At 37.1% G+C, this 72,089-nt stretch overlaps 4 protein-coding genes across 4 annotated transcripts in view; 3 read left to right on the forward strand and 1 right to left on the reverse strand.

The window, feature by feature from the left end:
• Positions 1–9,963: 9,963 nt before the first annotated feature.
• prodhb (proline dehydrogenase (oxidase) 1b) lies at positions 9,964–28,853 on the reverse strand. The gene is made up of 14 exons (XM_057349095.1): positions 28,247–28,853; positions 26,387–26,595; positions 22,774–22,808; positions 22,550–22,699; positions 21,999–22,063; positions 21,777–21,893; positions 19,695–19,768; positions 19,276–19,357; positions 18,769–18,861; positions 16,837–16,983; positions 15,865–16,040; positions 15,235–15,333; positions 11,361–11,449; positions 9,964–10,998 (listed from the first exon to the last, which is right to left on the reverse strand). The coding sequence occupies exons 1-14, from the start codon at positions 28,712–28,714 to the stop codon at positions 10,808–10,810; spliced, it is 1,995 nt and encodes a 664-aa protein (XP_057205078.1). The 5' UTR covers positions 28,715–28,853; the 3' UTR covers positions 9,964–10,807.
• Positions 28,854–32,648: 3,795 nt separating this feature from the next.
• On the forward strand, positions 32,649–54,755 carry scarf2 (scavenger receptor class F, member 2). The gene is made up of 11 exons (XM_057327308.1): positions 32,649–33,275; positions 36,272–36,330; positions 36,415–36,516; positions 37,560–38,079; positions 38,344–38,562; positions 38,836–38,964; positions 40,030–40,133; positions 42,700–42,814; positions 43,014–43,138; positions 50,013–50,162; positions 51,781–54,755. Exons 1-11 carry the CDS (start codon positions 33,121–33,123, stop codon positions 52,869–52,871), a joined length of 2,769 nt encoding a protein of 922 aa, XP_057183291.1. The 5' UTR covers positions 32,649–33,120; the 3' UTR covers positions 52,872–54,755.
• Positions 54,756–68,321: 13,566 nt separating this feature from the next.
• Positions 68,322–69,915, forward strand: selenoe (selenoprotein e). Its single transcript, XM_057322211.1, has 4 exons — positions 68,322–68,536; positions 68,654–68,730; positions 69,112–69,190; positions 69,635–69,915. Exons 1-4 carry the CDS (start codon positions 68,420–68,422, stop codon positions 69,776–69,778), a joined length of 417 nt encoding a protein of 138 aa, XP_057178194.1. The 5' UTR covers positions 68,322–68,419; the 3' UTR covers positions 69,779–69,915.
• A 312-nt stretch (positions 69,916–70,227) lies between these two features.
• zgc:112294 (transmembrane protein 17A) overlaps positions 70,228–72,089 on the forward strand; it is a 4,539-nt gene continuing 2,677 nt past the window's right edge. The window contains exons 1-2 of the mRNA XM_057324605.1: positions 70,228–70,358; positions 71,278–71,384. Coding sequence (XP_057180588.1) covers positions 70,229–70,358; positions 71,278–71,384 — 237 coding nt within the window. The 5' untranslated portion in view covers position 70,228. The remainder of the gene's footprint in view (positions 70,359–71,277; positions 71,385–72,089) is intronic.

Consider the following 72,089-nt stretch of genomic DNA (forward strand, 5'->3'; position numbering starts at 1 on the left):
TGCGCACATGCTTTAGTTCAGCCTACCCCTCCCCCCCGCACGCGCCGTATGGTTTCGGAAATAATCGTACAGCTGTATCTATCTTTTATAAATGTGATCAAACTAAATATTCTTCGAAGATACAAAGTATGCAATACTACTCTATAGGTACTATATGTGAGTAAATGATGACAGAATTTTCATTTTAGGGCGAACTATCCCTTTAAGTCTGTGTTCTAAACATGATGAAATTTTGACTTGTTCAGAGATCAAGCCTGTTAGGAAACAGCGTGGGTTAACACGAATCTTGATCCTTCCCGACATGTGTCGTGGCTCCAGGTGTAGTCTCAGCTTCAGACTTCACGCCCACGGACCGTTGGCTAAACGTCTGATGCATACGGCACACTTTTCTGGAAACAATTCATCACGTTCAAAGTCGTCATCTGATTGGTTGAATTTCACAGGATTTCCAGGAGACGTGCGTGTCGAGTTCTTTAACGGCCCGCCTGGATACAACACGAAGCCGTCTGATCTAAGAAGTAAGCTGTCGTGTTTACAACGATTGCAATAAGAATTCATCGCGATCGACTAAATGCTTAATTCTCAAAAGTATGCGAGGTTCACGTCATAAACTTATAATCATTTTGTTGCTGTTAACTTTTGACACGTTTGTGAATGTACACCGGTCTGTTACTGCGGGGACATTTCCTTGCCTAAACATGACACGGCACAAAACGAAACGTTATTGGTTGCTTTACCTGTCAGTCATATGGCCTTCTGGGCAGAATGGCCTTCAGTATGAAGGTCTGGCTATGCGAGACTACTCCAGGTGTGTGTCTTTGATTCATTTTTTGTTAGACGTATCAAACCAGATTTTTGTTCTTGCAGGGACACCCTTGCTGCGCATGAAATGCAGGAGTGCCCCCTGATGGCAGCAGGAGGTACTGCACCCTGATGCCATCACCTCTTTATTGTGTGTGTGTGGGCTCGGCTATATGAATCACTCTCTGAGCCGGTGAGGGGGTGGTGTGTGTGCTGTCAGAGAGAAAGCAGATGTTCAGTGCTTTTGGAAGACACACAAAGTACTTGGAGAGAGAGAGAGAGAGAGAGAGAGAGAGAGAGAGAGAGGGGGGGGAGACAAATCAATGAAGATGTTATAAAAACAGCAGAACAGCTTTTATGATGGATTTCCGTTAGGCCGCAGGTGAAAATGAGAAAGCGTGATGCTGATACACTCTCTTTACATCTCTGCACAGACTCATCACCACCAAGAGGAAAGCAGAGATAAAAGGGGAAAACCTGTCATGGGTGAGACTTTTCACAGCTTTGTACAATGTTAAACCATTCTAATACGTATTATAATGTTGATGCATCACCGCTTAAAAGTTTTGGATGATAAGTGGTTAAGACAGTTTTACAGCTGTGATATAAAACACAATACAGTATCAGATGCAGTATTATAGAAAACTATATTATAGTAGTAAATTATAAAGGATTACAATTTGACTGATTTATATGATGATCCTGTTCTTCAAATAAACACTTTCTACAACTGCACACAAAGATTTTTTATAGAAAATATCTGTCACCTGATCAAAACATCTCAAGTGGGTTAATAAATATCTTCTGAAGTGAAATCATGAGTGTGTGTGAGAAACTGTTAATATGTTGAACTTATTTACCAAAACTGAAACGAAGAGATAAACTGAAATATATTCGCTGTCGAACTGAAATCTCCACTGAATCTCCAAAACGACAACTTGAACCATTGAAAAAATGCTGTTTTTCATTTCTTGTAAACACTGTGTTGTCAAAGTTGACAAGCTTTTTTAATACTTTTTATTGGTTAAATATTTTGCAGATATACCAGAGATACGAGGTTTTGGTGACACGATGATGACTTCAAATCTTAATGGTTCTAATAACTGCCTCGTGATGATGTTTCATTACAAGTCACATAAGAACTAATGAGATTTGAAGTTATCGACATGTCACAATTTTGAAATATATAAATAAGCTAAAGAAATATTAAGCTCTTTCACGCACACTGTAAAAAACTGTAATTTTATGAAATTTTACTGTTTTATTTAGAGATTTTTCACTTATTTTTGAAATATGGTCAAAACCCAGCAAATTACAAAAAAAGGACAAGGCAAATTATGACAAAAAGTGTTTCCATTGCAGTTTTGCAAAATATGCCTTTATCGTATTGCCTGAAAAAACACCTCTTGCGAGCTCAAGTTTTTACGAAATTGACGTGTCTCCATTGGGCGTATTTTCAAGGGGCTATTTCAATTTGCGCATTTTGAAGGGTAATGGCTATTTTTGTGGTATAGCCTATATCTGGCACCTCAGCTGAAGGAAAATTTGTTTTACAGTCTATTTTTGAAATACGGTCAAAAACTGTCAAATTACAGGAAAACACCGCAAATTTACAAGAAAAACATAGGAAACAGGAAAAACTGTTGTTTTACGGAATATTTCTGGTGCACCAGCTATCATTTTGCTTTAGAAAATATTGTAAAAGCCACACTGTAAAAAAAATCTTAACTCATCTTTTTATGTTTATGTTTATTGTTGGCATGTTTTTTTAGTTGCACTGACTCACAAAAGTTGAGATAACTTTTAGCATTTTTGCAAATCAAATAGATTGTGAATCAATTGGATTCTGTTTGGTTGACTACAATAAAATAAAGAAAACAACATGTGCACAAAAGTCATTTGGATCACTTTTATGATGGATGTGTATTTTTGGAAGTAATATAAATGGATGGATTTTGTTTATGTTCATATAAAGAAAAGTCACATACATCTGACATGGCGTGATGCTGAGTGAATTTTAAGAGAACTTTTGATTTTTCACTAAACGTTAATGTAAAATCAAGGACTTTAGCTTTTGTATGTGAACCTCATATTCTAGTCAAACGTGGCATTTAAGGAATTAGCTTCCGCATTGTTTACGCTATTAGAGAAAATCAGTTCCTTAGATGTACATAGTTCTCTGCATTTTAAGCATTTTGTTAACAGTCACGACCGACTTTATAGTCACAGCCCTTTACAACATAACACATGCCCAGGAGCCTTTTTACTTGCTTCAACCAGATTCGCTTGAAATCCGAGACGTGTTTAATGAATGAAACGTTGGATTGTTTCCGTATCGAACGTTGCGGTTTGCACCCTCAGACAACATGAAGCGACACCATTAGGGTCCCTAATGATGGAGACTGCGGTCGGAGCACTTATTTAATTTTGGCCTCGGCTGATTCTGAGAGTCTATCCTCTCCAATTAACTCCAAACCTCTGACTTCATGATCAGCGGGAGAGCATCCAAGCTGCGTTTTACACTCCGCGACTTCTACTGAGAAAGATTTCGGCTTCCCTCCAGTGGGTTCGCACCAACCCACATTACTCGCACACAAAACCTTGCTGTTTCTTGTTATCCTTGTTTTGGGGAAGCTGTTGAAAGAGGAAGAGGGCACCTATCAAATTATGTAGACGAATGCTCCGTTTACAATGTATTATACATGCAGAAACAGAGCGAGACGGATGGAGAGAGGAAGAACTTACTGTCCTTCTCGGAAACAGCCACCTTTGTATTCCAGGAATCTCTCCACGTACCTGCCTGTGAAATCAAATTAAGAGAAAACTGCAAGGCCCTGTCAAATGACAAAAGAGGTCATTGATTCTGAAGCTAAAGCTCAAACTCGGTTTAAAGCGCCGTCAATGTTCCGCCCGTGGCCGCTGATAATTGTCACCAGAACTAACCACCTTCACTCACCTATGCCAATTTATGTGTGTGTTTACCAGAGAAATGTAGAGGATTTACTGTGAACCCTGACATTTCGAGACGCAAAAAGGTGTTAAAAATGTATTAGCTATAACAGTAACATTACGTTTTTTGTACACTGCCGCACGACAAGTTTATATTTTAAACGCACAAGCCCTTTAAATATGAATGGTTTTTGATTGGCTATCAAAAATTCCAACAATATCATATCATCAATTTATCAATATCATACCCTTTGTCTCATAATTATCGTTATTGCAAGGCATAGTTCACCCAAAATGAAACTTCTGTCATCATTTATTCACCCTCTTATCATTTCAGACTTGTTTGACTTTTATTCTTCTACAAAACACAAAAGATATTTTGAAGATTGTTGGTAAACAAAAAACCATCGGTCCCCATGCACTTCTATAGTATGAGCACAAAACCAATTCAAGTCAATGGGGACCGACGGTTTTCTGTTTTCCGCATTCTTCGAAATATCTTCTTCTGCGTTCTGCAGAAGAAAGAAAGCCGTGCAGGTTCGAAATGACATGAGGATGAATAAATGACTGAATTTTCATTTTGGGGTGAACTGTCCCTTTAAATTCAACGATTTGTTAACCTTCATAGTTATCGTCCTTATAGTGTGAACAGCCTTTATTGATATTAGTCATAAAAATGCAATTGTAAATGTTGACTGTGCAGTTCCGTGTGTGCACGTTGTGTCTGTTGTTGATGAATTACTGTGAACAAGTTTGCTACAAAGCACAACTCGTTTATCAGCTTTAAGGTGACAGCCTTGTGTGAGGAATAAAATTACATTTCTCTTCGTTTTCTGTGCCTGGATTAGAATGCTTAAAACACAAATTGCGGTGCATGCATTGCTCTTAAATGTAGTGTAGCTTTCCAGCATATTATTTCCAAAAAGCACTTTCACAGTCGTGCAATAATTAAAGTAACATTTAATAATTAAATGTGAGGTCAATTTCCGTGTCATTGTATTTGAGAATGTGTTATAGCACAACGCAAATACACATTTAAAGCTAATCTGAGCAACCTAATTGAAGTTAAACTGTCAATGTGTTTATAGCTAGCTACCTGAATAATAACATCTGATTTAATGGCACAAACATCTAAAGGTAACTTTAAACTTTAAGCTTTTATTCCAACATGCAGGAACAGACCCGAATTATATTAAAAAACTACTCCAGTTTTGCCTTTATTCAACATTTCTGCATGTATTGTCTCAATCTGTTGAATTTTGACAAAAACAAAGATCACCCATCAGTAATGTGAACGACTGCGAGAGAATAGAAAGATGGATGAAATTTGGAAAAAATTGTATTGTGTTGTTTAAACATGAATATGAACTTTGCAGTATTAAAGATCTGCAAACATTGCATCTTTTTTGTTGTTTTGTCCAGTTTGTCCTTTTTTAATTTTCTGCCAATAAAAACATTTTTATTTGGAATTTGGGAGAAACCAGTTCACAGAATGAAACAATTTTACTTAAACATGTACCTATAAATAGTCCATTCAGAAAAACTGAAAATAAGTTTGGAGTGCTCTCTCGATTTTTTTCCCAGCTGTATGTATTGTGTGGCATCATGTCAATATTGTCATTTTGTGTGATAGCAACATGTGATGTCCGCAAAAATGGATATAACAAACTAGTATGGGGTCTCTGGATATCCCCAACAGCTCCAGCCCTCCAACTGTGAACAAAAAAAAATGTTGCTCAGATATGACACGTGTACAGACTCCAAACTATTTTATCTCATTTACCCTTTTCACATGTGAATAATCTGCATACAAAGTCGTATACAGTATGTATTGCTTTTCTATGAAATAGAAAAAATATATTTGGCTTATTCCAAATTGAACAGCTGGTATTTTAGTTATGACATGATATATGATTAGTTATTGGGACGAACAAATGTTTCCCATCTGTGTGCAATTTATTGAATCTTAAAATAAAGATTGTTTTCTAGAACATACACTCCTAAAAAAGGTGCTTCAAAAGATTCCTCAAAGTGATGCCATAGAAGAACCTTTTTTTGGTTCCCCAAGGAATCTTTTACTCAAAGGTTTTTATAACAACCATTTCTTATAGGCTACTTTTATTAATCTTCAAAGAACCTTTTGTGAAACAGAATGTTTTCTCTATGGAACTATTCAGCCAAAAATGGTTTGTAAGTTGGCAACTTTGAAAAGTATGTTATAAGTGTAATTTATTTATATTGCTTAATTGGTTTAGCAACATACATGACGACGGCGAGTCTTTATTATGATCTATCATTTTCAGAATTTAATTTAACACAAATACGCAGAAATATAATGAACATTAATCTGGATTTTGTCGCCGCCAATTCGCTACTTGAACAAGATGGTGCTGGTGAGCTTTTGGGACGCCACAAAGGAAAAAATGATCAGTGTTAATTCAATTCTAATAGAGTTAAAATCAACTCCAAATGAGTGTACATATTGTCCCGATATTTACAGAGTTTAAACAACACTCTTGAAAGTGTTGCTTGTTTAACACTATGACACAGTTCTAATAACACTATCAATATCAACAACAACACTTTTCTCATGTCACCGCATTAAGTGTTCGTTCTTACACAAACAGTGTTAAAACAACTCTGAATGTCAACACTTAAAAGCAACTCCAAATCCAACTCCAACTCTAAATAACACTTATGATTTTGCTGTGCAGAGGCAATTTCGGTCGTATAACACTGTATGAGGAATTTGACGGTGTCATGAGAAATCTTGTCTAATGGATACTCTTTTTAGCTTTTTGTAATTCTTACAAAATTACATTACGATTTATGTCACTAGTACTTTGTTAAAATGACCATTATTGTCTTTTTCACTAAATGCTTCATACTGTATAATAGTACATAGAAGAGGCTATGGGTTGTGAAAAACAAATCTCGTTCTTATTGATTTGGTCATTTACTATAATAAAACCATGGTAATTTTAAAATATCAAAATGTATGTTTTTTTTTTATTTTTTTTTTTTCCTTTTTTTTTAATTTTTGTTTTTTTTTTTTTTTTTTTTTTTTTTAAAAATTTTTTTTTATTTTTTTTTTTTAAATTTTTTTTTTAACATGTCATTTTAATGCTTTTATTTTCGTATTTAGCGTATTTAGCTCGTTAGAAGCTAACGCAGCTTCGGTTAGCCATACAACAACATTTCGAGATAACAACTTTGTGATCAGGCTTTACAACTACCTACTAGATTGGGTCCTAAACAGTCACAATTCACATGGGGTCAGAATTTCTCATGACAATGGCAAATATGTGTGTTTTTTAGATAAAAAATATATGAGCGATATGACAGATCTTCTTTACATTGCTGAGCACTTCGTTAAGTCAAAACAAATCGTTAGTGTTACACGACCGTTGTTGTACCGAAATTCGACTCCCCCAGAGATTACGACTCCCCTACTTCTGATTGGTTCATTCACTTAGGATGCTGCTTTGTGATTGGTCCCATCTCTAAATCCCTCCCCCACACCTAATCCTAACCTAGGATTTTGATACAACACCGGCAATTAGTCTGCGGACTCTGGCTTCGCGAAAGCTCACCGGCGCCATCTTGTGCAACTAACCCATAGCCCTGTTGTAAGCGTGCCAACATGTGGCGCCAATGCTGTTATGGCGACCAGAGGTCGATTCCTGTCTCAAGAGTCCTTTGCCGAACCCGCTCCCCTAACTCTAACCAACATTTTCCTGTCAGCTCTGTACTGCCCCATCACAATAAAAGGTATAAGACCCCCAAAAAAGAAATCTTAAAAAAACATGAATCTGGATTTGTCTAGCAGCTTGAATTGATTATTTGAAATCATCGCAATGCATTCTGGGATTTCTCTGCAAATAATACACGAAATGCTGCCTTGTAATTTAGTCAGAAAAGGCAAAAAGGTAGAAATATGATATATATTTACAAAAACCTGCAGCACTCGGACAAGCAAATGTGTAAAAAGTGCAAAAGTGTACGTCTGCTCAGCCCCTGACATGACGCTAAGCACTTTTCCACGTCAAAGACCGTTCAAAGACCTGAGATCTGCATATGCATGTTTCTGAAATGAGGTCCTAAGTGTATTTTGTATTATACAGTATGAATATTTTAACAGAAGAATGGTCACATTTTTAGAAATATTGAGTAATAATTGAACATAATTTTTTTGTTTTAAGGTATCATACTGTAGGTGCGATCCCTTTGCAAGTCTACTGCATCTCAAAAGGTAGGCCATTCCTGATGCTCAGAAAGGATTTGGATGTTAACAGGTGCTCTGTTGTATGTCAATGCCATTAATTAGACACTGTTTACAAGGCAGAGATCTGAAACTGTTCAGCTGTGCACAATTTCAAGATAATTCTATTCTAAATGGTCGTAAAATCAAATTTAGGACGGTATCTACGCAGCATTTTATAAATGTGGAAAATAATATTGATAAATAAAGTACATTATGATACAACAATGGCATCTTATTTCAAACTCTCGTTGCAAACTTACACGCTGATTTTCTCTGTGCTAATACTGTGTGTGTGCTGTCATTCTGTAGGGCTGTGGACCATTTGCATGCCATTCTCCGTATCCCAGAATCCCGTGGGAATAGGCTAAGTGGCTCAGAACTTCTAACACAGCATTTACACTGACAGTGATTAAATCGCCGCAGGTTGCCAAGTCCCAACGTTATTATAGTTACTAGAAGGTAAAAGCTTCACTCCTATTTAAACTACGCCATCTCAGATTTCTAAGCCAAGTGGACTGAACAGCATTTTACTTTAGTGAAACAGTTAACTCTACTTGTCACTCAGAAATAACATTTATGTCATCATTTAATACTAGCCACAAGTTCACACCGCCAGCGACAAAGTGAGGTGATGTTATTCATTTCAATGAAGAGCTGGCGACTTCCGGCAACACGAGCGACAGTCAGTAGCGTTGTTAACCACCACGCAAATGCGTAGGGCCCCTCAAGCTTGGGGGCCCCCTAGTGGCTACAAGTGGTAAAATCATTTGATGCTTGATTTAGACACTCAGATATATTCAATGAAGCGCACGTATCAAAACGGTGCTCAAAAACGAAAGAAAGCAAAAGAAAATAAATCTAATACTAATTTTACGAATATAGCAAAACAATGCTATGAAAAGAAGCATGAAAAGAATAATCTTGCACCTTTTACTTTCTTATACTGTAGCTAAAAGCATTCTGTATTATTCTGAATAAAACAAAGGACACGTTTTCATCCCAAAACCAAGAAGGTTTATTCTTATAACAAACTGTAGAGAATGTTGTGCTGTTATGTGGCTCAATGTTAAATAAATCCAGTTTATATTTGTATGTATATATGTCTCATTAATTCCATGTACTCAATACTGCTGTGCAATTTAAATAAAAATGTTAGGCAACGTGTGGGGGGCCTCAGGTCTTGACTTTGCTTAGGGCCTCCAAAATGGTAAACACGCCCCTGGCGACAGTGACATGTTTTTTGTTGATTGGTTACTTTTGTATTACCTTAATTTAACTACAGATATTATGGTTAAACCGGTCATTACAGTGAGACAGTGGTAAGTTTGTGATTATTATGGTTTTACTACAAATAAAACCCCAAAACTATTGTTACTATGGTTAAACCATGGTATATTTTCATAAGGGATACAGAATATTTTGCCAATCATGGAATGTTCATTTTTGGGTGAACTGTCCCTTTAAGAATATGTATTAGACCTAAATGAAACACTATATAGTACAAATAGTATGCAAATTAAAATACGGCAATAATTAGAATGCAACAGAAGACTTTGCAAAGTATTATGTTATTTTAGAAAGCAAAATGACTAAAGGCTTCTTGATCCATCATGGATTTTAAGCCGGACTGAAATTGCGCAATTTACTTCAGAGCAAACCCATTGTCTGGAAATCATTAACTTCGGCTCTATTAATTACCGCCTTTTCTTCATCTTCACCAAATACTCCACGGGGGAAAGAAAATATTAAAGGATGAAGACAGAAGCCGTTGGTTCAGCAAGAGAGGCTTCGTTGCCCAGATAATAAAAAGGGTTATTTAATTTATCCTCCGTTTACGCTAAACACTTCATTAGGCTGCTAGACTTCAAATCATCTCATCAAAACATTTTTTTTTAAGTTCGCCAAGCGCTTCTGAGCAGAAGATATCACTGAGGTTGCGAAAATAAAGTTGAGCAATTTCTAAATAAAATATGGTTTTATTCGCAATCACAACTCACAGTGCAAATGACAAGATTTGGTTTGAGCACAAACAAAGCACACTCTTGGAATAAATAACATCTGAAATATAATCTGTTTACACTTTAGACAGTATAAGGTGTGGAAAAGCAAAGACCAGCTGTTATCTCCTCTCCAAGCTGAGCAAAGCAAAAACCGAAAGCTTTCGTTTCAGACGTACTCACAATTCTTCACTCTGAGCACGTAATGTCACATAAATAAAATATAGCTGCTGTTATCCTTGAATTCAAACGGTCATTTTTAGAAAGTGATACTGATGTGTTTATTATCATGCTTATATTTTTATTATTAGTCTACTTGAGGAATTGAGGAAAGGTTGGGTGATTAAACAGCAGGACACATTCAGACATCTGACATTTCAGCAGACTCATAAGTGCAAAGCCAGACAGTGAGGAAAATCAAGGGGAAAAGATGTAGGAAGTAAAATAGAAGATACAAACGGTAGTGACTAGGTGAGTTTCATGTCTGAGTTATACGTCACACCAAAATCAAATGCTATAAGAATAAAAAATATATACTTTGCATTTGACATTGTGACATTATTCAATCAAGCACGACTCTTTATTGCAATAAAGATAGAATGACTTTTCTTTGCTTTACGTAATGTGAATTTGGGGCGAAAAATATCTTTCAGCAAAATATAAGAGTGTGGAGTGACATCATCTTGATTCATTATAGTACTTTACACTATTGGTGTAAATAATGCATGCTGTGTGCAGTACGTCACGAGCAAAAAAGGTCAGAAGTGCAGGAGGAGTTATTCTGCTGAGGAGTGTTTTATAAAGCAGGCGTGTGAAACACCTCCCCGCTGGTCAGTCTGCGTACAAGCTCTTTCCACAAAAGATCTCTCTCTATCTGAACTCCTTTCATAACGCCACGGTTCTCCTGCGCCCGACGGGACAAGTACGGCATCACTTCGTTCACCGGACCGTACGGAACGTACTTGTACACCGGAAAACCTGCCTGGGCTACAGATATGCAGTGTTTTTCAGTTATTTCATTTAACGCTTATATTTTTATTAACATCATAACATTATTAGTGGGGTTTGCTTATTTTACATTTACATGAGGCATTAGACAGATAATTGAATCCAAAGTGACTTAAGATGCATTAAAGGTACACAGTGCATTTTATCAGTGTGTTCCCTGGGAATCAAATCCATGACCCTTTAGAGGAAACTTCCGCTTCATTTCTTCCGAGTTAATTAATCAGTACTGTGTGAAAAAGTCTACTGTTACTGTAATTTCTTGATCTGCAGATTTACAACAGCGGGCGGCGGCTTTAGAGGGGTTTCTCCAAACATCGTGTGTGTTTGTGCATGCGGTTCACCTAACGGAAAGCTGATTTGGTCGCACATTCCCAGGAGCTGGCCGAAGTACACCTTCTTATCTGCGGGAGCCAGACCCATTTCATTCATCCTGTCAGAGCATAAACACAGACAGCGCCGTCACAGCAAGAGAAAAATGAGAAAGGTCTCTTTGGCAAGGTCATTAGTAATGATACATTTCACTCACGGTTCTACTTCTATTATATTCATTATACACACCTGATACATTTTGTGATACTTAAGAGTGTAATTATGTGTGAACTGTGTAAAATGAGGATAACTCGTGTGTAGTTTACTTTATAAGAATCTGATGACACTGTGTGTTAATGATGTTTGTCATTGCATTTATTAAATGAGGTCACACTCCTACGGAGTGATTACATGAAGATTAATGATCTCACATTACAGTGTCCACAGACTAATGTACTTCCAGAGACACGTAAAGGCCCCTGGTGATGCACGGAAAGACCAGATAGCAAAAAATAGAAATAAAAACAACACTATAAAAAGCCATGCATGATACTAGCGAATAAAACGTGGGCAGTATGGGGCACAGTAGTGGCCAAAAGTGATGTCCAAAAAAATGACCTCAACTTTTATTTAAACATATTTTTAAGTATTATAAAATATTTGGGATATTAATTTAATTATTATTTATAAATGTCGTATGCATGCATGCATAGTTGTGGGAAGAATTTAAGGAGGCTGATGGCCTTGTGGGCAGTGATCCGTCATATAGCGCAACGTGTTTCCGGCGACCCGTGTTTGGTTTCCGGCTCGAGGTCTTTTGCCAACAACCTGTACTTTCCTGTACTCTTCATATACAGTAACAGAAAAATGACCATTCTAAATTTTCATTTAATCAGTAATTCTAGATGTATTGTGGCCATTCCAGTGTCTGTTGAAATGAAACCTCGGGGGTGACAAAGTCATCCAACAGCAATGTGAAACACTGACAGCATGACAAGACGCATGAAAACTGTGATAAAAATCCAGGTTATCACATATATATATTTTTTAACTCGTTGTAAACAAATACATGTACAAATATAACTGTTGTATTGCTTAAAGTGAATATGAACCTGTTTTCTTTGCAGCATTTTAGATGCTGTTACGCTGCAGTTTGCCTTTTTGCAATCATTTCGCCAAACAAATACCTAACCCAAGTTTAGTAGTTTTTCAATTTCTTACAGAAAAGACGCACGAAATTCACATGTGCAAAAAACACATGTGATCACATGTGAAATGTGTGTTTTTGGAACATTTTGGTGTGAATTCCATGTGAATTCCCACGTGAAACCCATGGGATAACATGTAAAAACCCATGGGATAACATATGATCAAATAAGACCAAAATCCGGGTGACCCGCTTGCTTGGGTCGATTGATGGAAGGGTTGCAGGGGTGTTGTGCAGGGCAAATAGGGCACCCCTCTGTTATAAATCGTTTTAATAATGACTTTATATCTAACATTACAATTTTCATGTCAAATTCTTAAATGTAAATCAATATATTTATTCAGAATAATAAGACAGACTGTTTAATGCAGCTCACAGGGCCATGAATGGTATATCTGTAAGGTATCATTTTAATTTAGAATTTAAATTTTGCTAGAGATCTCAACGTCAGACATGAAATAACTTGCATTTAAATGCGGTTTACAAAAGCACGAGCAGTTTGTCCCTTCACGCGTCCCGTACTTCGGTTGTTTTAACTTTGTTTGTTAGTTAGCAGAATGTTTTCATTGTTTATTTACACGGATAGATGGATTTAACAGTGTTTGCATATTGCAGTTATTATTCACAAGAACCGCTTATGGTCACAGTAGGGGAAATATTAGAAATAAACTCTATATTACCTGTTTTTATTCAGAGTTGTCTGCAGAACACAACACTCTTTTCATAACACGTTCTTTGTAAAAGCAAAGCGTAACAACAACAGCTACTCTACTACATCGATCGATGGAACGATCTGTCACCTCCAGTGAGCGGACACAGACTGTGAGGAGGAAACCGCGGAGTGGAACATGGGGACCTTTAGCGGTGAAATAAGAGAACGTTTTTGTGTGAATCCTTATTTATAGTTATTTAAGACATATTAAATAACTTGTATGTATATATAAGACATTCTCGTTTGTACAATTAACAAATCCATTCAAACAAAGTAAGATGAAACCACAAATACATATAACCGTAAAAAAGAAAAAGGAACAAAAAAAAGAATCATATACTATTGTTTACATTACATGATGTGAATCCTACCAGAGGGCGCCTCGGCCTGTGGGCAAATGGGCAGTGGCTCAAGCCGCAGAGCCGATCCCCTGTTAACGTGAACGCGTTCCGGTTCCCGTCGGTCCGGGAGTTTAAAAGGAGAAATTACAAAACGGGAGGGTGGCGGGAGATGGGTGTGAAAAACGGGAGACTACCGGCCAAAACGGTATGACTTAAATGTTAGAGGTGTCTTGGTCGAAAAACAACTTGCACCAGTGTTGTAATGTAACGAAGTAAAAATACTTACAGTAAGTACAGTACTTAAGTATTTTTTGGGAGTGTCTGTACTCTACTTGAGTCTTTATATTTCTCCAGACTTTTACTTTTACTCCACTACATTTCCTGAACAAAATGTATACTTTTACTCTAATACATTTCCCCTAAGCATGTTCGTTACTTACTACAAAATAAAAGCATAGAAACTGAAATAGACAAGTCAGCCATCCGGTCACCATGATAATGCTGAACCAATCATTGCTTAAAGATCAATGTGCAAGTGCAAAAAGGTGCTCTCTAGTGCTTCTTTTAAAGATAAACAGCAAATATATAAGTTATAAAGTAAAGTTATAAAGATGTGGTTTCTGAACTTGTATTTTGATAGTTTAGCAATTTGGCAACATTTTGACAGAGCTTTTTCAAAGTTGTACATTTCTATGTAAGCACCATTTTTTATCTTTACGCTAAAAAAATGATTAACAACGTTTGCTTCAACTTTACTTTAAATACTTAAGTATCAAAAGTACTTTTAATATTAAATCTACTTAAGTACCAGTGTTGGGTGTAACTAGTTACTAAGTAATTAGTTACTGTAATATAATTACTTTTCCCTTGAAAAAGTAAAGTAAGGGATTATTCTTATTTTCTGTAATTTAATTACAGTTACTTTTGATGTAATTAAACTAAATACTTTGTGTAATATGTGTGTGTAACAGTGGAATTGACATCAAAATTCAGAGTCTAACTTTAAAATCTGTGCTTTAATGTATAATTCTCACATTTGTATACTTTGGTCAGGTAATAATACTACTTTATGTAGTTTAATATTATTTATTTGAATGAATGAAAAGAGCCCTTTCATGTCTATCCTTGAATCACTTAACTAATCAAGGTTAATATAGGATATAGAAAGTAATTAGTAGTAAGTAACCAAATACTTTTTGGAGAGAGTAATTTGTACAGTAATCTAATTACACTATTGAATATGTAATTAGTAACTAGTAATTAATTACTTTTTGAGAGTAACTTACCCAACACTGTTCAGTACAATATTTATCTGATACTTTCACGGGTACTTTCACTTTTACCAAAGTTATTTTCTGGCAAGATATTTGTACTTTTACTCAAGTATTGCTTTTAGGTACTTTATACATCACTGACTTTAAAATATCTTAAAATATATCAGTGTGTTTGTTTTGTCTCGAGATGCACAACAGTGGTGTGTTTTGTAAAGTGTGTTCTTAAAACGATGTAAATATCCTAATTTAACTAAGGCCTAGTCCTGACTTAAGAGAATCCCTGTCTGGGAAACCACTTCTTAGTCAGTATAAAAACAACCGTCTGTTCCTATCGAGATCGGCTAAGTAAGTGCACAGAAAAACGAGTCTTACCTTTTCAGCGTATGTTTAACTGTATCTAGGTTATGTGACGCCACCATGACATTTTCTTTCTTGTTCAGCTCGATCTCCTTCAGCACGTAATCCAGACATCTGAAAGAAAGCGCTGGCTCATACATCAGTCTGCTTTTGCTCTCGACTTGTAGCCGACGCGTTTAGTTGACGGTCGACCGGCAAACACAAAAGCTTTTGAAAACATCCGATTTATTTTGAAAGCTGTCAGAAAATGCCTTGATCATAAGAAGCTTACCTATGACGAGATAAGTCTAGATATATCTCTCTTACCTGTGAAACCTTCTGTCAGTAGATTGACTGTCTGAATGAAGCACAGTTCAGGGTATGTTTGATGATCAGATAAGGATGTACTGTAACGTGTCTTAAAACCGTCTCAGAAACTTATTCCGGACAAGCAAAGTGAATCTGACCCTGAGGTTCAGTTATCTACTGTATGTGGTGTGGGTGTCTGTAGATGCTCTCAGATGGGTCACCTATGGGTTGGAATTGGAAGTCGTCCAAAAATAGTTCCCTTTGTAGACAGTAAGGGTTTGGAACGGATCTCGTGTTATTCTCAAATGCCGTTTCACACTGTGAAATGGATGGGGAATAGGTTGTAAAGTTGTGTACCTGTGATACATTCTGTGAGTAGACTGGTAGTCGGGGTTGATGGGATCTTCGTATCCAATCTCAGCTGCTCGGCTTCTCTCCTGGTGCATGTACGCCCCTCTTACCAGTTTAGCAGCGAAACACCAGCCCTCTCGCCTCGATAGCTCGACGTCCACTGAAACATTGTCAAACGCCTCCTAAACATACAGAACCGAATAACTTGATGTATTAGACATCCTTAAAGATCACTATTTTATTAGCAATATTACGGGAACATTTCACCCAAAAATGAAAATCGTGTCTTCGTTTCCTCACCCTCGAGTTGTTCCAAATCTGTATAAATGTCTTTGTTCAGGAGAACACAGAGAAAGATATTTGGAAGAACGCTTGTAACCAAACAGTTCTTGGCCACCATTGACAACCATAGGAGGAAAATTGCTTTATAAATTTATTTTAAAAGAAATTTTGAAGAATAACAGTTCTAGGGCACTTTTGACTATCATTGTCATTTTTCCTACTATGGTAGTCAGTGGTGGCCAAGAACTGTTTACAAGCATTCTTCCAAATATCTTTCTCTGTGTTCATCAGAACTAAGAAATGAATACAGATTTGGAACGACTCGAGGCCGAGTAAATGATGACAGAATTTTCATTTTGGGGTGAACTGTTCCTTTAATTACATATTAAAACCATCAGCAATCAAGTAAAGAATACAAGAAGATACTTAACCATTGTTTTGGTGCAAGAAACCATGACTAACATAATATATGCTAACATCTTGTCATCAGTCTGTTTGTTGCACGTGTTGTTTTGAAGATGCGTTGTGTAAATGTTAAATTGGGATCATACTGACAAACACAGAACCTTCAAAGCATCTACCCATCTGTCTGCAGATAAATCCCAAACCGTCATCATCTGTTCCGCGTTAACACTTCACATACGTGTCAGACTCCTGTGTGTGCTGCGCGTGTGAGAGAGAGAGAGATAGGCTCACTTTGAGGTAGCACTGATAGGTGTTGAAAATGACAGCTTGGTCTCGGTTGAAAATCCTCTGCATCTCCACAGTGAGCCAGCTGATGGCAGGCTGGAAATATGTCTGTTCTGCGTCCACCATAAGTCTTACGCCATGTTCCACAGCATGCTGTTCAACACATAGAAACGCATTCAAAGCTGAAAATATCACCATACACCATAAGTACCGGTATTTTTTAAGTAAGACATCAGTGACCTGTGGCAACTTAAAAGTAGATCAAATATCACTGACACGTTTGTCCGTTCACTCATAGAAAGCAATGTGTGTGGCTTGTAAACACGCGACGGGATTGTCCTGTGTAACGTTACTTTCACTTAGAGAAAACGCGATACGTTTGTCTTGAGTTCCTTCACTTATAGAAAGCAGTGTGTATGGTTTGTAAATACGCGATCGGTTTGTCATGTGTGTTTTCGCGTATAGAAAACGTGACGCCTTTGTTAGGAGTTTGTTCGCTTATAGAAAACAATGTGTTTGGTGTTTAAAGATGAGATCTTGTTTCTCATTCACTTTATGTGACCCTTCTTTTTTATTTTGTCGTTGGATGCAATAGGGGGCGGAGACTAGCAGCTCATTTGCACTTAAAGAGACACACACCAAAACAGCGCGTTTCTCCTCGCATGCAAAACTGGGCAACTAGAGCATGGTATAATAAAATATCTCTGGTGTATTTTGAGCTGAAACTTCACAGACACATTCTGTGGACCCCTATAATTTATATTACATTTGTGTAAAAGTAGAAAAAAATCTCCCCTTTAAAGGTCCAGTGTGTATTTTTTAGGAGGACCTATTGACAGAAATTCAGTATAATATACATAACTATGTCTTCTGAGGTGTATAAAGACCTTACATAATGAAGCGTTATGTTTTTGTTATCTTAGAATGAGCTATTTCTATTTACATACACCGCTGGTCCCCTTACGTGGAATTCGCCATGTTGTTTCTACAGATGCCCTAAACGGACAAACTGCTCTACAGAGCGCGTTTCATAAATACGTTATCTCCTTCAGCAAAGAAGCGTTAGCATTACGACATCTTAGTCCTGTGTCAGCCACCTGTGTGAGCCGTTGCAATTCGCAAACTCATTGCTAGATGCGCTAAATTTCATACATTGGACCTTTAAGTCAGGTCTCAGATCGTCCTGAATCTGCTTAAGTGAAATAAAATTGTTAAAATCCATGAAGAGTACGGAGGTGCAAAATAAATGTAGATTGTAGAGGTAAAATAATCTGGATTTGGGTAAATTTGATGAGAAATGTTTTTGTTCATACTGAGATCCTCAATAATATTGACATTTGATTGCAGACTTGACAAATCTGTTTTGAGCTCAGTTTGAGACATTGTTGACATCTCTTCTGAAATTTCTGGGACTTTTGGGACGAAAGTGTCCCATAAGCTCTCTATTTATTCTCAATGATGTCTGGAAGCAATAACTGAGATATTAAAGAGATCTTATCAGTGTCTTTCGGTCCAGACATCTGAAAGGAATACTCAGTGAGTAATACACAATATTAAAGTGCAAATAAATACAATAACAAACTCAAAGTAAACTGGGCCAGCGCAGCATTAATGTTAAATGAAATATCACACTTTTGTCTGATTCGGTACTTAAAATCTGAGAAACACCAAGCACGGCTCACACTGAGCATCACACAGCATGTGTTGCTTGTACCGGCGGCCATTCACAGCGCGACATAAACCTGATACATGTTCCTCACATCAAACTGACGGGGCGGAACAGCTCTCGAACCTCCACACTCCACTGAAAGCTTTCTTAAAATCCATCTCCGTTACGTTCCCCGTCCATAACTGTCTGTTAGACCGTGACCTTCCGACACTGCGCATGAATGATATTACATAAGAAAAATAAAAGAGGAACAAGGTCTATAAACGCACCTTAGCCAAGACGTCCATTCGCTGAAGGATTCGTTTCATCTGGCCTTCCTCTTCGGCTGTGAATTTAGACAGAAGAGGCTCCAGCCGACCCGTCTGTTCAGACGAAAAGGACGAAATTCACTAGTCGGCACATATTCGTCCATTCGATGAATACCATTAATATTTAGATGTTCACTTGCTTGGTCGGATTTAGAGCGCACACCATAGAAGCATCGTGACGGGTCCGATTTTGTTAAATGTACAAATCTAGTTATCAATTCCATTAAGTGAGGCAGAAATGAGACATTTACCTTTAATTCCTGCTATTACACGAGAGCATTTCTGTGCTTTATGACGAAACGTTTCTCTCGCAGGCACAATTCCAGACCTGTCTTTATAATCCAATTACTTTGAACAACTCAAAACTGCAATGGGCCCCTGTTTATGGAACCAATTTCATCACACAAAATCGATCCCTCTCTTAATTTAGGCTGTGGTTAACGTATCTGTTTCTTGCTGTCTGCCTACCTGTAGGTTCGGGACAAGTAGAAGATCAGATGTCTTCGTTCTGTCATCAATTAAACCGTTCCAGTCCAGCACGTCGACAACGCTTCAAAGAGCAGAGAAACACAGCGTTTAGCACATTTTCTATTCATGAAACACACATTGAGCACCATTTTACTGGTCGACCCTGCAAAGCAAATTCTTCTAAGTGCTCTTACAGTATGCGAGGTTATACCGTACGCACACTTTATGCTAATAATCACGTTTGGATACTCCAGGGGTTTGCCGACTCTGGGGGCTCGAGCGAAGCGGGGTGGTGTAACGGAGAGCACCCATCGAGGTAATCTTTGAGTAATTCTAAAGATAACTTCATTGTCTGCTATTGATTTAGGAGATTTATAAGTCTGAGTGTCAGGCGGCTACGGGAAACTGGCATTTCTCACCCTGATAAGTGCAGCCGTCCATCAGAGAACCAGCCCTGAATGTTTCCTTCGGCTCCCAGGCTGGCGAGACATGCCTATAAAAAGAAAACACACTCATCTCCATTCTTATGACCAAACACGGCAAAATTATCAATCCAGACCTGACTTTGCTTTTTTGAAACATTTTTTGATGGATGTCACAATGGCTGTATAGCTTACAGTGACCACGGGAGGCTGTCAAGGTCCCAAAAGAAGACGAATAAGCACCATTAAATTGAATGATGTATTTCTCTCCTCTGAAACCAAAGGTTGTCTACGGAGAAGCAGTTCTCTAATATATCTGCCGCAAAATTCAGATTTTCTGTCCTTTGGTCACATGACAAACGAGAGCCAATGGAATTTGGCATCATTGATATCAAACTTGGCATGAAGCGTTTTCACACAGTGCTTACAATAATTTATTCATTAACGTAAAAAAGATTCGAAAGCTGCAGGAAACTGAAGATTGTCATTGAGTAACGTCTTCTTTCATTTGTTCATTGTGTAAAGCTTTCACAAAGGAATTTTATGGTGTTTCGGAGAGCTTGACAACCTCTGGACACTTTGCTTTTATTTCATGAAAACAACAGAATGACATTTTCCAAAAGGAGAAAAGAAAGCTGTCTGGTTTCGAAACTTTTTTGGTTTACCAAAAATTCTACAAGAAGTGAAGAGTTTAATTTGCAAAAACTAATTTTAAACATGTTCAAAAATCATGTTTTTATTATGTGATTTTATTGTGTTAGTTAGCTGCATTGTTTATTTTTTGTGTTATTATTACTTATTCAAAGCAACACTGCAAAGAACGGTGGGTTATTTCAACCCAAATGCTGGGCTGTTTTAACCAATTGTTGGGTCAAATATAAACATTGTTTAGGTTAATTTAACCCAACAGTTGGGTTTGTCCCTTTTCGACACAACAATGGGTTGAAACAACCCAACATTTTTTTGAGTGGACTCAAATGCAGTTTGATTGATATGGCTTGGAATGCAAAGTAAATGTTGAATCTGTTTTTGCAAATGAACTTTCCAAGTGTAGATATGCTTATATGTATGTAATAAAATACGATTACATTGCAGGATTGAACTGCGCAAGGGACAATCTGTGTACCAGTGGTGTAAGGTATTGGAGAAAAAATGTATTTAGTTACTGTACTTAAGTATCTTTTTGGCTACTTTGTAGTTGTACTGAGTATTAAAGATATTAGCAACTTTTACTCTCTACTTGACTACATTTTTGAACAAGTATATGTACTCTTTACTCCACTACATTTGTAATGACTATTGCAATTACACATTACATTTTGCATGGCACCTATCTTTTTTTGCAGCAGTTTATTTTTGCTACAGAAGAATTAATATAGCCATTTACAGGGCATTGCAGGTACTATAATCTTGTGGATTTTGCCCTAATTTACTAAAACTGGTTAACTTGGCTTCTTTATGTGAATACGAGCGCAGTATCAGGTAGATGTCAATCTCTGGCGGTTTATATGTAAAATGAGGACATGACTGCAGCTGGCGATGAGGCTAAAACCAGCATGTCCAGTGCAAAAAGGCTTTGACTTTTTAATTTTACTTAACATTATTTTATTAATCCGTTATATTGAAGAGACCTTTTTGAAGAATGTTGGCTTACTTATGAGCACTTGAGCTTCAATGAGACTTGGGTGTTTGTAACAGACGTAGGTTACGGTGTCGACCATGATTTGTTGCAATTTTGAGGTGTTCAGTGTTATTATGATTTAAGAAAATAAATGCGAATCAACTGTTTCTTGTTTTTCACTGACATGTCTCTTAAGTGTTGAGGACTAGTGCTTCTTTTTTTCTTTTTTTATTATTATTATATTTTTTTATTTTTTTTTTTATTATATACTCGAAGACTTTTACTGAAGTCGTTTTGGAATGGGTTACTTGTAACTTGTAATGTATTTATTTTCGCTGCAATGTATCTGTACTTTTACTCAAGTATGGTTTTCAGGTACACACAGTTAATGCAATATTAAACATGCTAGTGTCTGTGGATCTTTATGCCTTGGCCCGTGGTTTGAACCCATAATGTACCTGCAGTCGTTCTTGATCCAGTTTCTGCTCCAACACCTCCACGTCGTCTTTGCCCTGCTTGGCAGCCAGGAAACTAAAAAAGCGCCTCCATTTCACCAGCACCTCCGAGAACTGGAGCTACACACACCCGGGGGGAGAATGAGGGACCCGTTTAGTTCACCAAGGTGAGGGATTTTAACCTATGTTTTCTGATGAATGAACCGTTCTGAACTCCACTCTTACCAGGAATTGTGGGCGCCCCAGGGCGGTCATCTTAATAGCCGAGAAACCATCTTCTGAACTTCCACCTGAACGAGTGGTGATTTTCTTTTAGAGGTATTATACTGCGGCGATGAAAGCCAAACCGTGCCTTTTTGGAAGCGACTTTCCAGCAACGTGAATGAATTCTGTTCTATTCTGTTCTATACTTGGTCTAGCACAGACGCATTACAACGGGTGTTTCTCCGATAGTGCTTGCATAATGGAAACTCTGAGTTGCATACGCATTCCCAAATATAAATGCTTTCAAAAGTTGGTCGGCTTCCACGCTTTGATCTTTCACCAGGCACTTGGCACGCTTAAGCACGCACTAAAAATAAATACAAACAACATCTGCGAAGTAAATGTGAAAGGATAACAGGATAAAAGTTGCTGGCACTCTTTCCAATCTGTGGTACATTTTGAAAAGTGCATTGCTTACATTATTGCGTTTTGGTCATTCCGGTTTGTTGCGTCTGGCTTTTGTTTTGAAGTTTGCTAACTTCAAAAAAGTTAGCTGTGAAAAACTTCTTTACCTGCTGCTTTGATGCATTTCATAAAAGTCTCCATGCGCTGGTCGCATTTCGTCTCATCGGCGTAGAAATACGTAGGAGCGCTCGTAACGCCCTCGCTCACATCACCGAACCTTCCGTGGGCTATGAACCCCATGTCTCTGTGGTCCGCTCCTGTTGAAGAGGAAAAATTTGGCCTTTCGATTTCAATAAAAGATTCAGAATGTTAAAAAGGTAAAGCTACTCACCAGGGCTTTCCTCGTCTGATGCAAACGTGCCCGATCTATCAAAATGAGAAAGACATTGACGTTTGTAATAAAACAGGAGACTAATGAAACCGACTACTTGTACTTTAGGTCTTTTTAGAGACCTTTAGCAAACAAAATGAAGAAACAGCAGTTTCTGTACGGAGAAATCAATAATAAACTGCAGGGGCTGGTATGAACTCACTTTATTGCGGTGTACGGCTGTTTTTTGTTTTCCTTCAACATTTCACGGTCAGAAACAAACACACACACAGTCTCCTGCCTGATGTCTATACTCCTCCATCTCTACTGCACTGACATTCATGCCAGACACTTCAACAAACTCGAAGATTCAGTTGCTGTGATATCCACATCCTTCCACATGCAATCTCATCATGCTGCACTTAACCGCCTTCCCCGCGCCAGCTCACTGGAGACAATGTTTTGACGTCTGCAACGTTTCAACAGGAAGTCATGTTGAGATGTTGATGGGGTCAATAGTGGACGGCTTGACCCTTGCTGGCTGGAAGTGCTGCTCAGTTAATGCAACGAAATATCTCATCTAAACAAAACTGAGGTATAGAGTTGACATTTGAGAAAAGTATTTTTTTGAGTCTGTTTTTCAACCGATTTAAAAATCTTCCTTATTAACTTTATCAAAAATATGATTTATAACTTATGGGTTAATGTTATATTATAGGTAACAGTAACACTTTACAATATGGGCTCATTCGTTAATATTAGTTATTGTATTAGCTAACAATGAGCCACACAAATGTTGTATTTATCATTCATTGTTTATTCATGTTAGTTTATTGTGCATTAACAGGTATGTTTGATTTTACAGTAAATATGTATTAGTGCATGTTCAATATAACATGTACTAAGATTAATACAATCCTGTAGGCAGTTATTTTTACAGTTAGTATCGCTAATGTACGTCTTAGGAAAAATGTAAATAAAAAAAATATTAATAAGAGACTACAGATGAAAATTAAACAATTTGGCTAAATCTGGCGTATTTACATAATTTTTTTTATCATAAACCAGTAAAAAAAATAAAGTCCTAAATAAACAAATAAATTAATTCTAGATATTTCAAAATTTACATGTTTTTAATTCTTTCTTTTATACTTAATTCTATACATTTTTTCTTTACTTTTTCTTTCTATTCTACTCTTTCTTATACTGTTTGTTCTAAAATGTTTTTTTCTTCTGTAAAACGGTTATAAGGCAAAATGTTATAAGGCAAAAAATGGAAAATAAATCTGAACTGAATAAATGCTGTAAGTATTGTTACATTTTAGTTCATATGAACTAATATAGTGCCAAGAAATGAAAACTTATTGTAAAGCATTACCATATTCTATTCTATCCTATTCTTATAATTGTTACCAACAACAGATATAGTATAATTAATGTCATTATGTTAACTATGCAATATAGTTAAACATAGAATAATCGTATTAACTGTTGGTACAAATCAGGAATGCCATGGAATTCTCTTGGAACAATGAGCCCAGAGCTCTTGCATATTAGATATCAGCCTACTCAGATGCCACATCCTCCAGCATCTCCTCTCTATCACACCCTTGATAATGCGGAAAAGCCAAGCTGAGCACTCTATTCTGTGTAACAGCATTACAGGATCCATTGGGCTGGATGTTAATGCAATATTGATAGGGGCAGAGGCTCTAAAACACACATAACGAACATAAATTAGCTTTTATTAGCGAGTGACCAGGCAGGGTCCTCTGTGGTTGTAAAGAGCATTTCCAATAAACGCTCCATTTCAGGTCATTTTTGCCATTAGTGGCATTCGTTGTGATTTAGCGCCACTGCTGGCGAGAGGAGGAACTGCAGTTTGTATTTGCAGAGACATGAGGGAAGGGACGAGTGCAAAATTGCTTAGACCTCTGACAAGCTGGGTTTGGAAATGAGAGCAGTGATGTAGGGGAGTAGTCGTCCATTTATTGGATCTCTCTCTGTGCCACTGCCTTTTCCTCCAAATCTAAATGCCATTTCATCTACTCGTGTATATCTGTCTCTCTCTCACTCTCTCTCCTCAGGCAATACATTTCATTTATGTTCAGCAGCAAACTCTTGGGCACGGTACTGACAATCTCATTTCCAAAAGGTCAATGACAAGAACAAATGAAGATTTTTTTAATCAAATGTCAAAACGCTGACACATGTTGAAATGTAGGCGAGGCTGATGGTTAAGGAGCGAGGCTGACAACTGCAAGGTTGTGGGTTTGGTTAAAGGTTGAAAGAGTTCCTTTCGGAGTTATTACGATCAAAACCTACAAGGATCCTGACATTCAAAATGAATGTTTTGCTAGTGTTACATGGAGAGATGAGTGTCTGCTATTTAAATAATGCATGCGAATATTTCAGCTAACAGGAAATTAAGCAATTAGATTGGAAAATTGATTTTTATCATACTTTGAATGCTCAAAATAATTTTAAAGTTCCATGTTTTCTCATAAATTTGTTGGTTCAAAATGGTTTTGTGTCCATACAATGAAAGTCAATGGGGCCAATGTTGCTTGGTTACCAGCGTTCTTCAAAATATCTTCTTTTGTTCTGCACAAGTCACACAGGTTTGGAATGACTTGAGAGGGTGAGTAAATAATGAAAGAATTTCATTATTGGGTAAGCTATCCCTTTAAGGCTACAGTATACTGTAATTCAAGTCTATAGCACACACATTGGTGCAAGATAAATTGCACACTACAGGTCAAAGACTTATTCGAATCACTATTCTCAATATGAGAATTTGTATTAGTTTTGACTAAGAAACGATTTGAAAAAGCAAGGATAAAAAGTAACCCAACACAAGAGAAACTACTATAAAACCTTTTGTGAAAACAGAGCAACACTTGACAGTCTCCGTTTAGCCTTGGGACCCTCGTGACAAAATTCCTAAAGAGTGAGCACGCCAATAGCACAATATCAACCAATGGGAAACAATGGGCCTTGACTGTGACAACCAATAGGATCTCGGCTCTTTGTTTACATCTGTGACAGCAGATCAAATCTCAGTCTATTTCCGTGAGCTCTCCGCATGAGCGAAATCGCAGCATGGTCATTAGCTTTCAGGCCCTCCACCAAAAACTACTTCACTTAATGCAAAGCAAGTCTTAAACACTAATTTAGACAAAGACAAGTGAATGTGCACTGCCAAGAGAAGTAGTGGGGCGTTAAAAGTGGAAAAAGTTTCAAATTTACTAGCTAACTTTCTAAAACACCATGTTGTGGCCATAATGTTAGAAAACCAAGAACTTTGGTTGTGTTTCTTCAGATATTTTGGGGCAATTAAGCAAAGTTTGTCCATACATTTGGGAGCAGAATAATAGCAGTCATTTATATTCTTCTCTTATATTGACATGATACGTCAGTGATCTTATTCTTCTGCCCTTAATCGATTAAATCTGGCTCATGTTTGTTGTGATTAAATGCTTGCAATTCAGCTTCACATTCTCCTGCCCAAACCATATATTGTCATCGATTGTATTTCTTTGAATCACCTTTAGATCAGTAACCTCGGTGCATGCAGTCGAAACAGATGAAACATGGTAGTTTGCGGAGGTAGGGGCCGGATTTCGACACTTACTCCATCTCTTTCCTTTCCGCTTCTTCTTGCGAGAGATCCTCTTCTACGCTGTAATCCAGCACGGCACCCACTCCATACGCCCGGTTCTTCTGTATGAGGGGCCTGATGGATTCGTGATCTTCACCCGCCACAAACTGACCGTAGAACGTCATTTTCATGAACTGCTCAAACATCTTTTGTCCCAGAAACGTTCGGCTAAGATCCATTATCTGAGGAGGGGATTAACACAGCAATTGAGTGAAATCGAATTCTGTGCAGCATTTCATATCTAGATTTTTGGAGTCAGAGGTTTAAATACATACATATACAAAATATTTGATCTTCCTTAGGCAAGCTTTCAATACTCTCTAAAATGTATACAGATACACTGACAGCTTACAAGTAGTGAATTATGCACAGTATACACAAACATCTGACCCAACAACTTTATGCTAAGCTCCCTTATCTGCACAGAACAGAAATAATGCAGTTCTCAAAATATGCACATATCACAGCTTGATCTGAATTCAATTTGGACACTATTTGATACATGGATTTTGAGTTTCAGTGTCAGAAGCTTTAACATACAGTATAAATAAAAGTTGGCATGCTTTAGGCCTACATACCCTTAGGGAGGCATTCAACACAAACTAGTATTTGTATGCATACAGCCGCGGAAGTTTACAATTTATAGGTATGTACAGGGGCGTGTTTACCATTTCGGGGGCCCTAAGCAAAGTCAATACCTGGACAAATTTTGATAATTTAAAATGAAATATGATTTGAATTATCAATAATAATTTAAACTAAATAGCATGAACGCAAATCAAGTAAATGTTATAGCAATTAATTTTATTAAAGAACCCTCAAGATTTCAGTGCTTGCTTTCTAGACTATGGTGAACTCACATTCCACTTATAAAAAAGCATCAATGCAATCATCAAAAATTGCTTTTTTTTATCAAAAAAGATTTAACCGCTTGTGGCCACTAGGGGGCCCCCAAGCTTGCGGGGCCCTTCGCATTTGCGTGGTTTACGTAGTGGTTAACACCGCTACTGGGTATGTATTTAGGTAAAATTGTCATTTTTGTTTCATTCTGTAAACTACTAACAATATATCTCCCAAATTTCAAATAAAAATATTGTTTCTATGTGCATTTATTTGCAGAAAATGAAAACTGGAGAAAAAGGTCAAAATAACAGAAAGCTCTGTATTTTTTCAGACCTCAAATACTGCAAAGAAAACAAGTTCATATTCACTTTTAAGCAATACAACAGTAATATTTGTACACGTATTTAGGGAAAGTTAAAAAATATTTTTTTATGTGATAACCTGGATTTTTGTCATACTTTTCATGTGTCTTGTCATGCTGTCAGTCTTTCACATTGCTGTTGGATGACTTTGTCACTCCTGAGGTTTGATTTTGTTGAAATTCAACAGACACTGGACTGGAATGGCCACAATGCATCTAAAAATGCTGATTAAATGAAAATTTGGGATGCTCTCCAAAATTTGGATTTTTTTCACGGCTGTATATGGGCCTACATATACCTACAAGAACATGAGTACTATAGATTTTAGAGTCTAGCAAATGCACTGAACCACATGAAGGTGGATTGTTTTTTCAGTCAGCATATACAGAACACTTCATTTCTGCACTGTATTCTGCCCTTGTCAGTCATGTTGTCTATGGAACCCCCATACACTTATGACCTGTGCCTGGCCAAGTGCCATTTCTGACCTCGCCTGATAATGGTCAAAAGCAGGGCTTCTATATAAAACAAGAGTAAATTCACACAGGGATAGATGATACATGCGAAACAGAACTGCACATCTTTAACGGGTAATGTGATTCAATTATGCATTAAATGCATTACATACCTCTTTGTTCCTATCAACCAGGATGTCATAGGAGCACAGTTTAAAAACGAACAAGCTTCTGAGTAACTCAAGAGTATCTTTGCTCTGGTAGGCGTCTTTGGTCTGTTCAAAGTCAATGGAGATGTTGTTACTGGATGACACATCTTCCCTGCCATAAACATGGTCCTGGTTTGTTTTTGTAGGGTCTAAAGTGTGATATGCATTTCCAACGGAGTGAGTCAAACTCCTGATATTGTTGTCAAGGGTCGCAGCAGTAAAGACAGGTATAGTTTTGCGGAGAAACATGAATTCAAGACTTTCGTAGTAGTGCGCATAGAATAAAAAACATACAGTTGTCCAGCTGTCCCACGGTTCTGTGAACGCTACCTGTAAACACCGCCCCTTATTTAGATTTAAGGATAACGAGAGCGTGATTGGTCGATGTCTAGACGTCTCCGTTTTCTGGCGTAATACACATAGGATTGGCATGGAACGTTGCAATGATCTTAGAAATTAAGATAAATATCAGAAACAGAACTGGCTTACTTTAAATGAGTATATAAATAAGCTAATCATTTTTACTGTATGCTGTTTCATGTCTAAGTTTGTTGTGCATGTTTCATAATGTAAACAGAAGGGGGAGCCCTTGGATCGTTTTAATGTAATTCATCTTTACTGCAGGACTGAAGGGAAAACAGTATGAGCATAATATTTTATATTGTGTTGTAAAATATGCAGTGGCAGAAATTGTGATTATGACTACATTTTAAAACTAGCCATGCTTTGTTATGTTGACAAAAAGTTTAATCTGAAACGACATTAAAAGTGAATAAATACGACAACAACAAAAAATATCCCTAAATTAAGAACAATGATAGATTCTAAGAATGTAAATCTAAATTATTTTGATCATATTTAAGGTTAGTGTGTTTTTGAGGAAACTTGAGCTCGCGCGCGTGTGCTGGTACCGGATGATGGATCCACGGTAGTCCAATCAGTCACACCCCTTAGAGGATTTAGAGTGGTAGTTTCAGGGCTTCTCCCACGAGCCAGTAACAGAAAGGGGGACTCGAAACAGGAATTTCCCTACTGGAAATAAACCCGAGAAGAGCGAACCGTTTTAACCATAGACATATATCAACTAGACGCCACATTGTCCGCTGTATCGTACGTCAACGCAGCCGCCATATTGGTAAGGGCAAAAGCCGACTACTAAGACATACTAGTGAATGGTGGCGCTGCAGTTTTCTGAATGAAAACACAACATCGTTTTAATTTCTCAACTAATTTCAATACTTTTCTATTTATGTGGAGTACAGAAATATTTTGGCTCCAGTTAAAGATGGTTATAGACTTGAAAATGTATTTATTGTCATACGGAACTGTTAAAACTCGGGCTTGCCAAGCAATCATTTTGGTTTATGCTGCCTTCACGTGCTCTCGGAAATTTGATAATTCCCACTTCTGTTGTCATGATTCCGAGCTGGTTGTGTTCAGGTGCTTTGTTGTTGGAAAGAATTGAGGACGCCAGATTTATGCTTGCGTGTGCTTGGGAAAATGTTATATGTAATTATTTTCTACCGTACATCCTACTGTATAGTTTTACTAGTCTACTGGCTGACTATTCTGGATTGTTGGTGAAATACATGCTATTTTTGCTGTGTATAAAACATACAGCATGCTTCAAATGGTTATTAATATACCAATTTAAGGACAAGATAAGGCTATGAAGCTGTTGCGGAAAAACTAATAAACCATATCTGTCACAGAAGAAAACCTTCTCCCATCCGCCATGTTGATTGTGTAAGGCACGCCCATGTCGGGAATCAAAATTATTTTCCAACTTCCCAGTGGGAAACGCGACATCAGAGGGCGTTCCATTTTTACCTCGGAAACTCATATTTCCGATAATTCCGAGAGCAAGTGAAGGCAGCATTATTACATGTCTCGTTAGAATTCTTGATTCTGCTGGTTCGTTATTCCCAGATAACAACCGCTCAATAGCAGAAACGTAACCGGATGTAGCAAATCATTTTGACAGTTTTTTTGACAAATTAAATATAAATATGTATTTTAATAACATATATGACATTACAAATTATTAAACTAAATTGCCTGTTCGTGACATTTGATCGCCTTTTCTTTCTTACCTTAAAACCTAAAGTAAACGGCTTTTCCTCGTGGAACGTCTGCATTCAGTTAAAATGAGCTAATAAAATATTTCAAATTCACATTTCATGTCCAGATTTTTTCTCATGTGGCAAGTAGCCGTGTAATAAGTGGGATAATGTACAAGCAGCCGTCTGTTATCGCGAATTAAGCCCCTTCTGTGTGATACAAGTCTGAACACACTGTCGGGGTTATTTCTTCGATAACAACCGGCTGCCTGTACATTATCCCTTACAGTACATAACATATCACTGAACATGGTGCCATCTGTGTATTCTCACGAATAACAGGCACAAATAATGGATTTAACATTTCCTTATGACAACCATTCATTTTAAAGTTGGCTAGAACTATTGAGATATGAAGCAACTAGAGACATGATAAAGTATAGTGTACTTTACGTATATCGTAAATCATTGAAATATGTTAAGAAATGTAAACGTGATTGTGCTTTTAATGCCGAAAAAGCGCATCTCTCCCATTGGGTTCAGTGGGCTTTTAGTGCTCTGTTGCCCTCACTAATATGGCGGTGCAGTTGACTTATGGCAGCAGCGGAGGAAAGCAGCTAATGCGTCGTCTAGGTATTTTTTATGTCTATGGTTTTAACACTGCGGGCTGTTCTCTAGAATGAATTAACAGCATTATGGTAAGAGCGTGGCAGGACTGATTTCAAAATAAAAGCGATCTTTCTCACTCAGCATGTCTATAAAAATTAAATAATTAAAAGTAATTAAATTATCACATGAAACACAACGTGAAAATAGCCTGATAAAAATAGTAATACAAAACAATAATACGTGCACGCTTAACTAGATTAAAAGGTTATAGTCAATATAAAATCTATTAAACCATTCTGTTTCACAAAATGTTGCAAAACAGGAAGGAATGGAGTTATTGTCTGTTTAAACAGATTTGTTTATTTTCAGCTACTGATCAGTTGAGTACAAAGCTTTAAGTAATGCATTATAATATTTATACAGACACATTATAAAAATAAGGCACTCTTTGATATCTGTGTTTTTAAACTTCAGTGGTTTTTGGTCACTCCTGAGGCAGATTTGAAAGATAAATTAATTTCTGATTATACAAAACTCACTCCGTGGTTCATCATCTGCACATACTTTTAGATAATATCAAGTCTCTTTGGCGAACATGACACAAGAGGTAAGAGAACTTCAAATGTTTTTAACATTTAAAAACAATAAATGAACAATAAGTGATTATTTGTTTATTCATTATTTTAGTCACAAATACAATCATACATATATACATACTGCTGAATTAAGCTTAACTGTTTGAACATACTTTGGAAGTTGAGCGCAAAATCATGACCTCAACAGTTTTAGGAGACCGTTGAGTCCAGATTACCCAGAATGCTCTGGGAGAGTGGAGGAGGATGATGAGAGTCATCGGAGTCAAAGAGGCACTTCTGAAGATCACACTAAACATTCTGAGAAAGATAAAGCAGACACAGTACAGACCAATGGGGGGGGCTCTGGATCATGACGTCATCATTACAGTTACTTCACTTTACTAAATATATTACAATTTTATTCAATATCATTGTGTTTTAAGTCTGACTTGAATATGGAAACATTAAAATATTGTTCATCACAATACAGTATAAAGACATCTTATGTTTATACAATGAATGTGTACTCAAGAAAATTACATCTTTGTCATGTCTACTCACACGTTTGTTGCTTCAAACCTGTTAGACATCATCTTTCTGTGCATCTTCTTTCAAATGCAATGTACATGCACAGTGATTCTCGAAGGTGGTGCTTTTTGAAGTGAAAACAGTGTAACTGCATAGCAACAACCCAGAAAACCGTAGCAACACAAGCAAGTTCAAGTTCAATTTATAAAGGCCGCTTTTATTTTGAAATCCGTTCTCTCGCGCTCTTACCGTAATGCCCAGTATGCGCGCAGCCGCTCAAGAACGGCCGAAATTGATTACATGAGGAACCTCGCCCAACTTAAAAGATTGACCTTTTAATTTTTTTAGACAATGTAAAATATCACACAATATTACACAATAGGCCTATCTATTATTATTTAACAATACTGGTGGCAGTGTGGCAATTTTACTACCTGTCACGCCATTCGCTCCTATTGCCTTAGTAAACCTAACGTTACATAGTTCAACAAAAGCAGTTTATTTAGCCCATTGAAGGCTGTCCTTCATTGACATCCATTCAAAAACCCTCCCTGCGTGCGTACTGCAACGTTACGCTTTTTTAGCTATGACTGGAGGCTTGCCTCCAAGCGGCTTTGGCTTGAACGACTTTTTCTAAGTGGAGGCTGGCCTGACCACAGTAAATGGACGCACATAAAGTTACGCAGACCTTTTGTTTCTCGACACATTTTGAAACACATCTTTTCCCAAACTTTGCACTTACAATAGATGGATTACTAGGATATTTGAAGTTTTTTTGTTTTTTTTAGCAATGCACCAGTTACATCTTACAGTGTTTGGAGCGCCAACTAAACCCAGTTCTCCGCAGGAGCTGGAGCTGGAGAAGCTGTCTCTGGTTGTATAACTTCTGCACGACCTTCTCTTCTTCCTCTGCCTGTTTTTCAGTCTTTGGAGTCCGAAACGCAGTGGATAAACGTGACGTTACGATTTAAGCGAATAACGTAACTTCCAAACTTCCCGTTGACGTTTGCAGCTGAAGGATTTCGGGCTTTGGAGATACAAAATATCAGTGTGAATTTGGAAAGGAATGCTGAGCAGAAGAGCCGCATGGAGAGATGAGGATGCTTCTATCATGGCACTGAAAGGCACTTTAGCAGTTTCTGTGGTTCTGATTTTTTGCCTTTGTTCCGTTTTTACTCACGAACTCAATCCAAAGGGCAGGAATGTGTGCAAAGCTCCAGGGTAAGTTGGATAAATTTGTTTTATAGGTTAATCCATATGCTGTTTTGATCCGAGCGCACTGACAATAAATCATACCAAAGGTTTTATGCATAAAATACAACACGAGACTGTATTGCCAAATAAATAAACAAATGCACTTGTAAAGTGTAAAAAAATATGTTGTAAGCTTTAACGTTACAGGGAGGTAAAATAGGTAAATCGCACAGATAGGGTAAAGTTGCAGATAACCTTACAATAACTTTACATTTCACGTTTTTAATTGATTGTTAATGATGTCAATTTTTAATGCAAAATGGATGAATTATACTGTATTTGAAAATGCAAAGAATTTATTGCTAGCCGTTATCTGTTGTGTGTAGTACACACGCACACACACACGAACACACGCACATTGAGTGATAGGGGGCGACACCAGTTACTCTGGGACTGAAGTCGTGGCACAGTTTACATGACAGTGGAACAACAACAACAGTAAAAAAAGTTTCAACTTATATATTTACATTAGTTAATGCATTAGCTAACAACGAACAATATTTTTATAGCATTTATTAATCTTCGTTAATGTTTGTTCATTGTTTGCTCATTGCGCTTTAACTAACGTTAACATCATTTGATTTTTACTATGTATTAGTAAATGTTAAAATGAACACAAACGCAGAAGTATTAACATGTTGTTGTAGAAGTATTGTTTATGTGAACTAATGTTAACAAATGGAACCTTGTTTTAACGTGTTAAATAAATGTAGAATCATGTGAAAAGCACCTTCTTTGACCATTCAACTTTGTATATTTAAGAGCACAAGGATCAAACATAAAGCATTATCTTTGTAATTCCACATTTGTTGCAGATTGTAAACTATTCCCTGACGTAAACACAGAAGTAATTTATCAAGGGTGCGACATCTAACCATAACACATCAGCCTACTCCATCCATTCCACATGGAATAAAATGTAGGTCACATTTTATTCCTAGTAGAATGAATTCAGAAAGCACGTCGAGGTTGATGTGAATGTCCAGATTACTGATATCACGGGCATGTGCAAACCAGTACTGTACAGCTTTCACATGGGTCTCAGGCTATAGATTTTGGATCTGATTATCATTTTGCAGATAACTCAAAAAGGATTAAATATACAGTTTCAGCCTGGCTGATATATTGGACTTTCACTAGTCATATAGATTATATATGGTATAGCTTATATGTAATTATAAAGTGATGTTATGATGTGCGTTATTCACTTCAAAGCTGCTCTTTATGTTCTGTTCTACAATGTAGTTGTATTTCAGCTCGGAGGACATTTTAGGGGAATTCTAGCCGTGTTAAGTGCTGAATAGTTTACCCGGTTGTTTTGAAATGTGTTTACTTTGAGATTAGTGGCTCCAGATGGATATCGCCGAATTCAGGATCAAAATGGAAACCACCAGATATAATCTAGAGCGTTTTCTCCCAAACGGTGCTTCTCGCAAGCTACAGACGTTGACAGGAAGTTCACGTTCTTTTCATAAAGTTGCTCAGAATTTCCTCACAGGATTTTATTGTTGTTGAACCTCGTTGGCCCCCCCAAGCGATACTCAATTTCCATTTGTTTAAGCTTTCGTCCCCGTAGGTGAACGTGGGTCTACCTTCTTATTCTGGCCGTGGTGTTTGTGTGTTGAGTTTGACATTGAGCAGGGAAGTCAGGGCTGCGGTGTAGATCATGTCTGCGGAAGACACACACACACAGGCTAAACAAACTCTGAGTGAAGGCAGAGACGACCCCCACGCTCAAGAGGAAGCGAAAGTGTGGACGAGGCCTCATGGAGGTCACATGTGGTGGAATATGAGGGGCGGCATATGTCTTACATCCGAGCAGCACTTACAGAGTATTCACTTTAAGGAGAAACCACTTGAACTGGCGATAGCAGTCATCATTTGATAGATGTAAAGGATAACCATAAAAGCTTGTTTTTTGCGTTATGTGTGTGCGCGCAATGCTGGAGTTAACTGAAGTGAAACTAGAGCTAGGCATCAATTCGACATTGATTTTCATCCATGCATTAGCTGCTTTGATGGCGTCTAGAAGTTTTAAAGGTGTATCTCATAGAAAGTCCAGATCACATTTCATCCAAATAACAAAAACTACAGTACATATAGGCCTACTGTATGCGTGATGTTGGGATTGAAGAAAGAGCATTTTAAAGGAATAGTTCATTCAAAAATTACAATTTTGTCATGATTTACTCACCCTGGATAACTTTTTTACCTTTGCAGGACACAAGATATTTTGAAAGAACGTTGGTAACCAAACAACATTAGACCCCGTTGACTTCCATTGTATGGACACAAAACATTTCTCAAAATATCTTTTGTATTCTACACAAGAGTCATAGACAGGCTTTGAACGACATAAGAGTTATTTTTTTGGTGAACTATCCCCTTAAATCAAATATGATTTCAAAGACCAGTGACCAGACCGACTTGAACTCTGGCCTGATTTAGGACCTTTGCATCACCAATCGCATCAGGCTGTGGCCTTATTTTGCATCCAATCATTGTTTCTCCATGTCTGGTGATCCAACGAAGTTATCACTTCAAACGCATGTCTGGTTTCCATGTCGCCTTCTGACAGCAAGCGGGTGGAGACGGGAATGAATGCTTACGCTTGTGTTTGTGCGAGTCTGTGTATGTTCGCTATCTGAAACATCTGCTCTTGTGAAGTTCAGGCAGATGGCACCCAGACATCTGCAGTGTTCCCGGTGAACCACATGAATGAGATGCATGCTTCGATCTCTCCTGGACGGTTGAAATTTGGGTCAGATCATTTGCAAAACAGGCTGATGCAAATTTTCAGCTGTTCTTTAAAATATTAGAGAATACTGGCGAATGTCATCGGAGTATATACTGTATATTCTCTAAATAAGAGTTTTTGAAAATCAGATTGAACACATTTGACTCAAATATGTTGTGTGTTCCAATGTACAAACTCTTAACATGATTTGTCATCTTTTTAAAAGGTCATCAGGGTTTGTGTGCTGCAGCGGATGGTCACAACAAGGCGAAGAGTGTTTAACACGTAAGTTCATTTCCCGTATGTTGAAGCACTTCCTGAGTTGTACTTCATTTGATTTGCATGTTTCTTGTGTTTGTTTGTCCTCAGCTCTCTGTCAGGGTAACTTCACTTGTAATGAGAATGAGGTGTGTGTACGACCGAACGAGTGCCGCTGTCGTCATGGGTATTTTGGGGCAAGCTGTGACACAAGTAAGTTGTCAATTTATCATGAGCTTTTCTCCAACTTTTGAATGTTTGTGTTTATTTCCCATCAGGTCTAAGACCATCCATGTGCTACTAATGTAGTCTTAAGAACCCACTTTTTGCAGATATAGACCAATTGGGAAAACGTAAGCAACGCTGATCCAGTGCTGGTCTAGAAAAACGTCCTGTTTCAGTCTTTCAACACCACACAAACGTTTGAGCAAAATACAACCAAAATGTTAAACGGATTTCTTTAAAATGATGTATACAAATGAAACCGGAAGTACATCTGGACCACTGTTTACATCTGGCGAAGTGGTCTACAGCCTACATATTTAAAATCTTTCTCTTTCTGGTAAATGTTCAGAAAACCTTGACTCATCTTGTTAAAAGGGGTGTATGCCTATGTATGTCAAACTAAGCGCTTTCTCAAATTAGAATGTCACCTTTCCATAAAAACACTTGAAGGCGACAAATCATGGTTAACTTGAACTTTTTGGCTATTTTTTAAAGTTTGTCTGCTTAAAATAGGACTGCAAGATATATTAAAATTAAATACAATTAAATATCACAAAAGTGGAAATATTCACAGTATTCTTATAGCAATGTTTTGCAATAACGAAATTATTTTGATATGATTTTGGTCAATGCAGATAGCAAGAGAGACTGACGGGACAGTAAGTGATGCTTTCTTTTCCCAGAAAGTGAAATGTGACTATATAATTGCAGTTTTTAAACATTATAATTGATTTAACATACTTTGAAGTTCATAGCACATTTTGCAAATCATGTATTGTGCAGCCCTAGCTAAAAGTGAATTTTAATCATGTTTCGCATGGTAGGATGTAGGACACCTCAAAGCTAACAAAAGTTTGTCTTTGTAGGGTAAAAATAACCTAAATAAGTAGAAATCCTTGGCAAATTAAGCTGTAAAATATTGCACATAGGGACACGCCAACATTGCACGACTCGACCACCTCCAGTGCAACACTGTCAATATATCCAGCTATTGTTTTATGACTCTCTTTAAACTTGTAAACCTCCTCCAGAGTGCCCGGCTCAGTTCTGGGGTCCCGACTGCAAGGGCCTGTGCACATGTCACCCCAACGGTAAATGCGACGACGTGACCGGGAAATGCACCTGTTACCCCAACCGCTGGGGAGCAAACTGTGAGAAACCCTGCCATTGTCAGAAAGGGAAGTGTGACCAGGAAACTGGGAAATGCACCTGCCATGCGGGTTACTGGGGAGCGCAGTGCAACAACAACTGTTACTGCAGCATCAACTCGGTGTGCGAGCAGACCTCGGGACGATGCATCTGCAATCCGGGCTGGTTTGGCCGTAACTGCGGGGCGCAGTGCAATTGCAACAACTCGCCCTGCGAGCAGTTCACGGGCCGATGTCAGTGCAGGGAGAGACTCTGGGGTCAGCGCTGCGAGCGCTACTGCCAGTGCGTCAACGGGAAGTGTAACCCGGCCGATGGTTCGTGTACCTGTAAACCCGGATACAGAGGGAAGCTGTGCCGCGAACCGTGTCCAGCTGGGTTCTATGGACAGAACTGCAGAAACAGGTTTGGAAATGTTAACATTACTTACATGTACATTTATGCATTTGGCAGATGCTTTTATCCAAAGCACTTGCATTGCATTATCCTATATATTTGTTTCTAAGTATGTGCAATTCCCTGGGATCGAACCCATGACCTTGCCGTTGTTAGCGCCATGCTCGTACCACTGAGCTACAGGAAAGCTACTAATGATAATCCAAGCATCCAAGCATTCTTCAAACTAAAACACTTTCAAAAACAATCTTGCCACGTGTTTGTTCTGTGCAGGTGCGGTCACTGTAAAGGCCAGCAGCCCTGTAAGGTCACGGAGGGTCGATGTGTGACATGCGAGAGCGGTTGGAATGGAACTAAATGCGATCAGATGTGCGCGCCGGGTTTCTTCGGAGAGAACTGTATGAATGAATGTCCACCGTGCAAAGACGGTCACCACTGCAACCGCATGGATGGCAAGTGCTCACACTGCAATCCCGGCTGGATCGGAGATCGGTACGATTTTTATATTATGGCAAACGCCATTGTAAAAAACAAAGCAAAATGCTTACTGTATAAGTTATAATAGAATATTATTGATTATTATATACAGATTCTTATCAGCACACTAGTGCGATCTAGTATATTTTACAATGACCGTACAGCATCACTATTTCAAGACTCTCTTCTCTATCATTATCACTTGATGAAATACTGTCGAGTGTGTTTTGTCAACACATTGCAATCCATAAACTTATTTACATTAACAAAGGATTTTTTGTACTTCAGCTGTGACGTGCGCTGTCCCAACGGCACCTACGGAGAAAACTGTGAGAAAGATTGCAGCCATTGTTTCAATGGAGACTGTCACTTCGCCACAGGAGAGTGTCTGTGTGACCCTGGATTTTACGGGACATAGTAAGTCACATCTCTGAGTCATGCACATATTTTCAATGTTAACCACAGCTTAGGTCATGTTGATATGTAGCCCTGTTTCCGTGCGAGTATGAATCACAATAAAACTATTGAACGTGTCATGCATAATGGTTTAAAGATGAATAACCCTTTAAACCAGGATGCTAAATGGACACTCGAAAACATAATGTTTGATTGATTATTTTTGCTAAATATTCCTACATTGAACAGTGCATTGCAGACGACAGGGGAAGCAAATTCAAAGAATTTGCGTTCGTGCACAAATATTTTAAAGCAATTTATGGTGTATTTAAGCTGTAAATGTTTGTAGGAATTGAACCCTTAAAGCCCCATTGAAATAAAAAATTACAATTCCTATTTTATCATGAAACATGGTAGCGTTTATTGTAAACATCTTACCAATGTGTGTCATTCTCTTTTTAAAATTCATGTGCCCTCATAATCTTCACTTAAAATCTGAAAATGCACTTCCGCCCTCTAGTGACTATCCATCGGCTTGGGTGGAGCATCCGTTAACTCCTCCCCTTCAACTGTCAGTCTGCTCCCAGTTCCATTTCAAAATGCAACGGCTGTTTTTGTACATCCAATCAAATCGCAGTAAAAACAAGCCACGCCCACTATTTTTTTCATTCGAAATCCGTTTCACTCAGAAATGCGTCAGAAAATGGAAGTTAAAGCGATCGCAACTTCCGGTTCACGGGTACTTTAACCTTGACAACATTTCAGCTTCAGGAAAACATACAGTAAAAATGTTTTATGAGAACATTGCTTTGTTTATAACTGCATGATATTCCTCAAACATTTTTTATATAAATATAGCAAGAAAGTCTAATAAAGTGCCCATTGACTTTAATGTTAGAATGTTCTCCGTTTCCATTGAAATGACTGTGATGACATCATCGTCATAATTGCGTAATTGCCCATAATTCCCCAAATTGCCTGATGCCGGTTTTACAGGAAGCTCCTGTTGCTATGTACACAATGCATTTACACAGTCTCCCCTCAACGGTCTGTTGTGCTTTTTGTGTTCCTCTTACCTGCTTTTAGCTGCAACCTGACATGTGAATTCGGTCAGTTTGGAGTGAACTGCGCCCAGACCTGTCCGTGCCACGACAAGAACTGCAACCCGGCCTCAGGGGCCTGCAATCTATGTAAGAGAAGCTCCATTTTGTGAATATCTAGAACATTGTGTCATTTGCCGGGGACACAGGACTCCCGAAGCATTGTGACATACTTGTGGGGTCCAACATCTGTCATATTTTCCATTACGTAAAAGGAGGGAAGATAGCTGCCCAGATGACACAGGGGTCAGCTCAAGATTCGACCCTTTGTACAAATTTACCAGTGTGTCACTTACTAAAGGTTGAACATTATGGCCCGGTTTCACTGACAAGGCTTAAAGGGACAGTTTACCCAAACATTTTAAATTCTATTATCATTTACTCACTCGAGTTGTTCCAAATATGTATAAATTTCTTTGTTTTGAGGAACACAGAGAAAGATAAAGCAGTTTTTCCTACTATGGTAGTCAATGGTGGCCAAGAACTGTTTGGTTACAAGCATTCTTACAAATATCTTTCTCTGTGTTCATCAGAACAAAGAAATGAATACAGATTAGCAACAACTTGAAGGCGAGTAAATGATGACAGAATTTTTATTTTTGAGTGGACTGTCCCTTTAAAAATGTTGAACCGTAGGATTGATGGTATTTTTTTTGGAGTGTGAGAGGTTGTGGGTTTAAATCCACCCTGGTAAACACTTTTAAGTTAGTGGTGAGTAGGGATGTAACATTACCGGTTTTATGATAAACCACGATTAAACGTCCAACAGGTTAGTAATATCATGCCTTATATTAGTTATCATTAAGCCGTACCAACTTATCGTTATTAACGGTAAATACTGTCCAGCGTCAGCCAAAGTTAGCAACAGTATAACAGAGGCGCATTATGAAAGGCGGGTTTTGTTCATTTCATGTCAGGAGTGCAAAATAAACAAGCAAAATAATGTTATTAATATGAGACATACATATTCATCCTCGTCTGCTCCCGTTTATTTGTGATCACAGGGCTTTTAGTCCAAAATGTGCATATTGGGGGAACTATAGATATACTGAAACACGTTTACTTCATATGTCTTTAGACAGACATCTGTTTCTTTGGCGTTCGCTCTTATGACTGCAGGTGTCTCCTGGGTCCTAAAGTACACCTATTACTCACGATACATGCAGACATTTTCTGATTTGTGTTGCTTTTATATTAATGTCTGATTTACTTACTTCAGGTTGTGTTCAACCTGAACAAGAGAAACTTTTACCTAATGACCCCATTGTGCCAGAATTAATATTAATGTTATTTATTTGATGTTTATGACAACAAAAAGTGCGTTTAGCAATAATACTGATAATCGTGATAATGTTGTTCACTATAATCGCGATGTGAACTTTTCAAACCGTCACATCTCTAGTGGTGAGTGGATCTGTATTTGCGACACTGCATATGTGGTTGTATTGTTGTTGTCTGATGTTGTTTTGTATTTTTTGCATTTCGGCTTTTTTTGTATATTGTGGGAGATGCCTATGTATGCAGCTTTAAATTAAATAAAGTATATATTAAAATATGCCTTTCCTACATTAAACATAATTGGGTGTCATTTTCAAGCATACAATGATCAAAATGCAGCATAGATATGTTATAGATTTGAGAGATTTGAGATTTTATGAGATGTTTTATGCTTTATGACTTCAGAAGACTTGGTATTTCATACACTGGGTGGAATTGTATAGAATTAATTGACTTTTTTTAGGACTGAGCTAAAAAGGAAGACACTATTTACTGAAAATCCTGTCTTAGTATCATGTACAATTAACTTTCATCCGGCTTATTCTTTAATATCATGGCATTAGATCAACTTTTAATATGAAGCTTTGTCATGTCCCTTTAAAAACACACACAGCAACAGTTGCTGTCTGTGTGCATGCACGTAGTCCTCACTATGTAGGTCACCGCAGTTTAACATGGCCGTCCTGATGGGCTTTCCAGAGCAGTGTCGAGTTTTACGGCTGGGTTTTTGGCCTGTGAGAGCGCCTGTGCTGTTTCACACAGCTGAGAGAAATACTACAGGAAGAGAGTGAGAGAAACGGCCAGGAGGAAAGGTGTGGGTCAGCACAAGAACCTGAGTGGAAGCAGTCATGATGTCATGGCGGCAGACCGCAGTGAGGCTTTCCTCTAGACAGAGCATTCAGGACATGTGGATGTCCCACACCCTCATGCTACACCCAGAGCGAGAGCGTCTCTTTTCTCTCATAAATCACAGAGAAATGAAGGTTGTTGGCTGTAATGCTTTAACTCTTGTTTGTTCATTATTTATATTTTTCTCTGAGTTTGTTTTGAATTACATTTTGACAGAATCGCAAAACAATCTGAGTTGATCCAGTTTTTATTTTCTGCAAATAAACGTAAATAAAATCAATATTTTTATTTCAAATTTAGGGAAACTATTCTCCGAATTAAACAAAATTAATCATTTTACCCAAACACATGAAAATAATTTAGAAATGGTCTAATGTTTTTTTATTGTTTTGTGTCTCCAGTTTTCCTTTGGGTGCTTTATACACCAGAGTTGCATTTTGGTTCCCCGTTCGGCAGTATTACAATCTCCATCCGTCCTGGAAATCGTTTGATTTGTGGCGTTTGTTCATGTTTTTGATCTTTTTCTCAGATCCTAACCAGCGGATGGGAGTTATAGCTGCAGGAACATTAGTGACGTTCCTGTTTATCGTCCTTCTCTCCCTGTTGTGTTGCTGTTTCCTCTGTAGTAACAAGAACAATCGCAAGTGAGTTTGAAAACCACACCAAATGATATTAAGGGTTGAAGATTTGTCTTAAGAAAAAACGTGATAAAACGTGGACGTGTAAAAATGTCAACTTTTGACTAAGCCTGTCTGTATTCATTGTTCCTCTGGATTCATCTCTCGACACCGACACAAATCCACAGTTATACAAAATGGTCTAACGTCATCGTTTCTCTTTCAGCGCTGACCAGGAAAACTCCACCAACAGCAAGAAGGCCAAAATAATCCTCTGTGGTGGGTTCAGTCGAATCAGCACCAAACTTCCCCGAATCCCTCTTAGGAGACAAAAACTACCTAAAGTCGTTGGTATGTCTGTATTTTCCATTATCTTGTAACAAGTATAATTCGGGTCACACTCTTAAAAATAAAGGTGCTTAAAAGGTTCTTCACAGAGATGCTATAGAAGAACCATTTTTGGTTCCACAATGAACCATTCAGTCAAAGGTTCTTTACAGAAGCGTCTCTTTCTTACCCTTTTATAATCTGAAGAACCTTTTTTTCACCACAAAGAACCTTTTGTGAAATAGAAAGGTTCTTCGGATGGTAAAGGCTCTTTATGGAACCATTTAGAAAAAAAAGGTTCTTCTATGGCATCGTGAAGCACCTTTATTTTTAAGAGTGCCATTTTAATGTCCTATTTTAATGTGATTATAAAAAGATGTTCATCTAATGGAGTGCAATGAAGTCAGTCTCAAGATTTGTCTTTTAGGGACAATTTCCTGGGGCCAGTTGCATAAATTTAGCCGCTAAGTCTCACTGACTAGCAATTATTTAGGACCAATCTGTCTTACTTTTCAGATTTCAATTAGACCAATCTACCTTTTTATGTAACTGATTTTATGAAGTTATGACCAGTCTTGAAGAAAGAAATGAGATCACTAACTTGTAAGACTAGTCTAGTAGTTTATGCAACCGGCCCCTGGACAGGGCTTAAGCCTAGTCCCAGACTAACTTAAATGTAAGTGTCTTGGTCGAAAACAACTTGCCACTGGCATATCTAAAAATATATCTGTGCCACTGTTTTGTCTGAAGATGCACACCAGTAATGTTTTTTTTAGGGCTGTCAAACGATTAATCGCGATTAATCGCATCCAGAATGAAAGTTTGTGTTTACATAATATATATCTGTGTACTGTGCAAAATTATTTTGTAGTTATTAACACATACACATACATGCATATATTTAAGGAAAAAATCTAAAAATTAATAAACATTTATATATAATTTGAATTATTAGTCAATTGAATTATTAGTCACTGCTCCGGGGGTACGTGTGTTCACTACTCTCTGGATGGGTTAAATGCAGAGGTCACATTTCGTTGCCTTGTACATGTGCAATGACAATAAATTGAATCTAAATCTAAATCTAAAAAAATCTATAAATAATATTTCCTAAATATGTATTCATGTGTATGTGTTTGTATTTATAAATACAAAATTAATATGCACAGTACATAGACATATATTATGTAAACACAAACTTTTATTCTGGATGCTATTAATCGCGATTAATCGTTTGACTGCCCTAGTTTTTTTGTAAAGTATGTTTTTGAAAACGACTTATATATCCTAATTTAACTAAACCCTAGTCCTGGTTTAAAATAATCCCTGTCTGGGAAACCGCCCCTAAAAGACTTAAAACAGATCTTGAGACTGACTTCATTGCCCTCCATTTAGAACCAAAATGACTCTCTTTACTTTTAAATTATAGATTAAAGTCAAGTGGCCAAAGTGCCTAATGGGATGTTGATGGTTTGAATAGAATCCACAGGGACTTTATTTTTTTGGCTGTTTGCAAGTGTTTGAGTCTTTATCTTTTCCTTGAATTTCCTCATTTCCTTTTTTTATTAAAGCATTATTAAAGCATCTATAAATCAATGTGCATTGGGTAAAGCGTAATATAATTGAAATAAAATTGCATGGAAACAGATAACTAATCCTCAATGAGAGATGACTAATTTTTTTGTCATCATGGAACCGTTTTGTAGTTGAGGAACTGGATTGCAAACAGCTTGCAGAAGTTTACTTTAAAGACCTAATTTATATTCCCATGCAAATATATTATACTTTTTAATTAGGGATTTGTTCACAATATTCATATTAAAAGAGAATTAAAGGTACATAAATAAGATGAGCAAGTTAGGTTGAGCTGTCGGTTACGATTTCATGGTAATATCAGTTTGCCATCATTTGAATTAAAGGAAATAAAGTAACCTACAATGTTTCAAGTATGGATGACAATAGAGAAGTGAAAGTTATGGATTGCCGCTTTAAAGGAAATTGATCTAAAAATAAAACTTCTATCATCATTTACTCGACGTTATGTTGTTTAAGATGTGATACAATAATGCACATTTCCCAAATTTGGTTTATTTAGTTTTATATGCTTTTCTTAAAGACAACCGGGTAACATTAGAGTGTAAAAAACAGCTGGTTTGTTAAAAAGAATATGGACGTCACAACTATTTAACACAATATATAAAACAATGCTCCAGTGTGTGGACAGTGGGTCACGGATGAGAGAGAACAACGAGCCAATGAGAGAAAGCTCCAAGCCGTGCTGCCCTCTTAAAGACATGTGCTTCCTCGCCTAATTTAACACATTACAGAAGTTAAAAAGTCATTGCCGTCGGGCTTGGGTAACAAAGTCCTCTTTAAACAATAATGACACTGTTGGTTAGGGTCAACCATGGCCTGCAGCTTGTTTCAATAAACCTTCAGGCCGTGAAACCCAGGAGAGACCAATCACATGGTGCAATGCAATAATGAGGTGGCACTTTATTCTAAAGATATTTGAGAACCAGGTTGTGACAGAATTTGAGAGGGAGAATAAAAAGCAAATGCAGATGTAGATGTACCAGATTCTTTTCTGGTCTTCCCCACCCCCTCATACTTCTCACTTTATGGGAGGAGCTGGATGAAAATATCACTCGTGCTTCCTTCTCTTCCTTTTGCGAGCCGGCGGTTCTGCTGTCCTCATTGGCTGACCACAGGCGAAAGTGAGGTCTGCTATTTTTTCCCTTTCTTTTCTTCCCCACTTTTTTGTAACTCTACCCTATTAGGAGAGCAGTGGGCTGTGGGGGTTCTTTAGACGGGAAGTGACCAAATATACCTCTGGGTATTTCAGAGCTGTTTTTAACCACGTTGCAGTTGGTAATGATGGATTTAGAATAGGAAAAGGGCGAAAAATGTTTACCCCCTTCTTCTCCTGAGAGTTTCACATTGTGTTTCTGTACATAGTTTAAATAAAGATGTGTAGGGAAAAAGCATCACTTTACCAGGCATTTTGCTTTAAAATGGCCACTGTACGTCAGCGCCGCCACATATTGGTCAGGGCAAAGCCAACTATAAACACATACAAGTGAATGGTGGAGCTGCGGTTTTCTGCATATAAACACAATAACGGGTTAATTTCTCAACTAATTCCAATACTTGATTATTTATACGTGGAGTACAGAAACGTTATGGCTACAGTTAAAGATGGTAAGACTTGAAAAAATATGAATTGTCATACGGGACTGTTAAAACCCAAGCTTGTCAAGCGTTCATTTAGGCTTAACAATTGTGTACACATTGCTGATGTGATGTAATTTAAGGTAGATGAAATGCACATAAAAGCTCGTTCACTTTTATTTGAATCAATCTCAACATGATGTGTTTTATTCTCGACTAATACGTCCACGTGTGGTTATTTTATTCTGTTGCTTGTCCTGCATATACAGCATCCCTAACTGAACATCTCAACTGCCATCTAGTGGATTTACAGAATAAGAGGCTCAGTTAATGTATATTTCACAATTCCTTATAATTAATATATAATACATAATTCATCTTTGTCATAAGTATACCTATAGAGATATTAAGAACCTAGGGACAAGATAAATTTGTACTCTACGTATATCGTAAACCATTGAAATGTGTTAAGTAATGTAAACGTGATTGTGCTTTTAATGCCGAAAAAGCACTTCTGATATACAGTATATTTATGTCTATCTGAGTTCATTTGGGCTCAAAACATAACAGGCGCAAAGAGTTTAATTGGTATGAAACCGAATGTCCAATGAATGTCAAACGTCAAACTAACTTTACCGCGGTCATTTGATGATATATGCACAGTGTTATTTATTTACACTGTGTTCTGCAGTTATCTGATGGTATTTGATGCTGTCCTGTATTCCATGCAGTCGGGCCATCTCCTCCTCATGCGCTCATAGTGCGATGGCGAGACAGCGCTGCTTAAATATTTAGATTAATTTGATTTAAGATTTGAGTTGGATTTTACAAGAAGGTGCATGAAACAATTATCACTCTATACAAGCGTAAATAACTTTAATCTTCATGATAATGTGGATCTTTACCGGATATGAAGTGAAATGAAATGTGTGTGAGGCATTAATAATCGTTCTTATCACATTTATTTTCTGCAATCTAACTTGAGTTCACTAACTCGCCATTTGTGTCGCCAATTCCCCTTGTCTCCAGACAAGGTGCGCACATTCTCCCGTCAAGTTTGCTATTAATTAATCACAACCTTTGCTTGTGAAGTGGTGTACACACGTTTCCAGCCCCGTTTTCTGCATACGCATTGTTTCTAAATGAGACCATTTAAACCAAATGAAAGTGATAAGAAATGATTTTATGTGACATTTTGCATTCAATGCAACCAATGCAAAACAATGCAAACAAACGTTTTCGGGTACAGATTAACATTTTAGTGATTAAAATGTATCTTTTTTACGTTATGGTAGTATTTGATGTAATGCTTTTAATTGTATTAAAGTTAGTTTTATTAAAGTTAAATAAAGTTAATTTTATTAAAGTTATATTGTAACCATTTTTAATTCAATTCAACTGAAATTAATTTCTATAGCACAACATTTTGCGTTGTTGCAAAGCAGCATATCGTCGCTGTCCTTCTTAAACCTTGTATGTCCGAATTGTTTTTCACTGTAGTTTTTAAATTATGACGTACTGTGTTGTCAAAGTTGACCAGCACTTTTTAATACTTTTTATTGGTTAGATATTTGCAAAACCCAGTGACAAGCATAAAGGGTGACTGAGACATAAATAATGATTTATGGCAAACAGTAAAAATCACAAAGCATTAGGGATGTAACAATATCAAAATCTCGCTGTACGGTAATACCTCTGTATAAAGTCCACTGTATGGTATTTATTGCTTTATTTAAAATGCCAAATGATGATTTTAACTCATACCTCTAAGCAACAGCTATGATTCGAGGATAAAGAAAAGATATAGTATGAGATGGGTCAAATTGCCTAAAAATCCCTTTTATAAAATAAAGTAATTGCACCAGATTGACCTTGCCAAAGGTAACATCTACTATTTTTTTTACATTCTCTATGTTAGGCCCGGAAGACCTATCGTCTCATACAGTCATGTGACCACGATAATATTGAGACAATTTTGCTATTGCAATAACACAATATCGATAATATTGTTACATCACTACAAAACACGGAGATACGAGGTTTCAGAAGGACAGCAGCGATATTCAATATACATTATTGTCATAAAGATAACAGTAATGAGATTTTTTTTGTGGTCATTGTTTTACACTTTACACAACAAGAATTTTGTGGATGAATGCTTAAATTAATACAGTCCATGCATAAATACTTTAAAATGCAGATGGTCCTAAAACTGGTGTGATTTTTTTTACATTTCTTTCACTTTTTTGAGGCCATGTGACTTGTTCTAGGGCTTGATGTAGTTTTTTTGTCCATTTATAAACATGTTTCTATAGGCGTCAGAGAAACAGGCCACCTGCTGCCTACAGTAACAACAGAGCTTTTTTCGCAGCTGTGGATGAGCCACTAATGCACTTTTGTTCAAGGTCTGTAAAGCGATGGGGTGGGCTGCCAGACCAAGTCTCTCTGTGTCCGTCGAAGACAGCAGTTGTCTGATGTCAGTAACCCTTATTACACCATTGCATCTGTTTGTATGAATCCCCGACACGCATGTTGTGCATTTTACCCACAATGACCTCGTGAATCCCTATGATCAGCAGCAGACACAGAGATAAGATTTTCCTTTGACATGAAGTTTTCGCCAGCTGTTCGGAAAACGAATAAAGAGTGGAATGTAAATTGTTACGTTATAGGCGATTCTCCAAAAATGCATTTTATTTCTCTGTGGTTTACAGCGCTATGTGCTGCAGAAATGTTTAGTTTTGCAAATGTTAGAGTTTTACCGTGCTTGGAGAGATGAGCTCTGAGAAATGAGTAAGATGAGCCCTTTGCAAATAGCAAAGAAAAGCAAGAAGCATCTACGTTTGCTCAAATCAAGTATAGTTAAACTAAACAGTTGAGTTTTGGAGTGTTTTTCACTTTGAGAGTGTAGAAACCAAAGTAAACAGCCCGTGGTTCCTCAAGTGTCTGAAGAATCTTTCACTCTGTACGTCTCAGCCGCTAGGCCAAAGTAACATTTGTTTCTGTAGTTTTAAACCAAGATTAAGAAAACCTTTTTATTTTTTTGGACTGATGCACAATGGATGAATGTTGCGCAATATCTCGTATACAGAATGTGGTTACTTTTGATTCATGTTGACTTTGAAGTATGACGAAGGTTGTTTCAAAGGTTGCACGGCTAAATAATAAATATTAAAAAGACCATATCAGGACAGGCTAGCTTGTGTGGTTGGCGAATACTTCAATGCCTCGTGGCGGAAAGGAGACCACAGGAATCTCTAGCCAACCATCTTTTCTAGGTCAGCATGAAGGCATCATCACATTTAAACTGTCCAGACGGAAATGCTCTTTTTTATGTTTTATGGCATTCAAAGCAACACAACAACAAAAGGAAATGACATGATATAAATAAACTTAAGAACATGATTATTATGTTTATGGTGCAACTTTAAGATCCAATAAAAAGTATAAATGATATCCATATCTTATATTAAGTGAATAATCAACCTGATTCTCCACACTAAATTCTTTCCTCTTTTGAGAATGTCACTGGTGTGCTTTAAAGTGCAGAATCTGCCATCAACGCTGGCTTTCAAACCGATTCTCTGCGCTCATTCTGTACACTTCATGGCCTTGTCTGTCACCAGTGCACGCCGGAGAGCCTAAAATCTCCACACACATGCTGTCAAAGAGCTTTTGTCTGCTGAGCTAACCTTTCTGTTTGTTTTCCTCTTGTCCAAACTCTTAGTCACCCACCATGATCCAGAAAACACCTTCAACAGTATTATCGAGCCGCCCTCCGTGGTGGACCAACCTTCTCCTTCGTGGTCGTCCCAGGAGTCCTTCTCTTCCTGCGAGACGAGCGAAGACGACCATCATTACTCCCTCCCACCCGAAGGTGAGACAGTGGGAGGTGCGGGAGATCTGTTTGTCCAAATAGAGATTTAATTAAGAAGTCTCCTAATCTGACCCAGTTCTGTGGTAAACGTCCTTTGGGGGGGTGTATGTCATGTGTAGAGAGATAATACAAACAGCAAATGCTAAAAAACACAAAGTCAGCAGATGATAGTCTTTCAGGATGCGACTCAGGCCTCTTCTTGCATAAATTGTGGTATTGGAAAGGAATTGTTTCGGGTTTGCTGCCAAAATTGATTTTGTAAGTGTGAGCAAGAAAACGCGAATGTGTGCTTTAAAGGTTAATGCATATGCATTGATGAGATATATATATATATATATATATATATATTTAAAGCTTTTCTTCAGATCATAACATCACTCACTGTCCTTCCGAAACCTTGTATGTCCAAATTCGCAGTTTTTTAGGAAATGGAAAAAACGCTGTACTGTGATGTCAAAGTTGACTAGCACTTTTTAATCGCTTTTATTTGTTAGATATTTGCAAAACCCGGTGACAGACATAAAAAGTGACTAATAATAATGATTTATGACAAAAAATAGAAATCACGAAATGGAGATATGAGGTTTCAGAAGGACAGCAGCGATCATTTTGTTAATGCTGTTATTCATTTTTGATACATACATTTTTAGCTATTTTTAACAATACATCAGTATGATCAAAATTTAAACCATGTTCAGTATAACTTACTGAAAATAAAAATGATACATAAATTATTAATTGCATTTTGCAACAATAAACATTTCAGTGCTACAATGCCATTTACGCTGAAACATGATATGACAATTCAGCGATCAGTTATCTTAAAGTGATCTTCTTGTCATTTCAAACCCGTATGACTTTCTTTCTTCCGCAGAACACAAAAGAAGATATTTTGAAGAATGTTATTAAATCGAACAGTGATGGCACCCATCCACTTGCAGTGGTTTTGTGTCCATACAATAGAAGTGAATGGGTGCCAGCGCTGTTCGGTTACTAACTTTCTTCAAAATACCTCCTTTTGTGTTCTACAGAAGGTTTGAAATGAAAATGACAGGGTGAATAAAACATGAAAGAATTTTCATTTTTGGGTGAACTATCCCTTTAAGTGAAATTGTATTAAATAAATAATTTGTGTTAAATAAATAATAAGTATATTTACAAAAGATAAATGAATATAAAAATAAAATAAATATATATTTTATTTTATAATGAGATGTTTTTAACAATTAATTTCTGATCTAGGGCTGTCACGATATTGATTATTATAGCCCAAAAGAGTTCATGATAACAATATTATTGTGATATCTACTCTATTAAAAAATAACAAAAATAAGTCAAATTCATCTTTAATTTTGTTTAAATGTATTTACTTTTTGTGGAGAATGAATCACACTCAAAGTAAGTGTAGGAAAGCAGAGAGAGTGTTTTAACCATTGTGGGTGCAAAACCGCCACCTATTATGTTGGGGTGTTTACCAGATACTGCCACTGAATTATTTTTATGATATCATATAGGTAATATTAACACAATATCAATAATCGCAGTTATTAAAGTCACTATTATTATCAATATGTAGCACACACTTTCTCTAACATCTTTTGTTTTCTCTCTTGCTTAGAATCTATGAATGACAGTTGTGAGAAAGGAAGTGCTGCTCAAGAAAACTCATCAACACCCCATGAAGATGATGCAGGAGAGTACACGTCCCTCAAAGACACCACAAAGCCGTCTGTTAATGACGGTTCCGAGCAGCCACTCCTGAAGTTCTCTGACAGCGAGGGGTCCACCAGCGGTTCCGAGTCCACCATGGGCGCCGTTTACGCTCATATAGCCCGTCTTTCAAAACACTCCAAAGAGGAGGAGGAAAGTTTGGCACCGGAGGTCAAAGGTAACGGCAAAGCACCATCTCCAGAGAAGACAAAACCTCGTCCTCCTGACCCTTCAACCAAACCGAAGATATCTTGGATCCACGGAACAGCTGGAAGCAACCAATCAGAGCAAGGCCAGACTCCGACAGCGCAAAACGAGAAGAAGAGCTCTGGAAAGGTTGATGAGAAACAGAGGTCAAAAGAGAAGTCGAGCAAGAACGCTGAGAAGCATCAAGACAGCAAGAAGGCCAATGGAAACGAATCCCCAAGCAAAAGCAAAGCCTCTGAAACCATAGAGCACCTCAATGGAACATTCCAAAATGCCTGGAAGAAGATCGGCAACTTCCACTCGGACAAGAAAGCCAACGACACCAGCAAAGATCCGCCCAAGAGTCCAAAACTCATGCATCCGCACATGAACTCCGAGGCTGCCACCCTACTGGCCGCTCAGCTGAAAGAGAAGACCCAGAGCCTAAATCGAAATGAGGGTCTCACGGTGGGGGTCAAATCCAATGGCGTCTCGACCCCTCAAGTCAACAAAGAGAAACCGACCCCACCTCAAAAGACCAAGCGTTCTGTAACGGGGAGCAACAAACCCCTCCTGCCTACCTCCAGTAACCTGCAGAAGATGGTGGCCCCTATTTCAGACTCGACCCCTGAGCCTAAAAGTCCAGAGAAACAGGGGGTAAACGGGACCAAGGTAGAAGTGGAAGGCGATGTCACACCAAAGAAAACGCCCATCAAGAAACCACCGAGGAAAAAAGGAAAGGAGGGAACACTGGAAACGGAAAGCAAAACCACTCCTAAGACGGCCATTATGCCACCTCAGACGGTCAAATAGAGAGGAGCTCTGCTTTAAAACTGATCCTCACACATTTCTCTTACTTCTATGCCATCTTGGATTTGTTTTTGTTTTCCGAGCTCATCTCAGTGCATTCTGGGATTGATCTTGTGTGAAGAAAGCGTGATGCTGCCTTTCAATTAGATCTTTGTTCTGGAATAGACTTCGCATCAGCATGCATACGACGCCTTAATACTAGACATCCGATTCTTTTTATCAGACTTGTTTCATCCATTTTTTGAGAACTTGTGACACCTTGTGCAGGATTTCCTATCTTTAGGAATTGGACGATGGACGATGAACGAGCTGCTTATAGGATTTATTATTTTGAAGGATTTTGGTTCTCATTAAGTCCTGAAATCGGAAACAACACTTAACTGCAATGACCGTACAGGTAAATAAAGGAAGATTTTGTGTAATAAGCTTATTCCCTACACTTTCGGTTTTATCTACACCATGAAGAAAAAATTTGAACAAGACTTCATGTTTTTGAAGGTTGATTTGGTATAAAGAACAAACCCATGATACTGAAGCGGTACAGGATTGATGCAAAAATATGTTTTACTCTTATTTTCTCTCAGGCTTATGTGTATGTTCTATACAATACGAGTGATATCAAATCAGGAGAATTCACTGTTTTGATTCTAAGATAATGGTCTGCTTTCATACGTTGTATATAAAAATATGCAGTTTAGCCAAAGACCAGCATTCCCCCATCCATTCACAATGGAACCACATGAAGGTTCATGTATTACACGTGTGTGTCTGTTCTTAGTGTTCAGTAGTTTAGATTTCATCTTGTCAGGTTAGATATTTTTGCCAAATTCAACTCTGAATAGGATACTGGTTGGCCAGCAGCTTAGACCAGCAAAACTACCTTTGTTAGTTTGGTCAAGCTGAAGATTTGCTCGTCTCATTTTAGCTCTTAGTAGTTAACAACTGTTCTGTTGTGTCTGTCTTTTGCCAAAACCAGAGCCATAGAGAGAGAGTCACGTCAACTTCGTTCACTTAAATGGAACTCTTTTTTTTCACAGAAAAACAGACCGATTGGGATGAACTTTTAACACATTTAAAGGCGCGAATAAAAAGAATTAAAAGACATAAACAACTTCATGGAACTATCTGAAGGCTCCATGAATCATGTGACGCTCGAGAATTTTGAACTTCCGTTGACGCGACTCTCTCTCTCAACGGCCCTGGCCAAAACGATCAGTTATGTGCATTGTGATCCAAAACCATGGCTTGTAAAATTCACCTGCCGTTAGCAACATAATTTTTCATCTGACATTGCAAATACTTTCGCACATCAGCTTTGAATTTCTTGGTCATATTTGGATAAAGAACTCCAACTCTTAAATCACCAATAATGCTTTTTATCCATACAAATTACTTTGTAGCATCCTGCAAAACTTTACCAAATCATTCTTTGAACAACTTAATGCATAAAAATACCTTTTGTGAAAATACCAACCAGCCATATATCATTTTTTTAACAGCATTGCTTGAGTTGAAATATCTGTTAAGAGATTGTAATTGTCATGTCATATAATACTCTTTATTATATTTTGCAGTATTGTTGTATATTAGCATTATGATAGGACATGTGTTATAGAAGTGTTAGTTTGGCTTTCAAATTTGTTTACTACCGAGTTATGGACAGCAATGCTGTGTTGTCATCGGTTTTAGGATAGAAACAAGATGCCAGTATTAAGCAACGAAGTCAGTGGTTCTCAAACCCGGGGCCCCAAGATAGATCCAGTAGGGCCATAGATTTTGTGGCATTTTATGAAATAAAGCAATATATCAAATTTTATGCAATCAAACATTAGACAAATAAAACCACCAGCCAAAAGAATTGATGTTCCAGCATTGTATAACTGAATGTTTTTTGTTTAATTAAAATTCTAAGTTTAAGATTATACGTCTTTATATGGGGGCCGCAAAGCGATGCACTTAACACAAGGGGGGCCTTACAACAAAAAAGTTTGAGAACCACTGAACTAAGCAGTACCTCCCATTTAGGTACAACTTTATTAAGCACAAACTTGAGATTAAGACTTCATCTAAGGGTGTTGACTTGTAAATGAATTCTTAGTTTTGTCTGAATGCTTTACTTTTTCTATTCAGTTACAGCAAAGCACCAAAAATGTTAAGTTGACCAAAGGCCTTTTCATTTTTTATCTGTTTCTTTGTTTATTGTCCCTAACACCCCACAGCACTTGCAAATCTTTTTTAAGCTGATTCCAAAACGAAAGATGAAGGAAAAGAAAACTAGATGGTAACGTTTTTATGAAACATCTAGAATTAAACATTCAACATGGACCTGTAGGTCTTTTTAGATTGTAAACAAGTTCACGAAGACCGGATTTTTGATTGTGGTGTACAGTAACTGCTATTCCCTCATATGGTACGTTATATTTTTCTACATGCTAAGATATTTTGTAATAATATTGTTACCTACATTTGTAAGCTGTGCTTATACGACGTATATCTTGCTTTTTTGTGTGTCAAATGAACTGGTTTTCAAATTTGATGACATTTATTTTGCTTATTTTATGCGCCAACATCAGGTACATTCTGTTTGTATGTTTAAATATCTTACTGTTTACCTTTTGAGGTTTTTCACATTTCTCTGTGGACGTTATTGTTCTTCTTGTTTCAGAAACGATAAACTGTATGATGCAGGGGTCAATGAGAGATGACCGTTATCTATGCATGTAACCCCATGTTCCTTTTTATTCCACGCGGGATGTTCGACAAAAAACGACTTTTCATGTTTTTGCACGCAGTCCAGAACATTACCAACTGCAGTATATGATTTTTACAGGAGTATGAATAACATAAACCGTTTCTTCTCTGCCTTTGGCGTGAGCTTGGAAGTGAAGCCTAGCCTTAAAACATGGAGCATTATCAATAACAATCGTGTGTTTTTTTGGTCTGATTTGTCATTTTATGTTAATGTTTGGTTGTTACCGTATTTGAAATTAAAAAAAAAAACTGTAACTTGTAAACGTACAATTCATTGACGTCTTCTTTCAATGTTCTTTAGTGCTCAGACGGTCATGTGATCTCACCATGGCAACCACCACGACTGTCAACTTTGTGCTTCAAACCGTGATGATGGTAGAGAATCGAAAGTTATGCATTGCACTTTTTACGAAAAGATCACATGAAAAATAGTGTAGCCTCAAAACCTATTCTCTCTCTTTCGCCTATATCCATCTACGGTAAATACTTTACAGTTTCCTCTGACTCCTGGCTGGCGTTGCAGGGGATCCCGGGGAGGTTTTCATAGCGCAAACTGCTGTTTCAGCGGCTGTCATATGCTCATGAAAGTCTGAAGGGCCCACGGGAGCTCCTCTACTGGCACAACAGCCTCTTTCACACAGAAACAGTTGGAAGTCTGTGCGAGGGGCCCTGCAGTTAAAGCATCATGCACGACGTATTTGCTCTCGCTCTCTTTTTTTCCTCTTTTCAGGGAGAGATGAGGACTTGAAGAAAGCTGCCAAGGTTTCATGGGCAGCAGGCAATGAAGATCATGTGATCGCTAATTGAAACCAGAGAAGCCGGGCGCTATACTCGCACGTTTAAGTATCCACGCACACATGTATGTTTTCAATGCAGTCGTGCAACGTCTGACATTGAGCCTCACGTGGCAATAACTGTGAGTCTGCATGTGTTTTACAAACAAAACCTTCCGTGGAATATAAAGGCTCTGATAGGTTACATTAATCTGCTGCTGGCTCCAGATCATATTGAATATATATAAGTTACGCACACACATATATATATCTATAAATACTGTATATATTCATATTAGGGCTGTCAAACGATTAATCGCGATTAATCGCATCCAGAATAAAAGTTTGTGTTTATATAATATATTTCTGTGTAGTGTGGATATTAATTTTGTATTTATAAACACATACACATACATGTATAAATATTTAGGATTTTTTTAATCAAATTATGTATTTATTTATATTTACCAATAATTTAAATTAATTATAAATGTTTGTTCATTTTTATATTTTTCTTTTTCTATATGCATGTATTTGAATGTGCTTATAAATACAAAATTATTATGAACAGTACACAGACAAATATTATGTAAACACAAACTTTTATTTTGGATGCAATTAATCGTGATTAATCGTTTGACAGCCCTAATTCATATATATATATATATATATATATATATATATCCAGCATTGTAATACTGAATATATTTTTGGTTTAATAAAAATTCTAAGTTTAAGATTATAAATCTTTATTTGGGGGGCCACAAAGCAATGCACCCCACACAAAGGGGGGCCTTACAACAAAAAGGTTTTGAGAACCACTGAACTAAGCAGTACCTCCCATTTAGGTACAACTTTATTGAGCACAAACTTGAGATTAAGACTTCAGCTAAGGGTGTTGACTTGTAAATGAGTTCTTAGTTTTGTCTGAATGCTTTACTTTTTCTATGCAGTTACAGCAAAGCACCAAAAATGTTAAGATGACCAAAGGCCTTTTCATTTTTTATCCGTCTCTTTGTTTGTATGTGAACAAAACTGTTCTCAAATTTCTGGGCACATTGACATGTTTTTGAAAGGTTTCAATGTCACTATAAAAGATTCTTACATTTTCCACACTGTTCTTAAAACATTCCACTGACATCTTTTCTGCAGATATCGAATCCAGTCGAGGTTACCGACATCTCACAGCACTCCAGCGCTCTCCAACTCATTCAACCGTGTTCCTTCAAGAAGGTTTATTTCTAAAGGTATGACTGCATTCACAAAGCAAGGACTTCAGAAGCAAACATAAGGCCTTCTCATAATAAATCTTAAGATATGGCTTATGGCAGTCATCTGCGAGGGAAGAGAAAATACATTTTGGAGGAGATTATATAACAAATTGTACGCCAGTCTAAACATATCTCTCAAAGGCTTGGATGTTACTCAGGTGGCAGGTCCTCCTAAACAACAGGACCGTCCTGTGCGCAGCCACTGAACGTCAGCCAGTTGACACACAACTACAAGGCTTTGCAGAACAAGCCTGCGGTCGTTATGGCAACAGGAACAGATTGCACGCACATCTGGTAGTGATTTAAGCCCATGTGAAAGAAAAAAAAAACGAGAAAGAAATTTATGAGTTAAGGCAAAAAAGACAAACATTTTCTGCAATGCAAAGCACAAAAGAGCCAAGGGTCGAGTTACGCTCGAAAGGAGTTGAAAAATGTGTTTTGTTTGTTTGTTTTTTGTCCAAACAGAGTGGAAGCGATGTTTTATTGTCATATAAGTTATGAGAATTTAATAAAGCTGTGGAAGTCATTGCCGGTATAAGCAGGTTTCCATTGGAAAAAGGCTTTAAGTGGGCGTCATGCTGCAAAAATGAAACGCTGGCGTACAGTAACTTGTACCTATATTTCTCTAGATTCCTTTTTAACAAAAGAAAACTTTTTTAAAATATTGTAGCACTGTACAGTATGATAGTCATATAACATATTATTTATCATACTTTCAGTCAGGGGTTTTCAATCTTTATATCCATCTGTAATGTTTGTGTGTAAAAAATCATTGAAACTTGTTTACATCAATAGCAAGTGTTACATTATAAAGACAACATATTGCTTTCGAACCCAAATAGCTGGCAACACTGGTTTAAATGTATATACGTAACCCTCAAGAGACATTTTCAATTCAAATGTATTTATACTGTAGCATCGTTCACAATGTTCACTCGCACATAAAATGTATGAAAAAAGGTACGAAACTAGAATAATGCAAACATAAACTATTCTGAAACTATGTGTAGCTTATAGCAAAGCTGATAAACACGTAGAAAAGAAACAATAAAGTGGACTTCAGTAGAGTTCAGAATTTCAAAAAATTTTCCTTGGCCTTTTTTTGGGTACGTGTTTATCAGCTTTAGCCACACACGCATAAATGTCATTGAATTAGATAACAAAACATTACAAACCGGTGGCATTTAATTCAAATATGACACACTTAGGCCTACAAAAATAAGTTTGCTAGACTTTAAATGGTGAAAAGTCGATTGAACGACGATAAAACGATGCGTTTTCTAGGTGATGAAGTGTCCAAACAAGTTTCAGAATAACTGTATTTCTCATACGTGTCTGAAACGGTGTCTGTGCCGTGCGTGTAGCATTCTCAGAGGTCAGTGATTCACAGCATACGTGTCTGTGCGTCTGCCATGTGTGGGTTATTACTGGAAGGACGCTTGGCGCGTGTCGCTGCTTCTAACCGCTGGATGCTGAGCTCAGCGCTTCACAGGAGTGCTGAGATCATGTGTGTGCATAAAATATTATTACAGGCTAAATCTACCGTACTCACACTGTGATATGAGCCTGACCCATCTGAGGTGATAACACGCTACTCATTCATACAGTTAATATGATTTAGGGCTAAAATAAACTATTATTTATATATATAGGAGGTACCAGTATACTCATTGTTCACCGGTTTGCAAGTTGGAGAGAACTAGAATTGATGTATGGTTAGCGCCCTGACATGGAGTGCAACTGCATCTCTGGCAACCTGTGTTCGAATCTCGATTCGAGGTCCTTTGCCGATTCCGCTCCCTACTCTCCATCTCACACTTTCCTGTTAGTCTCTACCATTATGTATGAAAGCATGGGAAAGGCAACAAAACGTTACCTTTTCTGTCACTTGGGTGGTACACATAAAATATTGTACCTTTTTTGGGTATATTATTGTACCCAGGGGCGCAACTGCACATTTTCTGAGGGGTATGCGAGATCAGTATTGGCGCCCCCCATCGGCCACCCCAATATAGAAAACACACAACAAATAAAAAATCTGCAGACAAGTTGTATATTACCTTTGGAGTCATTCTATTTTACATCATGTGAAGGTGACAATCAGATTTGCATCTATAACTAGGGTTGGGAATCGAAAATCAATTCCAATTTGGAATCGGAATCGAAAGGCTAGGAATCGGATCGGAATCGAAAGGAATAGGAATCGGATACTTGAGATTAAAATTTGAATTCCTCTTATCAATTCCTGTGTGCATATTTTCAGAAAAGTACATGCGTTGCATGATCTGCTGATATCTCAATAAAAGCCCTTATGAGAATTATCAATATTTTTTACTATAGTAAGCATAGTTTAGCTATAGAATTTGCATCAAAGCACAGGAATCACAAATTAACCATAGTTGCATTATAGTAACTGCAGTTTAACCATTATGTAGTTCAACTATGATATTACAAATTGTAATAAAGCAGAAAAGGTGTGTTTCTTTTTGTAAATATACACAAAACGGTGCTCATAAATATTTAAATATATTTTGCAAACAAGTCAAAAAGCAGGCTAAATGACCATACAGGTTGATATCTAAATGTTTTACTTCAACTGTGGAATCGAAACTGGGAATCGATAAGAATCGAAATCGATAAGCAGAATCGGAATTGGAATCGGAATCGATAAAATTGAAACGATTCCCAACCCTATCTATAACAGAAGCATAAAGGTTTCCTTTTACAGAAACACTTTTCCAACTGCTTCACAATGTAACAGATACACAATTCTGAAAAGATAAATAACAATCTGAAAAATAATGAAACAAAGGAGCAAAAAGTAGTAAAAGTACACAAAGCTTGACATACACAATAAATTAGGGCAGAAACTAACGATTATTCTAATAACCGTATAATTGGACGATTGTTTTTTGATTAATCGGATAACAGGCTAAACAGTTTTTAAATTGATCTTTTGCTTATAATAACCAAATAAGGGGCTGTGTCCACCGAGCATTTACGCGGCTGAAAACGGCAGGAGCTCGGCTGAAAACGCCCGCTGCAGGTGCAGCGTTCTGCCCAAAGTTGAGCATTTTTCAACTCAGGGCGATCGGTCGAACGCCGGCGCTGAGCGTGAAAAAAACGCATCGCACCAGCGCAGAGCGCGGAAAAAAACCGTCAGCTGATGGCTTTTTTTTTTAAAGCGCGGCGTTTCCATAGGAAACAATTGAAAAAACGCCGGCCGCAGGCGTAAACGCCTCGGTGGACACAGCCTCTAAGACTTCAAATAAGGCTATTTATTGTATTCTTTGAAAAGTGAGTTTCACTTATGTAGTCTAGAATTTTGACATTTAAAACCTTTAACAAAAAAACTTGTCAAGTTTTAAATAATAAAACTTCTTTAAATATCCCAAATATAAGTAACAATCGAGTTGTAGCCCAGAGATGTGCTGATGAGGAAATAAACTTATTTTGATCTTTAAAGTTATATATAGATTATTCCCTTTCCTTCAACAAAAAGTATTATTAACATTATTTATTATTATCAGAATAAGACGAATAAGACGTATCACATGATATACTCGCGTTGTATTTTTTTGTTCTTTTCCCACTTAGGCCTACTTTAAAACGAATGCTTAGTTTGTGGTTCATTAATATTTAATAAAAACACAACAATAAAATTTGCCTATGTTAAACATACCTTTACTGTGAATTTATAATTCAAATATTATTGAAAAAACGAAATAAGATGGATAACAGATATTATAAGGCAAATAAATAAAAAATCTTTGGATTTTCCCCTTGCTTTAAGCATTTTTAGTTAGTGGTTCACTGTAGCGAGGAAGGCGGGGCGAGAGCCGTGGGGCGAGTAAGGCGGGGCCGGCGGCGTAAGTGGCAACGAGTGTCAGCTGTGCGACCGCCGGTCCCCGCATGCCTCACGGGGGAGCTCGGGAGCATAAGAGGACGAGCGACCGGACCATCGAGAGAGAGGACCCGGGCCCGGAAACTGTTAAGTTTGTTTATGTTTGTGTGGCCGGCAGTCGACCGTGAGGTGGCTGCCGGCCTTTTATTCTTGGATTATTGTTTGTTTATTTTTGAATTAAAGTTTGTTAATGTTCGCCGGTTCGCGCTTCCTTCCTTCCCTTCTATTGAACTGTATTACATTCACATTTTATGAAAACATCATTAAAGTAAAACAAAGACAAACTCACTTATATTGAATGCTCAAATTATTTTTTATTAACAAACGTTCTTTTGCGCTCTTGTCTCTGTCATCCTGTCAATCATTGCGCTGTTTCAGTGTCCACACGCAATATCTTCGGTGCTCTGTGCTGCGCGCTGTTTGCAGAAGACGCAACTTCTCGCGTTATGTGAAGGACATGGACCTGATGTTCAAACTTCACAGCTCGCGTCGTCATATGGGGAAAACGCGTCCGACGATTAATGAAGAACCCGATAATGCGTGATGGTGGGAGACTTAACAGCTTTAACAACCGTCTCAGACTCTCCCGAATGTAATTATAAAGCTCCTTCACAAACATAGATTTATTTTATAAGCGCCAAAGATGTAGGCCTAGAGGTGACCTGATATTGTATTATAATATGAACTACCTCTCAGGCAACGTTAAATAACTTGTTTTTTACTTGTCAATTTACTTTTCATGTTCTGTTCTGTGCTTTGGGAAGTTTCTTTGCTCGATCCATTTGGTCATTTGACTGTGAAAGAGTGATTGGTTGACATAATAACTTGATTAAATAAATTATATATTTATTGAACTCGTTTAAAATGCTAGACAAAAGTGAAACTAAAACGTTTTAGATAATGACTTTTTCGTTATATTTTTTATAACGTTTTATTTAAAAAAATGTTAAATAATATTTTGGCACAATGGCGCCCCCACTTGTGCGGCGCCCCTATGCACCGCATATACTGCATACCCCATTTTTGCGCCCCTGATTGTACCCGACCTGTTGTGTACCAGTTAAATAATAGGGGTACAAAACATTAAAGGGATAGTTCACCCAAAAATGAAAATTCTGTCATCGTTTACTCACCCTCATGTTGTTCCAGATCTGTGTAAATGTCTTGGTTCTGCTGAACACAAAGGAAGATATTTGGAAGAATGTCAGTAACCAAACAGACCCCATCCACCATTGACTCCCATAGTATTTATTTCACCTACTAGTCAATGGGGGATGAGATCTGTTTGGTTACCCACATTCTTCCAAATATCTTCCTTTGTGTTCAGCAGAACAAAGAAATGTTTAAACGTTTGGAACAATCTGAGGGTGAGTAAATGTTAATTTTGGGGTGAACTATCCCTTTAAACTGTACATTTAAAGGTACCCAAGTCCAATAAGTCCAACAACATTATATTGTTTTGGAAACCAGTACAAACAATAACCATAGGGTACTGCCCCAGTGACAAAAGAGTACAGTTTTAAACCCTTTTTCCATATTCAGGTAACAGAATATAATGTACGCAGGCCCATTCACTCACAATTTGTCCCGGGTCCAATTGATTCAGATGACATCCCTGCCAGTTTTGTCGATTTCATTGTTGTGTTGTTGTGATCGTCCAAACTGCACTCCCTTAATCTATTCAATAAACAGTTAAAGACTGCTAAAGATGCGCATTGGCACCACAGCTTCACTCATGTCTTAAACACAAACACAGTTTCTACATTTACATGCATTTGGCTGACGCTTTTATCCAAAATGAGTTCCAGTGTATTCAGTACTTTTTTCATCATGATTTGTGTTCCCTGGGAATCGAACCCGCAACCTTCTCACTGCTCGCACAATGCCCCACTAAATGAGCTAGAGGAATAGTTGCCCACCAAACCTATACTGTATTTTTTAAACAAATCTCTAACCCGCAAGTATCAGCTATATTAAAAGTCCTATCTGCCTTTCAATTTGAAGTATTGAAGACAAGATACAGAACAATCTCTTTTAATACACAAAATCTCCAGCGATGTTGACAATCAAAGATTTGTGCTCAATTTGCAATAGTGTACTGCAGAATTGTCTGACCCATTTTCATCCTCACTTATAAGCAAAGCCGTTCTGAATAGATGAAGAGATGCACGGTCAGCAAACGGCTGTCCACACTCCTCTCTTTTTCCTCTTTTATCAGCATATTTCTGCCTGATCTTTCTGTTTATTCAAGAGGATCTGCATCTAACGGAAAATTTCCCATCTCCCCATTTCTCCCTCCACACATCCCTCCCCCTTAGCCCTCTTTTCTCTCTCTCTCTCTCTCTCTCTCTCTCTCTCTGACTGAGAGGAGGAAGTAGTATGGTTTATTCATGGCTCAGGTTTCAGATTCTCAGAGCAGAGATTTTTTTCGGATTTCAGGCAGAGACAGAGAGGGAGAGCTTCTGTAACCATCACACCAATGAAAAGTGTTGAAGATTGAGGAAAACAGCTCACAGCTCTCATTTTTCTTAGACCATTAAATAGAAAGATAAACCTTCACATGTTTTCATTTATTTTGGATCACGTACGTGGATGTGCCGGTACTTGTTGCAAAAAAACCATGCATATATTATCAGTTTAATGGTCTAATGTCTGTTGAAACTTGGCAGTATTATGACAAGCAACTGTCAAAAATCTAAATTATCCAATTAGCCAGAGTTATTTTAGTGTTTCCTTTATTCAGTTTTATTTTTGTTAATTATGTTTTATTTTTTTGTTCATTTTATTTATTTCATTGTAATTTTAGTTAAATTTTGTTACTTTTTATTTTTGTCGTGTTATTTCGTTTCGTTTCGTATTTCATTTCATTCCTTTTGTTTTGTTTTGTTTTACTTTTGTTTTCTTTTACTTTTGTTTTCTTTTACTTTTCTTTTACTTTACTTTTGTTTTGTTTTTCAGTTAATCATTTTAGAGCCTCAAACTTATTTCAGTTTATTCTGAAATAAGTTTTCAATATTCTTTCCTAGTTTTTCACAAACAATATTTAGGCTTTTGATTTCAATTTACAGAATTGTTTTATTTAACAAGCCTTTTGCCTGGAAAATTCTGCTATTTAAATCAAATTAGAAATCAACTTTACTGGTAAATTCATATTAAACATAGCCTAATCTACAAAAAAAGAAAACCAATGGAAATCTGGCAGACTTCAAGATTCCAGTTTCTTTTTTGTAAATAAAGAAATCCTTCTCCCAGTGTCAAAGCTCTGAATCTCCCATGTACTGCCAGTATCTAGAGAGACCCAGTCTGAATTCATTAAAAGGCCCTTTAAAGCTGTGTCTACATCCTGTTGCTTTATCTTTCACACTACCTCTCTCTCTCCTCTCCTTTTACTGTCTGTCTCTCGCTCTTTCTTTCTTTCTCTCTCTCTCTGAGCCCCAGTCATTTCAGAGAGCATGTGGTTTTCATTAGGAGACTTGGATTACAGCACAAGGGTCGATCAGCAATGGTGGAGATCCACATTTGTCTCCTTTTCTGCTTTTCCTCCATTATCTCATATGCGATCAGCTTTGGCCTTTCACTTTGCGTGTGTGTGAATGATCGACCTCAATCCAGCCTAATGATGTCACCACCGCTCAAACCTAAATATATAACCCTGACCTGAAATTCCCATAATTCTCTTTTAATTAGACGTGAACATAAAGCAACCTAAAATCATGGGTTTACCAATTCCGTACAGCCAAAAATAAACAATCACCATTAAGTTTGGTGATGAAACTTGAACTCAAAACTTGTGTTTGTGAGCGAGTGTGTGTCTATGCCCTGAGGATCCAGACGTCCGGGATCAAACGGTGCTTGTTTTGGAAACAGGGGGAAGAACTACCTAAATGCTGAGTGTGGAGAAACACAACAGGGAGAGGAGGAAAGCCGAGGGAGAGGAAAAAAAGACAAACGAGAGCCCGAGGTTCTGGTGGAGGAAATGGCTTCTGCTCATTATGTGTGCTGCTGGAGAACGGCATGCTGGGAAGGGATGGCGGTAATGCGTGTGTGTGCAGTTTAAACCGGAGATGGTACGTGTTTGTTTACGTGTGCACATAGGGTTGGTGGCACTCTCACATGGAAGGAAAAGAGCGGAAGAGCTTGTAAACATGTTTTTGATGTTTAGTTAAAGGCGGGACTTGTCTTTAAACACAGGATTCATGTGCTCAACGTTTAAATTCAGAACTATTGAGGGCAAATGGACTTTTGTATAAAAACCTTACAAAAAAGAAGTTTATTCAAGTGTACTTCTTTTAAACTAACATATAAAGTATACTTTCAGTCTACACCGTCAAAGATTTTTGCTGCCTTAAGTACAATTTACTAGTCATTTCAACTTACTATTTTACTTTTTTTTTACTTTAACTTATCAAAATAAAACCATTATTTTTATAAGTTACATCGTTAAAATAGTACGTTGAAATGACTTTTGAGTAAACACAATTGTGTACTTTTTATGTACTTCTCAGAAATAAAGTATACTTTAAATTATACTTAAGTAAACTAACTGACAGAAAAGTCTAAGTACATTTATAAAGTATTATAACGTAATATCTAGAAACATAGCAGTGTACTTAAAGTGCAAAATAATATAAAGTATGATGTTACAGTAAGTTCACTTAAAGAAAACTTACTTGCAGTTTAAAAACTAAGTTGTAGTTTAAAGTGTACTTTCATGAACTAAAATGTGCAATTGAACTATACTGAACTAGTAAAGTATTACCTGTTCACTACATAAGTTCACTAGTATAGTTGCAGTACAAACAAAAAATGTAGTTGAAGTTTACTACCTTTACACTTTAAGCATACTTTAAAAAACGGAAAATGTAGCCCCTGCGATTATAAAAACAGTACACTTGCAAGTATACTACTAGTTATAGGTCATTTCTTAATTATTTCTCCTAGACAGCCAGCAAAGCTAGCTGGTCAAACTGGTCAGCTGTTTGTTTTATCCTGGTGATACTGGTTGACCAGGGAAGGTATTGCTGGTTCAGCTAGTCAAAACAAAACTCTTGCTCCTGCTGCCCAGATTTTTCTCCTGAGAAAAACACCCTGTAAATCTCACACGTCTCCTCTAGACTTTTAGAAGAGATCTCAGCATACTGTGCTCATGTGGGTTTCATACCCACATGAAATGTATATTAAATAGCTATGAAAGAGCAATATTTTGTTTAAGCTTACCCAGTTTCAATAGGCTTGAGCTACATCTTCACAGAGTTAGCCTACATTGGGCTTCATGTCTGGCCTGCAGATATTATCATTCTCAGGTCCAAAGGGAAAATCTGGGTCTTTTTAGGGATAGACATCGTGTCATTTTACACATCAGCGTTTGACCACAGCTGTAGAGACAGACAGACAGACAGAAATGGGGCCCCAGCTTTACTTGTGGATGATAGATGATGATGGTTTTGCTCAAGCATTCCTATGGAGAATGGTTTATTTTCACTGGAAACATAACTGTCTGTGGCAAGAGTTTTGGAAGCAATTTTACTCAAAACGATGCCAAACGTCTATCCTGAAACATTGGCGCCCTCTGTAGGTGACCGATAGTCAATGCACCAGGGCACTTTATGCATGTCTAGCAGACAAATCATTTTGGGAGTTAAAAATACTACAAACAAAACGATTTCATATTCACTTTTGAGCAATACAACAGTAATATTTGTACATTTATTTATAGAAAAAGTAAAAAAAAATTTTTTTTTGTGATGACCTTGACAGTTCTTACGTGTCTTGTCAGTCTTTCACATTGCTGTTGGATGACTTTGTCACTCCTGCGGTTTGATTTTGTTAAAAATTCAACAGACACTGCACTGGAATGGCCACGATACAAATAAATAAAATAAATAGCCTAAAAAGCTACATTGATGGATACGCAAAATGGATCATAAACATATAATTTAAAAAGTATCAAATCTGGTCAAGTAGAAAAACAAAACACAGTTCACTCTTAACAGTCAATTATTTATTAATAAATATTTGTTAATCTGTGTTAATCTTTTCTGTTTACAGTAAAATGTAGATGTTAAACGAATAGGCATAACTTTGAGTGTACTCTTTTATTTCGTGTTTATTTGGTAAGACTTTTCATATTGTCCGTTTGTATTTCACATTCTTGTGGTGTCGGTGGTATTGCATATTTTTTTCTTATAAATATTGTTCAATGAAAAGCTTGTTTTTAAATATTTTTGAAAACAAAATACATTTTAATATCTGCTACTCATGCTATTTACATGCACTTAAACAAGTTAAAAGACTCGAGACTAACTCAAAGACAAACTCTTTGTCAAGATAGGCTCAAAGATTAGATCAGAAGAAGACTACATTCAACGACTAACTCAACAACTAACTAAAAAAACTAAAGACTAAACAACTAACTTAACGACTTATTCAATGACTAACCCAAAGACCAACTCAGACTTTTATTCTTCTGGATCAGAGTGTTGTTTATTCAGCAGCTGTTGTGTTGTGTTGTGTTGTGTTAGTTATTCATCAGTGGATTTGTGGGAAAATGTGACACAAGTCCAGCTGCCCGACAGTCTGCTGAGTGAAAACAACTTGACTGTAAAGAATCCTCTGAAAACATTTGACTACAACAAACAACCTTCACTTTTCTTCATTATTCATTTGTTAATTAAATCTTGGATTAATCAACGCATTTCCTCTGGTTTCTTGTTTAATTTAATGCAATGTGATTTCCCTACATCAGCCAATCAGACTTCGCCACATGCCGTCATAAAGCTATCAGCTACCCATAACTCCTGCATTGACCCTGGTTTCATCAAGAAAGCTCAGTGTTTTTTGGACACGTGCAGGATGTGGCTCAAACTGGTGACTCTTGTGATTCTGTGTGCCACAGGCAAAACGGCTGAAAATGTTTCAGAAAGCGGTGCTGAGGAGAAGGAGCTCATCATTGCCAGAGGAAAACTGCTGGTGAGTGCTCAGTACAGTTTCTTTTAATACTGTACGGTCAGTGTGAGAGAATTGTATATACTGTACAGCGACATTCATTTTGACACTTTCTGTGTTTTTTCTGCTTTTTACTGGCAGGCTCCCAGCGTTGTTGGATGATCCATAAAGAAAATGCCAGAGCTCTATAAATTCCTCATGGAGCGATGGGCATTGTAGTATCCAACATTTCCTTGGATTGCTGTTAAAAAAAATGAGTCTTATGTTTCATTTTCTGTTTCCTTTTTGTTAACTATTGTATTTTTTAAAGAATATGAAATGAATAATGAATATGATAGAAAATGAAAGGCTGTTTATTTCTATATTTCTCTAATATCAAGTATAAATTACATAATATATCAAAGAAATTCAAGACGTTGTGTGATAAATAATCCTATTTCTATAAAGTTGCTTTGTTAAAACAGAATTTTACCAGCACGTTAGAAAAGTTTACAGGCCCAGAGTGCTGTATGTGTGCTGCCATATGTTTAAACATTTCAAAGCCAGAGTCAAAGGTCTTTTCCGGTTTGTCGCTGTTAACCTTAACCTGCTGCTTAAAGTCACAACCTGGAATACGAGTCAGGAGAGGATAAAACACCACGGCTGATCTTCTACAATGACAAAGATGAGGAGGTCAAGGTAAGACAGACTTTATATGCATCATCCCACTGTGTTTTGAAGAAAAATATGGTTATTTGGACTATATGAACACACTTTCTTCTTGTCATGTAAGTGTCTGTACTAAAATGTAAAAGAAATATCATACACAAGAAAGATGGACTACTTAACAAATTGTCATTTAAGAGTTTCTAAATGACATAAATGAACTTGTTTTATATATAGGCCTACATTATTATTGCATAAACATTCATATACTGCATCTGTCAATTTATTGATAAAGAGAATGCATATATTTGTATATTATCATTTATATTTACTGTATTATATGTTATATTTATGTAGGAAAATGCCATGGTGACAAAAGAGGAAGAACGGGCTTTTTTATGAAATTAGGCTATAAGAGATTGTTTTGATCATGTTAGTCTCTTTAAGGCCTCTTTCACTCATTTTTGCCTTCCTAAGGTTGTGCCTGTGAAAAAGATGAAGGCAGATGAGATCAGCAGCTTGCTGGATTCTCTTGGTTTCTATAAGAGGTCACAGAAAGGTGAGGAGGTCCCAGAGGACTTCAAACATTTCCCTTTAAAAGCGCCACGGGATGAACTATGACACCTGCTGGTTGAAGCTGGTATTGCATCCTGCTACACATGACGTCCAGGATCTCAAGACTTCACACAGTCAGACTCTGGACTGACACACAGATGGCAGTTTGTTCTACCACTCGTTTTACTACTACTTGTTTTAATCTCACAGTGTATGGATTTTACAATAAACTTTAATATAAAATCTTTTTCTCTTTGTTATGCTAATTTACAAAAAACGACCACACATGGCCATTACAGAAAATTTACAATTAAAGTAAGAATAACTGTGGTAAGAACAGTAATTTGGTAACTATAGTAAGCATGGTACATTTCTGTAAGAGTGACGTCTATAATCCTGCTGTCAGACTCCATCTGTTTAGACGGATTTAATCTGGTGAGCTCTTGGGTGGCTCTAATTAATCTAACAACACACAATCCAAATGGGAGATGTACGCATGTCTGGATGGTGTTGATCATGCCTGTGTTTTACACACCTATACCTCAGAATCTGAGAGTGGGTTTGGCTAATGTCAGCGGCTCAGTGTTTTTAAATAACAGGACGAGAGACAGTGAAGACCTCAGGGACTTTTATCAAGATAATGAAGGTGAGACGTGCAGTCTAGATTATATATCGTAGGTTACAAAATGTGTTGCTTTTTCATAAATCGCAAGTGGATATAAAAAGATAATGTAAATAAAGCACTAGGTGAGCACTACTGCTGTTAAGCATTTTACATGAATTGAATATAAAATAAGCTTTCATAGTCTTGAAATGTTTTTAAAGTCAATGAAAATGTTAGTAGTAATCTAATATATTTAATAGCGCCATAAGAAAATGTATCACTGTACAAAATCACTTTTAATAATCTGACTTCTATTTGACTAATGACTTGAAAACCCCAAAATTTGATTTAAATAACAATTTAAGTCAGCTTTTAAACTAAAGTTTTCAGTTTTTTCAGTGATGGAATTTCTTATGGAGCTATTATATATATTATATAACATTTTTTTTAAGTGATCACAAACGTAATATCTCAAATAGAGACAGAAGTCACATTTTTTCTTAACATTTATCTTGAACTGTGCTTGTTTAGTCAGAGATTTTGATATAAATTTATACAAATATTTTTAAATATTTCTCATCAAAATCTTCCAAGACCGAATGATCTGAGCTGTGATATTCAAATGATAATAAACTTTTCTCTAAAATGAAAGACAATCTTACTAAAGCATCTGGGACTATAAAAACATAGCCACTAATAAAATTGTTCTTTGATTTTTGCCTCTATTGCTTTACAGTAATGTGACACTATTTATGGAAGTTTAAAATATTCTCATAAGACACTGATTATGAAGATTATGTTATTCGGTTTACCCCAGGTGTTGAAAGACATCTATAATGGACAATTTAAAAAGCAATTACATTTGATTAAACATCATTACTGAGTGAATATGGTGTTAAGTGATCTTATCAAACCTGTCGATCTTTCATGATGACTCACCTGATGTTTCTGTGTTCATCAGCGTGTACTGAGGTCTCCTCTCAACTTCCACTGCAGATGCTGCTCTATTTCAACAGCTTCTTCTTTCCTTTCTGGTGGATTTCTGAGGTTGTTATGCTAAACGTGAAGGTGTGTCAGGTCCTCTATAAACAAATCATTTTATGTCATTCAAACTCATATATAAACCAAATGTCAGAACAGCTGTATCAAGATACATTTAAAATGCTTGTTGTGCTACAACAAATAGTTATACATAATGTATCAATTTAAATAATGTATCATTTGTGTTTCATCATGCTTTACATTACAATGTAACATTTACACTTTGTTACATTTTGCTTTACATTACAGAAATTAGAATGCTGTCAAAAACAAACAAAAAAATCCAAGTGGTCCCAAAAGTATAGGTTTAATTTTCCTTTAAATTTGGAGGGTGAGATTAAATTTGATCATTTTAATGAAAACACATGTCACAAGCCAACTGAGGTTAATAGCAAATGAGAAGCTTTGAACTATCTGAAAATGCTTTCAAATAAGGTCATTTATTATTTTGTCCCTCTGTGTTTTGGAAATTGTCAGGCGCAAGGTTATTTTAGTTCACTAAAATTAAAACTTTGAAAACGCTCCTGTTCATTAAAATCAAATCAAATATTGACCTAAAAATTATTGGAAAAACTTAAACTAAATGAAAAATTGAAATGTTGCCTAAAACATAAGTTTAAAGCACTCAAATTATTATAATAAACAAAATAAATAAACTAAAATAAAACTAAAATAAAAATGAATTAATCTTATAGCAACATAAAAAATAAACAAATTAATCATAAAATGACA

Source organism: Triplophysa rosa, linkage group LG2, assembly GCF_024868665.1.
Source record: "Triplophysa rosa linkage group LG2, Trosa_1v2, whole genome shotgun sequence".
In the NCBI taxonomy this organism is placed as follows: domain Eukaryota; kingdom Metazoa; phylum Chordata; class Actinopteri; order Cypriniformes; family Nemacheilidae; genus Triplophysa; species Triplophysa rosa.

What these genes read in the sequence shown, in the direction of transcription:
- prodhb (XM_057349095.1), bottom strand. Translation starts at nt 28,714, where the DNA reads ATGCCAATCCTATGTGTATTACGCCAGAAAACGGAGACGTCTAGACAT. An exon ending in TGGGGCGCCCACAATTCCTG is followed by an intron (nt 21,894 to 21,998) that starts GTAAGAGTGGAG and finishes GGGTGTGTGTAG; the next exon opens with CTCCAGTTCTCGGAGGTGCT. An exon ending in ACTCACAGAATGTATCACAG is followed by an intron (nt 15,334 to 15,864) that starts GTACACAACTTT and finishes GCTTTCTTTCAG; the next exon opens with ATGTCTGGATTACGTGCTGA.
- scarf2 (XM_057327308.1), top strand. Translation starts at nt 33,121, where the DNA reads ATGCTGAGCAGAAGAGCCGCATGGAGAGATGAGGATGCTTCTATCATG. An exon ending in AATGTGTGCAAAGCTCCAGG is followed by an intron (nt 33,276 to 36,271) that starts GTAAGTTGGATA and finishes TCTTTTTAAAAG; the next exon opens with GTCATCAGGGTTTGTGTGCT. An exon ending in CCCGGCTGGATCGGAGATCG is followed by an intron (nt 38,563 to 38,835) that starts GTACGATTTTTA and finishes TTTGTACTTCAG; the next exon opens with CTGTGACGTGCGCTGTCCCA.